The sequence below is a fragment of the Rhea pennata genome, chromosome 3 (genome assembly GCF_028389875.1).
Source record: "Rhea pennata isolate bPtePen1 chromosome 3, bPtePen1.pri, whole genome shotgun sequence".
NCBI lineage: Eukaryota > Metazoa > Chordata > Aves > Rheiformes > Rheidae > Rhea > Rhea pennata.
In genome coordinates this window covers 89,941,410-90,012,712 of record NC_084665.1, presented here as the reverse complement: position 1 = coordinate 90,012,712, position 71,303 = coordinate 89,941,410, and the positions used below count along the sequence as shown (strand labels likewise).

Genomic DNA, 71,303 nt, shown 5'->3' with positions numbered 1-71,303 from the left:
TTTTCTTCAGAACAAAAACTGGAGCAGACAAGCTCTAAGTTGACAAATACAATTATTGCACCTAAAACCTAAACAAGTAAACTTGACAGGATCCCCCAAAACACCAGGTGAGAACACAGAAGCAGAGGGTGACACCAGCCACCTCTTGGCTCTTCTGAGTTATGGGTTCAGTGGGTAAATATGACATGCGCACCATATATGTTTATGCTGGAGCGGTGCTTGCATCATGTCTCCCTATACTTTTAGGACTAAATAATTAGCTGTGCTCATACATAAGAATGAAACTGAAAAGGATTCAAGGAGAGTGCTGACATTTTGTGATGGGGTCCTACAAACCAGAGAGATGCACTCATATGTGTCATCTTCTACCTGGAGCTGGCTATAACTTTTTTTTTTTTTTTTTTTTTTTTAAAAAAAAAAAAAAACCCGAACTTTAATTCCTGTATATTCAGATGAACAGAAAGGAAAAGACTGTGTATTACATCACCCCTGGGATGGATCACCTCACTCCATGTAGGTTTTTTTTTTAATAGCAGCAGAGCATCTTCTACTCTATCTTAACCCACAACTCAGTCAACTCCATACATGCAGCAGCTCAACGAAAGCATCACTGTCAAAGGTGTTTCATTCGAAATACTCCCCTCATTCACACCTAAGCACACTTATCCAATTATTGGAAGTTCTCTCTTCTGTAAGTGCAAACCTGAACTAGTTGTCTAGACTTTTTATAGTCAGTGGGGAGAAACTGGCACCCATAAGGGAGGTTCGTTGCTGTACTGAATGTATCTACCTGGGACAAGCCAACCACTGTTCTTCATTGCTGACATTCAAGGGAGTGAATGCAATTGCATGCATGCACATTTGGTCAAACAAGCCCCAGTATTTGCAGCTGCTTAGGTCTCTTTCCCAAGGCTCAGCCTACAGTCTCAGGCTTTTTCCATATTTATGTACATGGTAGTGGTAAACTAGAAGATTTTTTTGTAAGTCACTAGGCAATTTTTATAGTTTTCCATCTGAAATTCTCCTTATTATCAGGATCTGTCCTTTGGCTAGAAAGATTGTTCATCAAATTCTTTTGTAGCCATTCCACTTATATAATCCAATGCATGATCTGCATTGGACATCTTTGTTAATAATATAGACTTTCTGCATCATTACGAGTGGCATCTACTAGGACTCACGCCAAATTCTTATTTTCATAAAACAGCTCTCCTGGATGGAAGCCCATTCTGCCTATCTGCATACATCTTGTATTCATTTTTAATGACTCCACATATTCTTTCATTAAATAATACAGGGCACAAGTGTTAGTCCTGGTCACTAGCTTTCATAATTTCTTGTAAATATATTTCAATACATATGCATTAATTATTAAAATCCTGGGGTATGTGTATCATAATGTTTTGTAAAGCTCTGTCCTACAAAGCACAACCTTGATGACAAACACATACTAGTTTGGCAAGAGATCTGACTACGCTTTGTTTTATTGACCTACTCTCACAGGCAGTTAATTTTCAGGACCAGAAAGTCTAATATGAAGCTGCGTCCCTGCTGCCTGGCCATGTTAAGTTTATTGAAGAAAGAATAACTGTTTTTCCTCTGCAATGACCTTTGTCGAGTGAGTTCTTCTAATTTCTTTATTTCTCCTTTCAGATCTGTGTTGTTGAGGAGGCTTATTTCTTATTTTTATAAACTACTAGTGTGATTGTTTTGCTCTAAAAATTGGGCTCTCAACATTATCTGAGTGAAATACTATCAAGACTGTCACTGCTGCTGTGATGAGGCTATCTGCTTGTGAAGGGTTTGAAGGGCACTCTGGTTACAAGCTTCCCCAGCAGACACTCCTGTGACACTTGCGGTGGTACCCTGTGATGCTGGATATAACTTACATCGTATCCCTCTCTGTAAGGAATATTCCTTATGGATCTGAAGGGAGATCTTAAGGACTTGATAACTTCTTCTCATCCTTGCCAGCTTCTCACATTCTCACATGCATGTGCATACTAGCTTTATATTCACCCCCATCAGTTGCCTGAGGACAAATTTATGTGAATTTTTCCTAACTTCACTTAATTGTTGTGGGGAAGAGGTGAAGACATGAATGAGGGCACTGTTGCCAATGTAATAGCAAGAAGCAGTCATTCTCCAGTCACAAAATCCCCAAGAACAAGTCTCCATCCTTGGAGATATTCAAAATTTGACTGGACATGGTCCTGGGCAATGTGCTGTAGGTGACCCTGCTTGAGCAGGGGGGTTGGACTAGACGACCTCCAGAAGTTCTTCCAACCTCAATTATTCTGTAATTCTGTGATATTTCAAGATAACGTGCTAGAAAAGGACTATGCTGCATTATCCTAAACTGGAAGAAAATTTCATCAGTAAAAGAGTAAAGCAGGTGGGGGGGCAGCTAAAATAATTCAATTTTTGGGTTATACCCTCATCAAACTTCTCCCAGTGCACCAGTAACGTTTTGTTATAAATATAGTCTATGAGGAGGGTGTCCTGCATTACTGCATTAGGTCTCTAATGAGAATGTCTTTCATACTTCTCAGCATAATTCATTTTTCTCCAGTCCTCCCAGCACTTCAGTCCCCCCATACTTGGCAGGTGTGGGTTGGTAGCACGCTCCCCCTCCTCACCAGTGCCATTATTGCTCTCACTAACTCTCTCACATCGATCTGCCTAACCTCAGCTTGGAAACCTTGAGGCTGAGGAGGGGATGGGGTGGCCTGCTGTGCTGAGATCCAGGCCACGAGTACGGGGGCTGAAGCCTCGGGGGTGTTAAAAATTGCCCTAAACCAAACTCCAGGCAAAAAGCCACTGGAAGATCCTAGCTAGATTGTCCCTTGTCGTTTTCTGCTCTTTTAAGGGATATTTTTTGACTAAACAATCCTTTTTTGTCCCTCTGCCCCCAAATGACCTTAGCAAAGCTGATACCCCTCTGCTCTAGTAATGACTTGGACTCTTGGCTATGAAAGTACAAAGATAAATCTTTTGGCAGATTTCTTGGTAAGATCTATTGCCTACTAGTCATGTAGACAGTAATTTGTTGCCTCAGCTGCCTGCTTCCTAAATGGAGGTTTAATTGTAATTGTCTCTAATTATCTGTTAGCGCTCCCTCCCTTTCACAGGTGGTGCTGATGTCACAGCATTACAGACATCATCTTCTTTAATTTTCATACTCTATTTTCACTGCTTTTTTTTTTTTTTTTTTTTTTTTTTTCCCTTTCCCAGATTACGAGTTGGAATAACTTCTTCTGCCCTTACATTCATTTTCTCCTCACGCGCTGTTTAAATCAGGAATAACTCCATGGAAGCCACTGGAGTTGCTGCTGGATAAATCTGTCAGAGCTGGGAAAAAAAAAAAAAAAAAAAAAAGCACTTTGAAATTAGTCTAGAAGAGCACACTGCAGCAGAGGTGACATCCCAGGGCAGAAAGGCTGCTGTTGGCAGCGATCCATGCAAGGCAGTTTAAGTGAATTTTGTTTAAGTTTTTTGTTTTAAAATCTTAAACTTTGTTTAAAAACTTAAAAACTTAAAAACTTTTGTTTAAGTTAAAAGAAACCAAAAAGAGACCTAAAGTCCTCTTTCATAGTTTTCTCAGAGCTTACACAAATGCATTTTCAGAAAATGGCAGATATCTCAGTCCTACTCAAGGTAATAGTTCCCACCACTGTCTCGTAAAGCTATTTGCATCACATCAGCTCTTTGGATATTTTCTGAGAAATATGAAAAAATTACCAGTTCATACTGGTTCATCAGGTGATGTCTTTGATTTCTTATGTTTTTGCTCCAGTGTTTCACCTTAGTTTCAGAACCTGAAAACAGCCTAGTCAGAAATCTATCCAGACTACAATAGGTGCTGGAAAAAGAGGGAAAAGTTACTACAAAAAATCATTTTAACAGACAGCTTATTATAGGGCTGCATTTCATCCTTTTCTCTTGCAGACAGTTAAAAAAAAACACAATACAGAAAAATTGTAGTACTAAATTGACACTTTATAGTAAAAACGTTGCTGTCCTTTTTTTAGAAAAATTAAAGCCAGATTTTTGAAGTGACAGCTCCAGATGCTTCTGTGATCTTCAAATAGCAACACATTACTTATCTCCTCTCCTTCTCCTATACTTAGCATAGCAATTCTTCAATGACAATTATGTCAGTTCATTTTTAGTGCGAGATGCCAGTAGACTCCATAGAGGATATTCCAGACATATCCTCCAAAAATGCAGTTTGCTTTGTCCTGCCTAGCACACACCAGGCTCCAGACTCCCAGCTACAGAAATAAAGCCCTGGAGAGGTGCCACCATAACCCCTTGGGTCCTGCTTTGCAGTCGCCCAGCTACACTGGGTTGAGAGCCTCCTTTTGCATAGATATTTCAGCAATTTGGACACCTCGCTACACACACAGTGCAGCCAGCCTTGTCCTCATGGCTGAGGGGACATCCTTGGGCAGAAAGGCTGGAATCGGCAGTGGCCAACCCTGACAGACGGCAGGGAGGTGAAAGCAGGTGTTGGTGGCATGGATGACAGCAAAGTGAGGAGCATGTTGAATGCAAGACAAAAGTAAAGGCAGAATGACAGTAAAATTAAATGCAGGAAAGGGACAGAGAAGTCCAGCTAAGCTCTCTTATGCTCTGCTTGTCAAGCACTCCAAAATTAAATATCAGCTGTGGAAAACACTGTAGATAAAATGCAAAATAAAACTGACTTGTCTCATTACTACAGGCTACTGCTAAAAGAACAACAGAATATTTAAATATGGATCAGTTACATTATGTTCATACAGCAACAAGAGCATCTACAGACTCATACGCAGGGGTAAAAAATGTGGGGTTGTCGTTCTGGAGGCTTGGGGGCACAACTAGTTTCACAGCTGTGGTCAGAAGAAGTTGTCCTTGCTCAGCACCCTGCGTGGCTTTCAAAGCCATGCAGCCATGGCTCCCGTCTGCTGCCCCTTCGGGGCCCTGCTTTTGGGGCAGTGCAAACCACGGGTGTCCCATGGCTCAGATGTCCTCTGCAGGGGGCCCATTAAGGCCCGGAGCTGCTCCGGATGAATTCGGCAAGTACTGTGCTAAACGGCACCCATGCAGCTTGGTCAGGCAGCCCATCACTCTCAGCAAGCGCAGGAGCGGCTGGGCTGAGACAGTGGAGGTGAAGTGCAATATTTCATTCCAGTATTGCATCGAGCTGAGCGCCAGCGAACAGGCTTGAGGCTATCCAACGCTGTATTTAGAAAAAAGCTGTAGCAAAGGTGATGGGGAGGAGGTGAGTTGCCGGGGAGCTATTTGCTCTGCATGGGCTCTCGCAAATGAGCCTGGCTAAGGGCTGCTTTCTGCTCGCTGCACCTGCTGAGCCCTGCGTAGCTCACGTGCCATTTCGTCTGTACCAGATACCTTCACTGCCTTTAGCTGTGGCCAGCAGAGGCTTCAGTTCACTGTTATAATTGCAGAGGTGGCAAATGCTCTTTTGCACAGTTTATGCTGGTGAGGGAGTTATTTTCCCAGTATAGTTTAAAACAGTTAGATGAATGACATAAGCCACTCTGGCAAAAAGCCTTGAAAAAGATTGCAGTGTCTCTTCTAGGCCATTTCCTGGCATTGCTCTGCCAGCTGAAAATGCAGTGTCTTAGTCCCTCAGACTGACGTATTTCTGCAGGCAAAACTCCTTAAGCACGAGCCAAGGCACAGTGTCTTTGAGGCGTCACTGTGCCATCCCACTTGGAAAGTGTGCGTCACAAACTCTTACGTGTTACTCACTTGGCAGAGAAAGCAGCAAAGGCAGATTTGTCCATGAAATAATTCTGCATAGGAAACCATGAACAGCTGCAGAAAGTGAGGATCATGACACAGAAGTTATTCTGTGGCTGCTAAACCATACAGGTCAGAGGAGGCAGAGACATGACTGCAGCAGTGAGAGAAGCAAGGGAAAAGGTTTTGGGGTTCTCCATTTGCTTAAGATTATTCTATAGATTATTGGGTTTTGTGTCTAAAATGAGCAAGGATTCAGTTTAGACACTGGCTCACCACAAAGCCTTGATCTTACAATTATAGAAAATTGGGGTTTTAAAGATAGAGCATAGCTTAATCTGTAGATTTGCTAAGTTTTGCATCAAATCAGAACAAGTGTCAAATAACTCTTTGCAATCACATTGCTCATCCAAAGAACAGCTTATCTATATCTATACCAAGAGATTTCACAGGGTAAATTGCTGTCACAGGCCTGCTAAATGTTCTGTGTGCCAAAGGATTTGTTCCGTCTTCTAGTCAGTGTCACCCAAATTTCTGGTCTTCTATTATCCCTATAATTTTATGTGGTCTGGTTTTCCTCTCCTTTGTAACAGTGCAAAACAGTGAGTTCTGCAATTCAATTGTGTACTGCAGGAAAAAAAAAAATACTTCAATTTATTTGCTTAAAATCTACTGCTCAGTAACTTTATTATATGGCTATAGTTCTTACGTTGCGAGAAAAATCATTTATCATTCCCTATTCATTTTCACTAGAGTACTAATTCTTGGATATGCTTCTAGCTGAGTGCCATATGTTATCTTTTTCCATGCTGAAGAAGCTGTTCCGTATCTCTCATGTCTGTATTCTTCTAGTTAATTATACTTTTAAAGCTGGGATGACCGTCATTGCATGCAATACTGAAGATATATTTATAAGCTTCTATACAGTGGCGTAATGATGTTGCTGTCTTCCTGAAATGCAGAGAAGGGCTGGAAGGCCTGAACACTTGTCTACAGTCTCCAGCTACACTACCTAGACTAAAAAAAAGGTATAAGCTCTACACGTAAACACTGTTGTAGACCACTGCAGCAGTCATACTACTGACCATGTGCCTAATAGTCTAGTTGCCTTTCTAAGCCCCTTTGAGCACTGAATGTTATTTTCAGGGAAATAGCCATATTGACATCAAAAGCTCTTCCCTGGCCATAAAGGATAAATCAGAGGCAGTGGATGGATATGCATGGCTAAGGTCATTTTCTCCTTGTGCTTTACTACATTTTTATTTAAATTCAATTTCACTTGCAAGTTTATTGCACAGTTACTTAGCATTCTAGTGCAAATCTATGCAGTCAGCTTTAGATTTGACAATCCTGATTTATTTTGTATTATCCCAAGGCTTTGTCACATTGCTGCTGACCCCTTTTCCATGGCGGACTGCGCGTGTCGCATTTGTCATGCATGCACAGGATGCCCTGAACTGCCCCAGCACAGGAACTTGTGGACCTTGTTGGTGCCTGATTTCCGATACCTGTTTTTGGCTTCTGGTCTTTAATCATGTATTCACTGGAGAAGGAACTTCCCCTCAAGCCATGACACCCACGTTCTTTAAGAACAATTGATGGGAGCTTTTGTGCTATATATATATCAAATGGATCACTTTTCCCCCACGTTCTTGATTCCTTTAGTGCAGGCCTGTGTTGAACTGGATGTATGAGGGAGACTCAACCTGGCAGCTAGTAAAGCAAGGAAATGGTGGTTTATAAAATGGCAAAAATACTAGAATTACTCCAGCAGAGACCATCAAAATAACGTAAGAATAATTTAAATAGGCTTTATGAGAGAAAACACTGAGGTTGGTTGCCATCTTCAGTCAGTATCTCTGCTTTGTGGGTAGCAGAATGGAGAAGAAATGAAAAAGCTTAGCAAGAAGAAGGAGGCATAAATATCTGGAGGCTGATATCTGAGGGCTAAGTTCTTCTGTTGTTCACACAGGGTCTTCAGGAAAGTGACGTCTGCTTCCTCCCCAGCCTAGATGTATAACCCCGACACACTGAATGTGGGACTGACATGAGCTGATGAGCTGCCAGGCCCACGTGTAAGGGCACATACCAGCACGGGCATCGCAAACCATTTAGTCTTTCCTGCACGTCTGGAGTTGTTTGCAGGTGAAAACTGCCTTTGCACAAAAACGTGCTGCTGGTACCTATACATGTGAAATCTGGGCTTTGAAAATATTTCCTATAATCTCCTCCTATGAAATAAAACCATGCCACGAGAGCAACCGCCTTTCCAGACACACGGAGCGGTAACCTACATAATGATGACTCCTGGAAATGATGCAGATTTATGCAGCTGCCACCAGATAAGAATCTTATACATAGTAAGGTATTTGCACTGGGAACAGTGGCAGGCTGACTAAAGTGACGGGAAACCTCAACACAGCCACACTAATGATTGGTAGTAAAAATTCAGATTGTTGAAGAATATTATTAAATCTTAGATGGGTTTTGAGAAATTAAATGAGTCCAACAGCTGCTCTGCATTTAGGAGGCTGTAACCCATTACTGAATGCACGGGAAGTAAAGTTTCAGAGTCTAAAAATATATTGTATATACCACTCTTTCTACTTTCCCAGGTGTGCTGAGAACATTCAGGACTTATTAAAAAGGCATTAAAAATTAGTTGAGGTTTGCAGATTCCTTTGTATTATTTCCCTTTGAAAAAATGCCAGAATTAAAGCTACTTTTCTTGTGAAAAGTCAGATGACAATAGCAAAATGAAAAGGAGGGGATATGCCTCTTGCTTAAGTCATGGGACTTACTGTCATGGTGGGGACTAGCAGTTCCTTTTCTCTGTCTGGCCATGAAACCCAATTCTCAGCTTGATCCTTTCTCAGCAGCTTTCCTGCTACAGACCTAGGCACTGGTAAATCCTTGAGGCCATGACTTGAGGAAGAAAAACATCAGAAAAAAAGACAAAAAGGACAAGTACTTGGGTCATACGCCATTTCTGTAGGTCACTAGAAAGTAACCACTAAAGCCTTTCTTCTGGATTGTGGCACAGAGGATCTAAATTCTGGGCCTACACCAGCCAGCCCACAGATATTGGTCACCACTGCAAATGATCAGTTATTTTGTGTCAAAATGTCCTTAGTGACGTTAGGCCCTGGAAAGTTTCCAGGGAAGTCACCTGGAATTTTGCCTGTAAGATCTGACTCATGAAAGCACATAGTCAGTCTCATTTGTATCTGAATGTTATCGAAAGCCCTGTGGGTTAGATTTGCCTTGCGTGTGCCTGTCTCTGATGTGATTCTGTAGAGTAGACTCAAGAACATGGATGTGACGTCCATAAAGGATCTAATAACTATGAGGAGAGCTGTTCTTTCATGAATTTGTGCTTGCAAATCCTGGAAAATATGTTTGCATTTTGCAGGGATGATTTGCATTCTGTGTTTCAATAAATTTCTATTTGTGGAAGCAAGTGCTATTATTACTGCGCTGCAATTATTCTGCTGGCGTATAAAGGCTCCTATGGAGGATGAGTTCCCCACTGGGCTAGAGGCTGAATGAGTGCAGAACAGGGCTTTGACTTGCTTGCTTGATTGCCTCTAAGGAGAATTTTGGGTTCCATGGGATGAAACTGTTTCTCATCAAACTACTGATGGTGGGATTATTAAAGGAATTGGCCTACTTGTGCCATCTGTACCATTGTGGACCAGGTGAAGTGACCATAAAAAATAAAAGAAAGTAGAGATTTTAACAACGAAATTGTTACTGACTCCTTCCCACTTTAATGTCTTTTTTGATTCAGAAATGAATTCTCCTCATGAAAAGGGTCTGCTACCTCCACTACCACACAGAACAAGTTTCTAGGAAAACTACCCTTCATGCCCAAAATTTCCACAGGTATTTCTTTACAGCTCTCACTATTAAGGTGTGCCTCTGGCTGGAAGGAAATGGAATTCACTAAATGGGAGAAAGATAAGTAAAGAGTAAACCAGTAAGAAGTTGTATTTAGTTTTGGGGGCACCAAAGTGGAGTGGAGTTTTGTGCCCAGCAATATTCCTATTTTTATATTCAATGACAGGCTAAAATGAAGATCTTAAAGAGCCCAGGGCCCTCCCCTGAGAGTCTTTGCCTATTTACCCACGACTTCCATGTCCTTTCCAGCACAGTTCCTAGGTTCACCCACTTGCTTGTGTTTAGAGCTTTTTCTTAGTAAGTAGAAATGAGCATTTGAATCACCTCCGGCTAACGCAAACCGCACCTCCCAGGTAAGAGTGTAGGACATTAAACTTCTCCTCCTTTAATCATCTCTTAAAAGTAGAGTGAGCATCTTGCATCCCTTTGAAGGATGGGGCAGCATCTCAGCGCTTGAACAGATTGCCCAGAGAGGTTGTGGAGTCTCCTTCTCTAGAGATATTTAAAACCCACCTGAATGGGATCCTATCTAACGTCCTCTAGGTGACCTACTTGGGTTGGACTAGATGATCTCCAGAGGTCCCTTCCAACCTCAACCACTGTGTGATTCAGTGATTCTGTGATCTCCCTGCAGCTCTGGTGCCTGAGCGCTGGGGAAGGGCATGGCTTCAGGTATGCTCTACTCCTTAGGCTTAGTGTTGCACTACGGTGTTTGTGCTCACTCCCTTTTCAGCACAGGGTGATTTTTTTCTCACTATTAGAGGCCTCTTTAAACACTGATGGACACTTTAAAATAAATAATTCTGTTGAATGACAGTCCTTCCCCTCTCTTCTGCCCTTGACTTTTCACACCAGCTCCTACACCTTTGTTTTTCTTGTGTCAACACAAGCACAACGCTGGTGTACGCACAAGCATTTGTCCCTACCACGAGCAGAAGGAGCTGAGAACTGTTCTGGTTAAAGCAAAGTATGTAATTTTTCTTCAGTTACTTTTGCCCTAGAGAATTTTCCTCTTGGTCACTGTGGGGACATACAGACGCTTGCGCTAACATCTGGAGGAGTTAGGGTGGGAATGATCAAGTGGATATGGAAAAGGTGGCAGATAGATCTGTTTCTTCCTACTGGTTTATACGAGGTTAAAGCATTTGGGAAGATGGATTCTTGTGCTCTGCTTACCTTGTCCAGCAAGAACCAGAGAGATGGATTTAAGGCCTCCTTTGGGAACCAGGTGATTAAATTTAAGCTCATGGCTCTGAAATCTTTAGTGGAGCTAGTCATTAGTTGTTATTTTTTTTTTTTTTTTAAGAGAAAGCAGCTTTCAAAGCTCCTATTGTTTCTGTATTCACAGCTTTTAAAAATTAAATCAACAACTAAACCAAAAAAGAGGCAGAAAATAGCAGATGTCCTTCATTTGTGCTAGTTTCAAGTAAATTAAAGATTACTAGCACTTCCCTTCAGAGCTTTTTTTTAAAATATATATTTTATGCTATATAAAACTCTGTATGACATAAAAAATGATCCTGATATTATGAGATCTTTTGGCATTTGCTTAGCATCTCCAGGCCAACTGTTTAGTAGCGATATTTTCCTTTTTAATTGGCATTACTTGTGCATCAGAGGTAGGCATAAAAGAAAACTTCCAGATCCAAAATTGTAAGAAACCCAGTAATACAAACTGAAACCCCAATATTCACAAAGATATGTCGTATTTGGGATATTCATGGTAGACTAACTAAAACAGCCCTTCAAACGTATTGAATTTTCTGAAAGTGAGGGAAAGGGATTACTAAAACTGGAGTAAAACTTGTACCCCTCTGTGATGTGCATATGCTATACTGCATATAATAGCTATGCTTAAACTCTCTCTGTAAATATTAGTAAAAAATCAATAAATGTGTGATAGAAGCTACTACACTTACTCCCCATTGTTAGCTTAAAACCTTTGCTTGCTGTATCAAAAATTGCTTGATGTTTGAGTGATGACTCCCATACAGCTATTACTGTCTATCTTGTATAACTCATACACATGTTTCACTGAAAGATTTGTAAGGTGTGTCCGCAAAACAAAATGTTATTTATTTTCTAGAGTGTTTCAAGGACGTATAAAAACATTACGTATGCCATGAACTATATCAACGGTTTTTAAACTTGTTGGGCCTATGGACCACTGCCAACTGCTAATGTGTCTCCCGGATGACCGCACGTGGTCTTCATCACATGGTGTAATTGAAAACACTGTTAAATGTGGTTTCTCGTTCCCCTGTGGACTGCTCGCCTCATCTTTGAGGGTCACTGAAAACCACTGCCATAACGTCTGCGGCTACGTAGCTGTTTTGTTGCTCTTTCAGCTTTTGTCTTGAAAATCATGGTTCCTATTCATCATTTGGACCCCAGACTTATAAAGACTTGTGAGTGCACTTCAGGTCCCACATTGTAAGTAAACCCTGTAGTAAGGAAACTACTCGCAGGGCAGAAAGCCAGGAACGTGTCATTGCGGTGTGGGGGGCCATAAATTCATAGAATCATAGAATGAGTAAGGCTGGAAGGGACCTCTGGAGATCATCTAGTCCAACTCCCCTGCTCAAGCAGGGACACCTAGAGCATGTTAGGTTAGACAGGGTTGCATCCAGGCGGGCCTTGAAGATCTCCAGAGAAGGAGACTCCACAACCTCTCTGGGCAACCTGTGCCAGTGCTCCGTCACTCTCACAGGGAAGAAATTCCCCCTCACGGTCAGGCAGAACTTCCTGTGCTTCAATTTCTGCCCATTGCCTCTTGTCCTGTCACACGAGACAACTGAAAAGAGTTTGTCCTCGTCCCCTTGACACCTTCCCTTCAGGTACTTGTACACACTGATAAGATCCCCCCTCAGTCTTCTCTTCCCCAGGCTGAAGAGGCCCAGCTCTCGCAGCCGTTCCTCTTAGGGCAGATGCTCCAGCCCTCTGATCATCTTTGTAGCCCTACGCTGGCCTCTCTCCAGGAGCTCCATGTCTCTCTTGTACTGTGGAGCCCAGAACTGGACACAGTACTCGAGATGAAACCTCTCCAGGGCTGAGTAGAGGGGCAGGATCACCTCCCTCGACCTGCTGGCAACACTCTTCCTAATGCACCCCGGGAGGCCATTGGACTTCTTGGCCACAAGGGCACATTGCTGGCTCATGGTCAACTTGTCATCTACCAGCACTCCCAGGTCCTTCTCTGCAGAGCTGCTCTCCACAAGGTCAGCCCCCAGCTTGTACTGGTGCCTCGGGTTACTTTTCCCTAGGTGCAGGACTCTGCATTTGCCCTTGTTGAACCTCAGGAGGTTCCTCTCTGCCCAGCTCTCCAGCCTGTCCAGGTCTCTCTGAATGGCAGCACAGCCCTCAGGTGTGTCAGCCACTCCTCCCAGCTTGGGATCATCAGCAAACTTGCTGAGGAGGCACTCTGTCCCCTCATCCAGGTCATTGATGAAGAAGTTGAACAGGATGGGACCCAGTCCTGAGCCCTGGGGGATGCCAGTAGCCACAGGCCTCCAACTGGACTCCACACCACTGATGATGACCCTCTGAGCTCTGTCTTTCAGCCAGTTCAAATTGTTAGAGTGACAGTAGCAGAATAATTTGTCCTTTCTGAGTTGGAGAAATACAAAGCGTACTCTGAATTACATGTACCTACTGTAATATTCACATTGAATTCAATCACTCAGCTTGGTGCAAGAACTCCACCTGAATTAATTTTTTAATTCAATGCTTTTTTCCCATTGTGTCTCTCTATTTGGTCAGGAGTAGTTTTAAAACTGGGCCGAACACACAAAACAGGGAAAATCATTTTACTAGTATGCTGTTTACATAATGCCATGCTATTAACTTAATTCAGCCTACAGAGAGCTATCTGAATATTTTCTAATAAGCAATTTAAAATTCCAAAGTTACTTCAGTTTTTGTAAACCCACACAACAAACCCCATGTTCAGTGAGTTCCTGTAACACTCTTGTAGTCATGAAAATCTTGGAGAAAAAAAATCAGCTTTTAATATGCATATATAATATAATTTCCTTTCTACTGTTTCTTCTGCAGTTTCTCCCCTCCAGCAGGCGAAGGGGTTGCTGTCCATGGCTACCCTTACGTGGTGACCAGTGGGGTCACCACTGCGTGGGTACTGCTCTTGGTCGAACGGGCACTGGGAGCGATAAAACACTCCAGCTGTGAATATTGTCTTGTAAACACTGGAAAAAGGCAAGCATGGGTTTCATTTGAGTATTTGCTTTTTCTGCATGTGATTTTCATTACTGCAGCATTTATAGTTCTCTGCAGCCAGCAGACAGTGATTATTGTGCGAATGTTAATTAAAGTGTTATCAAGTTTTGTGTGTCGAGCTGATAAGACAGACCAGTGCTCTAAATTTAGACTTGTCAGGAGTTGTTCGAGAATACAAACACAGGCTGCACCATGCTGACAGATCTCACAGCAGCCACTAAATTCTCAAAATGGTGTCAGCCCATGGTTAATAGACTGAACAAATAATACGGGAAAATTTTGCTAACTGCATCGATGTTGTTATATGTCAGCAGTATCAGGTAGCCAAGCCTTGTATAGGTAATGCTCCAATCACCCATGTTTGGATTGTTTTCTGAAAAGGCAGTTATAGAAGGCTATACTGCTTTAACTCAACTGTAAAATAGTTTTTGCACTTACAAAAGACACATTTAGATAAACAGCATGAAGTTATATAGTTCCCTTCAAACAAACAACTCCTTCCCACCACCAATTTAAAATATTTTGACTGAGAAACTCTTCTTTCTCTTGGGTAGTCCTATTATTTCTTTAAAATATTACCAGACTCTTGGCTTGCTTTTTTCAGAAGTGGCCTCTGACACTGTACCTCAGCTTTTGTGCTGGGACCGGTTTTGCAGAGCACGTAGGGCTGGATGGCTTGGGCGGCTTTTGGAGATACCATGCACCTGGCAAGGTGTCACAGCCAGAGCACATAGTAAGTTAGTGCTCCTTGGAGAGTCTGCCCAGAGAGCGTGGTAGGCAAGTACAAGTGACAGCGAACTTAGAGAGAGCAGTAGAAAGACAGAAGAGTGTGGATATTGCAACAGGATCTTCAGTTTGCAGAGGTGCTCCCTCATACTCCTTCGTGTGATTTGCTGGAAAATCAAATAGGTTGGATTTTGCAGAGAGAGTCAGCAGGTAAGATTAACAAAAGTAGCTAGCTGTCCTTTAAAATCTGGTCTTTGGTGCTCACTGATATTAAGTTTCTGTAGCATTTGGGCATCTAGTTCTTTTTGCTTTTTTGACAACATATTCTTTTTATCCTCAAAACTACTGTACAAAATTGTAGCAACAATTGTTTAAGTCAATATCAAAATCTTGACCTTCATTTCATGTTAAGTACAGTTCCCATTATACTCAAAAACAACCCACTGTTTGGATGGGAAAGGACACTTTTTAGTCTGATCTGGTCTACAGCACTATGCTAATCTGTTACACAAAGTGAATTTTTCATACGTTTTCACATTTCAGAATTTTTATTAAAGCCTATAATTATTATAGCTCTAATTATTCTGTCATTTAAACACTTTTATTTCCATTTTGGCATAATTGGCTACTTGATTGTAAAATACTTTCTTTATGACAGTGTTTTTCTTGATCGGGTCCTCTGACCCTCTACCAAGAAAAAAAAATTGTTTCTCCTTTCCTCATTACTGCAATTACATCAGAAAACAGTATCTGGCTGAATGATATAAATGTCAGTGAATATTGTTCTCTAGAAAACCATTTGCTATCAAAGACTTTTTTTTGTGCACAGGCAAAAGTTACCATTTTGCTTGAAGAGATTTAACTTTGACATTACTGAAAAGCCCCAGTGACAAATAAACTCTGATGTACAGAGTACTTCTAACCTGCCTTGTCCTGGAAATGCTCTCGCTTGTATTTTGCAGTCTTGTGACAGAGGAATGAGCTATCACCAGATCCCAAAGTGGGGTCATCGATGCCACCAAGTCCACTTCCAGCAGCCGAGAATCTGACCCAAAATCAAGTACATCAGCAGTGATGGGTCAGTGAAGGAACTGGGTTTTGTGAACTGCATATTTACTGACTGGAAAACCATTTAGCTCCTCAGGCAATTATTTTCTGTTTGTTTTAAAACAACCTTTGGGAAATAATAAAGGTTTGAAGTGTAGGACAAAGGTCTTCATAAACAGACTGTGCAGCTGACAGCTTCACCTACACGAGACCTGCAGTATTTCTCATGCTCTTGTTTTTCAGGGTAGTGGATGAAATTCGACTCACTGGCTCCAGGATATTTCCCCAAAGTCTGCAAGTGAAGAAAGAACAGTGAGCAATTTAGGGGGAAAAAAATGATCTGGAAAAGCACTGTAAGCATTTCCCTCAGAGCTTTCTCCTGCCATGGCTGACAGAAGCACACTTTCAGGGCAAGTAGGTGGCTTCATTTCACCATCTCATAAAGCAAACATCTAAAAACAGCTGAAGAAACTGCATCCTAAAATTGCCTACTTTTCTTCAGTGGTTGCAAAGGCAGCCTAGAGTCACGAGCACTGACTCAGACCTCTTTGCTGCAGACATCTGATGTTAGGTGGTAATCCCACCCTTGCTGTGGGTGTGCTGCCCTTTGATGGACATTCAAGTGGGGATTGTCACTATTTTTGCCCATTCTCCAAAGGATCCCATTATCTTCAGGTCATCTTTGAACAGATTGTCATGTAGCAGTATTTTGACTTACTTAAAGGTAGTAATTGCTCATCTGTAAATTCTAGGGAATAACTTTAGCATTGAAAATACTCTGAAGCTCCTGAGTAAGATCTGGGTTTTTTGTATCGACTGGAAACAGGTTTGGCTGATAAACATGTGATTGCTGTGTGATTCAGAAAGATGCTTTAGCTGACAAGAATATAGTGATAGCAGAGGTAGGAATTCAACAGTATGTGTCAAACATAAGTCACAAATTCCCATCTAATCTGAGACCCAGATCTAAAAAGGGTAAAATTTGAAACAGCTTGTATTTTTGCTCATATAAAACCGAACCCTACTGGCATTCCTCATAGTACCAGAGGTGCTAAAATCAATGACAGCACTCACCTGAGTAAAGCCAGCAGGAATTTATGGTACCAGCTGAGCTCTGAATGTGAGGAATTTTGGCTGTGATATGATTTTGGTCTTTCAAATGGAAGTGTTCTTACTATTTCTGGCAGGAGTAGGGAAAGTTTTTTAGTAATCTGGGTGAGCAGGAGCAGAGCAGCTGGAGACTATGATTTGAGACGTGTTTTAGTCTTTGGGGGAAACCTGTCCCACCTAGGCCTGACTGTACATGCAGATTGAGGGTGGAAACAAGGACAGGGTGCTAGTGATAGTATTTCTTTGTACCCTGCTGGCTATGCGAAGTAGCATGTGTCACATGTACTAACCAGACGGGCCAGTGAGGCTTGGATGGAGACTTGACCTCCTGCAATGATATAGAGCTGCCCTTTGAAACAATCACAGCACAAAGTGAGGTCCTGTAGAAGTTACAGAGAAAAAAAGTGCTTATCAAGGCATGTAAGCATATTTAAACCATTTTTATTTGTTTAAAATTGAATATAGTACTGCTTGCATTAACCTGCTGTATCTGAACTGCTCCCAGGTCACAAATAAATCCTCTTTTTATCTCCATTCCTTCAAGCAGTGTTTTTCCCACCTCAGGTCAGTTGTGTCCATGCCTGCTCACAGCTCCCAAATGTCCAGGCAGTGCTGCATGGCAACAGCAACCAGGAGGAGAAACAAGCGCGAGGTATAGGATGTTTTTTCCCAGCAGAGAAGGATAAGAGTCCATCCGTGCCAGTAAACCCCTCGGTAAGGGCAGTAACTGAATCCAAAAGGAAAATGGAAAAAGGACATCAATTGTTTGGACTGCAAAATGACACAACAAAACCTATTCAATACAGAAAATATTTTGGTTAAGAAATTGTTGGCTACAGTGTAGTGGAAAATTGCCTAAATTAAATCATATGGAGCAAGTGATCCTGCAGTCTACTGATATATTAGAATCTTCCAGTGTCTGACCTAGGAAATAAACTAATTTCAATTCTTAGAGGAGCTAGAGACAGCCGTATAACAGAAATATCTATAACAACCGCAGAGGAAGCTATGTATGTGTTAGCAGAATTGCCTGCATGTTGCATGAAATTCTGCTGTCCTTCAGAGCAGAAGAGCAAGGATGCCACCAGCCTGGCGTGGTGATGATATTTCCACCTGTGGCAGTAGAAGAGCCACACCACAGCCCTGCCGCCATGGCAGAGATTCAGGTGTCTTGCTGCTGTTGCACACCGTTGGGCATCTGTAATTTAAATCACTAAACAGCAGAACCGAGATGTCCTGGCGTGTCTGCGTATAAGTGATTTCTGAATCTCATCTGCAGGTTTTAAGAGCCCCCAGGAGCTGCCTGCAGTGACACACACAGGGCTGGGATACCGCTGTTTGCCTCCTGTGAGACAGGGAGAAGTTGTGACCGTGTTCAGGCTGGTGCACACGGCTCTTCCACGTGGGAACTGCAGCCAAGTCCCTGTGGGTATTGCAGAACTGAAGATGCCCTCTCCACCTCGAGCACATGATGGGGACGTGTCCAGACACTTTCAGCACATCTGGCCACAGGAAAGATGGGCAGGAATCTGGAAAGCTTAGATGCCACCACAACATCCTGGAGGTTATCACATTTTCCGTTCACAGTTTACTGTCGGGCTGTGCAGCACGTTGCAGACTGATTTGTGAAGTGTCCAGGAGCAATGCCATGGGCTGTACTACCTTGTGCTGGCTGACATGATTCCAATATTGCTGGAATTGTCTGTACAAGGAAGTTATTTTCTTTCCTGCTCCAGTTAGCAAGGCATTCATACTGGAGTTTACACGTAGGTCGCTGGCTGGGAATCTGGGGTTCTGCACTTACCTCCCAGCTCTGCTGCTGGCTTTCTCTTGTGACTCTTTCAAATTCAAGGTCTCTGAGTCTTACTAGAAGATAACAAGAATATCCTTTCTCCATCCATTTTTTAAGTCACAGTTATTTATACAGTAAGTCTCCACGGCAGGCCAGGCAGCTTGCTGGGGAGAAGGGGAAGAGGAGAGTTGATGTAGCCCTCAGGGGGGCTTTGAGATTACGACTGCTTTGTTAAATCTGGTTAAAATGGATTGAGGGGGGGCTCAAGGATTTTGAGGATAGGACTGACAGACATAGCTTATTTATATAAACCTCCTCCCTTAGGAAAGTAGGCTGAAAATAATAATTTCTGTTCTTTTTTGTTTTTTTCTGATTCTTAGAAGATGCTTTCAGTCTTTGATCCAGATTCTGATTCCAATTGTAGCATTTGAAGATGAAATTTTTCCTTTCATTTCATTGGAGCAATTCCAAATTTTCACACTGATAACTGAGATCATGATCTACCTCTTTTATTTATTGGTAACTACTGGAAAATACTGGTTTCTCTATTTTACTGTGGCTTAAAATGTAGACCAAATCAAAATTTTAAGATATCTTGACTTATTCTTCTCTGATGATGGAGTAAAATTATTATGAGATTTTTGCTGCTTTCTTCATGCAGACGTGAATGGACAGAGATGTCCCTAGTATCTGAAAAATCTTTTACAATATGATGCCACCTTCAAGGTCAAGAGCACATCCAGCAAATTATTTCCATGAGCATTTGCAATACAGCCAACAGCAATGCAACTCTTATAACACAACTACATTTATGTTTTGGGAATGAAAATAGCAATCTCCTGTTTGCTGGGGTCAAACATCTCACTTCAGGAGGGGAATTCAGCAGACACCAGGCCTGGTAGTAGCTACTTAAGAAAGAAATGTATGCTATAGACATCATGATTTCTTTTAAAGATCATTGTATCCTTGTCAAGATGATTTTTGGCATATTAGAGACAACATACTTTCATTTTAAAAATCCCAGATAACATTTTTTATTAAAGAAACGAAAGGACTCAGAAGTGAGAAGTTTATTTTTTTTTTTAATAAGGCTACCTTCACGTGAGCAAGGTAAGGCTCACCTTTAGATGAGTCTTAAGGGTTTTTTAGGTAAGTCTAAGGTATGAATCTCAATTAAGTCTTTGAAAGCATTATCTTCCTATTACGATTTAGTCATGAAATGGTCATAAAAATAATTATTTAAGGAATGTTTTAGCTAAAGGCCTTGATATAAATCCATAGATGGGTTAAAAGAGACAGTGTTCTAAAGGAAAATGAAAGGTGAATTTTTCATCTATATTCGCTAGTCACTATAAAATGTTAATACCAATTATTTAAAAATGATTCTAATCTTTACTAATTTTTTAAGATACGTGACAGCACACTCAAAAGTTTTGCAGTTTTTAAAGCTGCAGCATTCAAAATTCCCAGTGGATTTTTCACATTTCTCTTTCAATACTCAATGTGTGTTGCACAACTGATTGAAGTATGCTGCATCTGAAGTAAAAGGATGCCAGCCACTACATGCATCAAGGAGGCACTTTAAGACTTTGCAGATAAACCAGAAACCATTACCCGAATTCACAGTGGATGACATTTGTCCTAGCTGAGCCATATACTTAATATACTTAAGTGATTCTGATACTTTCGCTAAGTTTCATGATGAGCTAATGGAAAAGTTGATATGTCATATTAGGTGATAGGTCTATGTCTTGATGACCCACTCCTCTGAGAAATGAGGATAAATTCTCATTTGCAGCCCTTTAAAGTTAATGTTATCCTTTTCAGTCTTGCTACTTCTCAGAACCTCATTGAAATTGTACATCTTTAAAAACACTAACAAAATAGAAGAATACAAACACCTTCTTGTCTCCAGTTCAATCCATGTGCAAGATCAGTGGGTGTCATGCCAGAGAGGGACCTGGACAGACTGCTGTGGTACTGTAATGAGCTCAAGTTCAGGAATATGCATGTAAAACTACTCCTGACAACCTTAATGCCCTGCTTGAAATCTTCAGAGCCAGTTCTACCACGTGCCTACAAGGCCTCAAAAAATTGATGGCAGTGTGGTTGCTGGGAAATGCATGATTTTCACAGAACTCTGAATGCCTGGATTTCAAATTTTAGTTATTAAGAAATCTCCATGGACTATGTCTATATTAGCAAATAATTCAACACTACGGGATGTGTCAGGAGAATGAAGGAGTCGATGATGAATCTGCACATCTACACTAGCAGTGGGTCTGGACTTTTCTCTTGGCCTACATTTTGTCTAGATTCTTGGAGGAAAAGTCGCCCTCAGGTACATGGCTTGAAGCTGTCCAAAATTCAGGCACTGTGTCCTGCTCGCAAGTGGGTGCGCCAATGGAAATGCAATGGTTTCTTCTTTTGGAGGAAACCAGCACAGATCCCTGTCTGGTTTCGTCCAGAAGAAATCCTTGGTGCTTGCACTGAAATAGGTCTGTGAGCTGAACCAATGTGTGCCAAGTGCAATAATGGGGAGAATCCCTTCAAAAACCCACTACTGCTGTGAGCCTTAATGTAAACACGCAGACCACCTTGAGAGTGTTTATAAAGTCCTCTAGAAAAGATTTACTGGTATGATTCTAAGATGTTCTAAATAACTGAAAAAATAATTGCATATGAGAGGCCTAGATTATCCTTGTGTACATCCTCTAGGAGCAAACATTGTTTTGACTTTGTGTAGTTAGTCAAGGTAATTGCTATGCATGGACTATATTGTTGAAGTTTTCTAGCTACCTCAAAATAAAAATTCCTTGTGTTTTGTCTTCATAAAGTTTCTAGATTATGATGATGATGAACTTCAGTTTGAGGTATTATTAGGAAAAATAGACTTTTCTTGATACTGAAGATATGTTTTCCATATTTTACAATGCTTTAATATAGGCAACTGTCTAATAAAAACAACCTCTTGTACAGGTTTTATTTCATTATCTTCATGACTCAGAAACTCAGATCGTTGTTTAAAAAGAAAGTAAGGTCCTTTCCACTGCTAGTAGGGCAAATTCTGACTCAGCATTAAAAGCTAAATTAAATGCAGCTATTTGCATTAATTTCACTTAATCTAGATTCATTTTCTTCCATATTTCCTAGCTGAGCCAAAGCATTTCCATGAGATATAAATTGGATTGATGTAAAACAAGCACACGCTAGTGAATTTTAACGGTAACCCTGTCACAGTTAAACTGGTGCAAATTTCCTCAATGTAACCCAGGATGTAAAGTTCTTGGATAGGAGAAATAACAGAATTCATTATTTTTTTAAAAAAGGAGAAAGACTGATGTTTAATGTTGACAATCATTTCTAAGAAGTGCAACGAAGGGAGGGCCAACCTAAACCCTATCAGATGAAGGTCTTATATATTATTATAAGATTATACAAATATTTATTAACTTAAGCTTATCCAATTGATTCAGGAGTCTTTTATTTGCAGCCAAGTGGTATTCAGTCAAATCCAACATGTGGTTAATCATCTGTTGGAAATTTGATTGTAAGTGTATTTCTGAGGTTTGGTACCACGACATTGATCCTACCTTCTGGTTTATACTTGTTTTCCAAAAGTCAGTACACTGTCTTTTTTTTTTCTTTTTATAAGAAACAGACATAGTCTTGGACAGATAAATAGGATAGCACAGTAATGAATTGTAAGTGCTCTGAAATAATTTTTGTAAAAAATTGAAAATAGATGAATTGACATCTGCCAAAAACTAAACAACTTATCTTAAAGATAATTGACAAAATATTTCTAGATATTTAGGACTATTTCCCTATCGTTCATTTGCTTAAATTGTTAAGCTTTTTAAATTTCAGCTTCTTTTTGATGGGGAGAACTTGAAGTCTGCAGCTTCTGGTGGTCAGGGAGGAACCTCATAACACTTCCTTCAGAGAAGCTGTGGAAGCATCATCCTCAGAGATTTTCTAAAGCCAGATGGAGACAGCCCTGAGCAGCTGGCTCCAGATCACCATGCTCAGGCAAGAGATCGGACCAGCAGACCTTCAAGGTCCTTCCAACCTCTTTTTCTCTCTGATTCTCTAATTCAGTTCTTACACAGCTGTTCAAAGGATGAGGCTGCTCATCTTTAACCTGTAGCCAAAATAGTAATCAGTCTAGCTCCTTTAAATAAACCCTTACAAAAACAACCATTTTAATCAGTTGTTTCTCTCTTCTGATGCTGCCAATCAGCATCTTCTACTTTAAATTGAGAATATTTTTCAAAATAAATCTCATTTGAGATATTTCTTTATAGTAAAGTCATTTCAGAAGTAGAGATCATTCCACAGTAGGTTAGTTTTCTTCTTGTGCCAATAGCTAGTAAGAGCAGGTGGTAGGAGAAGGTGGCAGAAAATGCAATTAAGTGAAGAAAGTACCGTGAAGCAAAGACAAGAGATCTTGTTCTTCAGAGGAGTTGAGATTTTGAGATTTTGATTTTTCTTTTCCTGCTGCCTTGGAATGAAACTTCAAATGTTGGAATTGAGAAGAAAATGTAAGAGGAAATGTTTTCATATTGACCAAAGCATTTCATTTTTGTTTTGTCTTTTTAATGATAATATTATACGTAGCATGTACTTAACCAGACTTTAAAAAAGAAACTCAAAACAAAAAGTCATTTTAAAGGGAGACTCAAAATGCTGAATTCTGCAGCTGTTGGAATGTCTTGATTCAATGTTGTTGAATGTTTTCATTTTTTTTTCCTTTTGAAACAAAATTTTGGTGAAATTGTCATGTTGTTGTGAAGCATTTTCAAGTTAACTGGATTTGAGTTTTCCGACAAATCTTTCTTCTGACCGTATCTGAGACAGTGTAGATGGAGGCACAGTCTGGCTGCGATTTCACTGTGTGACTTGGTAGGTTGCCTCACCCCTGAGATCTGCCTCACTATTGCTAAAATGTGGGCAGCAGTAGCTGCCTCCTGAGGCGCTGGGCTGCCTCGAACATAGCAGTGGCCTGAAGGTAGCAAACTTAGGTTATCAAAATCTTTCTTTGCTTTAGAACAGAAACAACATTTTGGAATCAAAAACTTTTCTTAAGAGAACTCCCCATGCTAGAGCTGATTGGCATATGCCAGTGTTTAAAAAGAAGATATCTGAAGTTACATAGTTAAATATATTTTGAGCACCTGCATGTAGACTACTTCCGGAAGAGATTTTCCCAGTGAAATCAATGAGTGCAGCTGAAAATGAAACTAATTATATACGCTATCTAAATAGGCTCTCCTTTAAACACAAACAAACAGTTATAATTAGTTAATATTAAAGTGAAAATTACGTCTTGTGTTTCTAGACTAAGCTATCTCTTAACATTCCTGTCACTTGAAATAAACGGAGCCTCCAGCAAGAGCGTTCCCACATACTGTGTCAGCATACTTGTGTGCAGAAAAGTGAAATGAGACAGGCCACAGCTTGTGGATTTGCTTCACCACGCACAAACCTCGTCCAGGTTTTGCATCTTTGAAATCCCTACATGAAGTGAGGTATAAGCAGGTAAGTGGGCCAGCTGCTTCTCTGAAAGTATGTAATCAGTTCCTTATAGTAACACTTATAAACAGTCCTGTAGTTAGAGTTATATCAACATTTCTAGCAGAGGCTCATTTTTTTCATGTTATAATTTCAGCAAGGAAAACTGCTTTGAGTTAAGCTTCATAAAAATATTGTGAATATATTTGTCTTGATAATTAAAGATGGATTTGTCTTTTTATAAGTCATGTGGACTAAAGAAGCAAACCCCTGACTGATCAAAAATCGGCTGTATATCTAAAAGTCTTAAAATTGAAGGAGGAAAGTTGCAGGTAGTCAAATGCAGCATTGTGAAGAAAGCCTGGCTGATGTGGTTCCTGCACTACAGTCCCTGTTTAGAAAATGTTTGCATGGGTATTTTGTTCCAGTAACAAGTAGAAAATCCAATTCATATGTATAGAGGTAAAAGAAGGGAAAATGAGGATTTTTCTGCAGAAAATTCTTAGACTCACTACAGTGTGGTTAGAAGAAAAGAACTACAAGTTTACAGAATTGGTCCTGTCATGCTTGGGGAGTTTCTCTGCAGAAAAAACCTTGTTCACTGGATGACTTGGTCCAGCTGCACTCACCTTACAGAGAAAGCTCTGTAGTGTTTGCTTCAAAAACTGTGCATCACAGAGCTTTTCCATTTAGTGTGTGTGTCTGAGGATCATATTAAGGGAAGAACAGTCTTAGGGAACAGTGCACCTGGTAACATAACTGAGTCGCTCAGTGTGATTACTTACCGGCTCCTCTGACAGCTTATAAAATGCAGAGACTGACGATTTTTAGCAACTTCAGCCCTCACATGGATGACTCTTCCGAGGCAACTCAGCATTTTTTGACTGCCTCAGCAACCATGCACTTCACCAAAGTAGTTCCTGATTCATCTTAGACAACCAGTTACCCTCACAATTTGTCTTTTGATCTGGGATTTGAAGACAAATAACTTGACTTCAAACTTGTATCATCAACAGGCTGCTTCTTTCTTGTGTCTGGGATGAGAGCTCATCACATCTGTTGAGGTAAAGGAATTCTTCATGGGGCTGAATTAGTGAAATTAAACTTAGGTCCAGAAATCAATAAAATATCTCATCTCTAGCAAATGGAAAGGACTATTTAATATCCTTTTGTCTGATCAAGGATGAGTGGGCCTCCTACTATCCTCTTCACTAGCCTCATCTGAACATGCTTTTCTTGTTTATGGATGATTTGAACCAAATGAGGGGGAAGAGAACACATTTGGCCTTCCAGATTCTGCATGAGACTGACTCAATGTAGCACAAATGCTTTTTAACTTTTTTCCTTTAGTTATGGATAGGCCAAAGAGCTTCCAAGAGTAACTTGGCATGAGTGCCATGGGAGGTCTGGGACTGGGGCTGGCTACCATGTGTTTCCAGTGGCTATTTCTGATGTTGACAGAAAGCCCTGGCTGACTGTTCGCAGTCGCCATGGCTCCTTGGGCTGGATCCTCCAGCTGCAGGGGGGATGGCTGTCTACTTGGGGTAAGCATGGTCCCACATTCTCTCTATAGGCCTAAAATAATCTAAATGTGGCAGGTTTCTGGTCCTTATATTTAGATTATTTTAGGCAAGTTTCCTGGCTTATAGAGTAATGTGGAGAGGTGACTGCTTGGACAAGCTTCCGTAGAACTGGTTCCAGTGCTTCTGCATCAAATACGGCTCTATTTCCAGTGTCATTGAAGAGTACTGGAGAAGACCAGGTAGACCATCTTTCAATTATAGATTATTGATGTGCTCATTTCCCCCTGCCTCGCCCCCAGGTATGAGCACCCAAAGGAGTTAGATAATCCCCCACAATGGATGTTTCTCTTTCATTTGTATCCTTCTCCCTTCTCTTGTCAGTCCCAGCTGTCTCTGCTTTATCCAGCCAGAGTGCTTAGATGGTATGCTCCTCTCTACAGGAGATCAATAGGATCTAGCGATTCTCCTCACCCTGTCAGTCTTTGTCCTGTCTGTTTTCTCCACCCACAGTGTGAAAACCTTTTTCAGGACTCTTTACACTCATAGACCTTCTAATACAAGGGAACAGGGAATTTGGAATTGCGGTTCTTTCCATTAGCTCTTTATGAGTTTGGCCTCAGCCCTCCATTAAAAAGCAATTGATGTTTATCCAGCATTTCAGGTATTCACACGACTGCAAGCACTCGACGCTCACCCAGCAGGCTGCGGTTCCTGTGGGTACACTGGGGCTCATGCAGCCTCATGCAATCACGGACATAGTGGTTCCAGTATTTGTTAATTGTAATTTCACCACTTCACTCAGAGTAGCAGAGCATTTCCCGGTAATTTAAATGTTAGAAGAGCTGCACTGTTTCTCTAATCTATAAACTTTACTGTTCTTCAGAGAAGGAAATCTGTGAATCTAATTCTTTACAATGGTAGAACCCAATGAAAGCTTTATACTGCTGTAAAACAAGGGAGAGTGCTGAGCCTAATTGCACAGCTGGCACTGATTGGAAATGGAGTTGAGCAGTCTTGAGAATAGAGTTGCCCAACAGAAAAAAGAAAAAGGTGATTCTTAATAATCATGAGGGAGTTGCTTATTCTCTTACTCAATGACATGAGCGTCAGCTTCAGAACATAACAAGTGCTAAATTGGGTCATTGTGCCTTGTACTGTCTCTCCAGTAGTGGCCAGCAGTGAATCCTCAAGGAAAGGTATCAGATTGAGGCAAATACGTACTTACAATTTCCCTGGGATTTTCTTTCAGTGTTGTGAAGACTGGGGACCTCATGAGCTAATGAATCACACATCTTTGTGTGTAATAACATTTCAAAACTTTTTCTTCATGAACCAATTTATATTTCTCACCTTTGCAACTATGACAATGCTCTAATCACGCATTGTATAAAAGAAGTACTTCTTTTGTTGAAGCCAGCTGCTAGATCAATTCACTGGATGCCTTTGTTCTGTATTAGGAAAAATAATGACTAAGTTATTACTGTTCCTTTTCTCCATGCTGTTGTTGATTTGCCTGAATTTTGCCTGAACTGAATTTTGCCACCATAGGGTTGGAAAGGTCTGGGCTGAGTTGGGTTGCTTTGGCTGTAGGAAGGAGAAAGGACAAAACTGAGCTCTGAAGTGTTGTACCTGTCCTTTACATTTCCCTGCATTTGTCCCTCTTCCAGAATAGAGAGTCCTCATTCATCAAACACTGACTGGCCGGATCATTAATATTATCTAACATAGTTGTAAAGCTTGATCAATTGTAATTTGTACATTAATCTTACAAGTGACTGACAGGCAGTTTGGTCATGGTGAAAATGTTAGAAAACATCATTATTTTGGTAAGCTGTGAACTGAGATATTGCTTATTTGAGAATGAATTAGTGTTTTTTGTTGCTCATCGAACTTCTGTATCTCATCTGTTTGTCTTCTGTTTAAGACTGCCATTGCCCAATGAGAGAACAGAAACAGCTACGCAACTGAAGCAGCCATTACTCTTGCTGATAATGAACTCTAACAGTCAAAGGAAAAACTTACTTGGCCGTTGGTATAAATTTGTTTCTGTAAGATATTTGATTAACTAGAGATTGTGACCTAGTAAAAAAAAGTATACAAAAAGAAGAAATTGCTTTCCCAATTGTAATTATTCATTCTAGGCTGGTCAAAGACTCTAGTTTCTTTTTGTCAGGAAAGCTTGACCTTTTAAATATGGACTTCATTCTGAAATTTTGAAATTTTCAGGTTGAATTTATGGATTTTTTCAGGATATATCCATTTCAGAATTTGAAAATTTAATTCCGTAGTTTACAGGTTTCTGCTATTTTAATATTAGTTTTTATCACATAGTAATGCAGGATTGCCGCTGCTAAAGCAAAGTCCTACACACTACTTGAAAGACACTAGTATTTGTATTTAAATTTGCAAAGTGTTAAAGACAACTATTGCATAGTCCTGGTGAAAAAAATTGTATCCACTTTTTCTAATTTTATTACACTGAAAATATTCTACACTTGGTAATTTTAAAAAGTGTTGTGCAATTTCAGAAATGTTTTTGAATTAGAACTTCAATAAGTAGTGAGCTTTGGTACAGTAATGGGTCTTGCTTTTCTCAAACAGTTGCTTTGACGTTTTGATATCCTTCCATTTTTACTACTACTTCAAAGTTACAGACGTACACCATGGTTTGATTTTGCATCAAGAGTAATCTTTGCATTCTCCATTAATTTGCCAACTGCTTTTAAAACCATCTGGAGCCAAACATCTTTCTGCTAATATTGTTATTATTTAGTACTACTCTGACTTTCAGCAACCTTAATTAGAACTGCAAATTTGTCTTTCAGACATCCTCAAATGTAGAACTTCGGTGCTCCAAAGGCAGTTATTCTCAAGTGTAAAGTTCAAGCTTTCTTTGGCAGACTTAAGCTTATGTGTTTAATACAAAATTCTGTCAGTTCACCTCACTGTCCTGCAATTTTATAAATATAAAAGTGAGATTCTTTCACTGAGCATTAATGGGCAAATTCTTGCTGACTTTATATGAGATGTGAGAAGAGTATTTATAATTTGTTTTGCTGTGCACTACTGATACCAGAACTGGGCAGCATTACATGCTAGTAATATAGGAAATCACTGTCCATCTTGAATCAAGCACGTCTTCTAAGTCTAAACATCTGCAGTGATAGTGCAGTCAGACATCTGCACTGCTTAAGTCCCCATGCTGGCTCTTTTGAACTACCACAATGAAAGATAGCTACTATGGCGTTCTCCTCACCTAGAAGTGAAACATCTAGTCCTGTCTAGTATCTAGACTATGTCTATAGGCAAAGGTGGGGGAGAGAGAGAGAGAGACAGAGAGGGAGGGAGAGAGCTCTAGTGGGAAAAATTTGTCCATTTATCTTAGACTCTGATCTTCAATGTGGATGAACTCCAGGGGGAACTGAAGACTGATGCAAACAAGATGCTTCATACTTAAAGGTAGAAGTTGGAAGACATGACTGTGATGAGGTATCTGTCTGAATTGCTTGCTACAGACTATATCAGTGTCATGTCCAAGTAGTCCTATATATAGGAATATACACCTGTGTCTGTGGTCCTACCCCCTGCCCTTCATATGCTGGAAATGGCTAGAATAGGGACTTGGAATAACTATAATCTACTTCTGTAGTACTCCAGATGCAGAGAAACGCATATAAATGCACTTGATATGTTTTAAGAAATGCCATTAGGATAGAATATGTACTATAAGCTAAGGAAAAGATGGAAGGAACATTTTTAACACTACATTATTACCTAATGAGGTCACAAAACAAACAAAACTGCTTTGTGGGGACTGAATTCATCTTATCTGTCTTTGGGGGTGGAATTTAGTTCAAGGTGCAGACACTGAACTTTAGCCTCTACTTGCTGGTGTGTACAGGCTTGCTGGTGGTTATGCTCTTGCTATAGTCCGTAGGGTCACTGGAGCCTAGAGCCTTCATCTCACCCCAAAGCAGACATTTTAAGACTGCAGTTAAGCAGCCTTATTTGAGTTGCCTTTGGGTAAATGATGAGTAAGGCTGGGAGATATGGCACTGGGCCAGTGCAAATGCCGTGCCTTCTGCAGTGCTAGCGAGGGGCAGGCAGGACACGTGAGGGTTTCGGATATGGCTCTAGAGAGGTATGCGTGAGCGAATGAATCAAGCCTTTCACGGCTGGTAGGCTGAATTACTCTCTAGGATCCATTAACCACACTGACTACATTTCCATCAGCATGTGCTGGAAACTGCCTCATGGCACATGCCAGCACCTAAATTCAGGTAGCACAGTCTTGAACCAAATCTTGCTTCAGATATCTGCAGTACAGATGGTCTGCATTTGAGCTGGTCTCTTCAGCTTCCTTTAGAGCCATTGGAGCAGTGCAGGCATTTTTAGTGCCTGATCTGACCTGTTGTTGACATCTACTTTTAGATGGAACTGTACCTGTTTCTTTCTGTTGACTACAAAAGGAATGTAGATGAGTATGTTTTTTATAAAACATACAAAAACACACATCTCCTTTTCTAATAAATGTGTATTTTCTGAGTTTAGTATGTTCAGAAGGGATCTCTTAAGAGAATGCAATTGAAAGACTGCCATATTTGCATACTAAAAAAATATTTACAGTTGGAGCACTTGGAATCTGTAACTTTTTCCATTATGTATATCCCCATTTCCAGTATTTCTTTTCAATGTATTTGCAGTTAAATAGGGCAGTCTGGTTATCATTTGATGTTGTTTGGCAGAAAGAACTGGATTAAGGGTTTAAAATACCTTGTAAGATATTTTGTCTTGTAAGATATTTTAAACATCTTGGTGGTAAGTTCATTGATGGTCTGTGATTCTACAGTACCACAACAGAGTTAGGAGAATTGTTACAAAATGTGAAAGAGGAAGAGCCAGCTGAAAAAAGAAAACAAGCTTCTAAGTCAGTCTGCTTTTAAAGCACTGATTCATTGTCCGTGGCTTCTTTATCCTTATTACCATAAGAAGGTGTCTATAGTGTATTATATTTTGTTATTAGTTATGCAAAAAAACAATCCTTACCAGTGGAGGACTTTTAGTTTCGGACATTAAGCAGTTTCTTAGAAGAAGGGCACAGGAGATTCGTGAGCATCATGATGCAGTACTGGCAAGATAAACTTTCCTACTTGATTTTTTACTATTATAACCCAACAAAGACTGTGGTCATAAATGCAGATTTAGTAAAAATTAGCCATAACTTTAGTAACTTGAGGCCTGAAATGACAGTCTATATAGATACACCTTTACTCATTTCCGTGAGTCATAACATTCATGTGAGGTTTAATCTGTTTAATCTGTTCTTTTCTTTTTCAACCATAAAAGTTTCTGGAAAGTAATCTTTTGTTAACATAGGGTATAAGATGAAAGAAAAGGAGATTCTACTGACTTTGTATCAGGAAAAATAAAAAAAGTTGTTTGTATTAGAGTGACTGCAGATGAGATTCATTTAATTGTGAGATGAAAAATCTTTCAGACTAAATATACCCCAAGATGCTCAGTTTCAGAATGTGTGCACTGTTGGGAAAACATGGAAAGCCTTAACGAATAAATGTAACTCTGCTATTTAAAACAGACACCCGGTTAGCAAGAGACCACGGGTAATTTTGTGCAGATACACTACAGTATTTTTTGCTGAAAGATTCCATTTTTTTCACCCCAAGGTCGGGTTTTAATGTTACATGTTCTTACACAGCTTAAAGCAGATAGAAGAGTAGCAGTGATGTATATAGCTTGGGAATTTAGCCCTAATGGATGTTAAATATGAAACACCACCACCACCTTCTAGATGATGGTGGAAGTATTGTTACACACCTATGGCCCAAACTTTAAAAGTCACTTAGCAGCCAGCCCCTCTCATTAATAAAAAATTGGATCAGGGTTAAAATAGCCCTGGCTAGCTCCAACCCCCCCCCCCCCCCCCCCCCATGATTCCTAACCTGCCTTAACACTGCTGGGTTTATTGAGTCTGCCAGAATTTCCTCTGGCCAGATATTCCTGCTGCTCCTTTCCTGGACCTATGCATGGGACAAGGGAGGTGGAAGGTGCCATTCGGGACTGCAGAAAGCTTTAAGGTGAGACAAAAACTGTGGTTGGTAATTCCTAAAAACCCACAAAAAGTGAAAACAAACTTCAAAAAACTTTGACCTATCATTCAAAAAATGACTGAAATGTTACAGCCCACCTGGCCTTGATGCTGTGTCTGGTAAAACCAATGGCAAACCTCATACTGGAGCAAAATTAGAACATTAGCTGGTTACTCGGAGGGGAAAAAGAAGTTGAACCGCAATTATGCCATGTGATTTCATTTGAGGAACGTATTCTCACAACATTTCTTCCTTTATGTTCTGCCTGAATACCAAGAACCTACTTCCACTGACCAAATAATTAATCTTAGTGGGAAAACCTCTGCAATTTTAAAATCATTCAAACAAGTAAATAAACATATATTTATAAAAGACTACCAGATCTCTGTCTTTAAAAGGCAAGTGCACACAGAGCTAATACTTTCTGAGAAGGAAAACAAGAAGACTTGACTAAATTAAGAGAGAACAGGATATATACTAAAGCAAAGAGGTACCAATTGAACAACGTTGCATGACACATCTAACGTAGCATTCCTGGTGGGCAGGCAGACAGACTTCTCAACACAGGACCAAATTAAATGCAGAATCTGAGGAGGAAGTTTGCCTTAAATGCATGCTCAAAGGCATGCATACACCCTTCTTTTTCCTACTCTTGGTCCTGACAGTTTGGTCTTGTTCCTAGGAAATAGCTCTGCTTACTTAAAGAGATCTCCCAAAGCAGCAAATTCCAGGCAGACAGTACTGCTGCTGGGAGCCAGGAAAGCATCTATCCATCTGTTAAATATAAGCACTCCAGGGAACATAATCCCTTATTTCAGGAGACCTGTACCTTATTTGAATAGACTGCATCCCTCCCCCACTCCTACATGCAGATACCCCCAGCAAAAATGCTATAATGATGTTGCTCTGGGCAGCTGAAGTTTACTGGTGCAAGCACAGCACCACACCATGCAATTGCATGGCTTCCTGCCCTGAGTGGGGTTGGAGCTTGCAAGGAAGGACATGAGCAGGGCACCACAGATCTACTTGCATGAGCGCTGTGGTCGCCTTCCAGGAGAAAACAACTGCTAATCACTATTAGCTGCAGATTGCATTTGTGTGGCTTTTATTCATTTTAATATAGAAATTAAATAAAACCAGAGCTGATAAAGGTCTCTGTGGTCTCCTACTGCATGAATCACATGACCAGATACTGCTTTCTACTGCAAAAATGTAATTGTGGCAGTCACAAGCCAATATGAGATACAAGTAGCATCGTTTCTCCCAAAATCAATCGGAGTTCAATTCTGGGGCAAGATTCTTTGCATAGGCATAACAATATGTAGCATCCTTCTGCTCAAATGTTAATAAGCCAGCCTCCATACTAGGCCTGCAGATAAGGGATTTTAAGAGAGATATGGAGGGCAAGACGTGTATCAGCAACAGTGCCAGACTTTGCTGGCTTAAAGCATTTATCAGAGCATAACTTGGCTTATTCAGTGCAAATTTCTCTTTGAAGCTGGAAGAGGAGCAATTCAGAGCTCAGCTTCAGAGGTACATTAACCACAAAAAATACAGAGAGCCCTTACACATTACAGCAAGACCTTGTCGAGCCAAGTGGCTGAGCAATAAAACACACAGGAGATTCAATATAAAGCTGCACAGAGAAGAAAAACAATCCTGTGTTTATATGCACAGTGCTGCACACCAGGCTGCATGGATGTCCAGTTCGACTCAGTACGGCTGCTGTTTTATATGCCTGGTGCTTTTATTTTCATCACTCATGTTTGCTGCAACTCCACTTCTTTTATGATATAGGTGAAGATATGTTAACACCCTTGTCTGATTCCCTGAGTCATAAGACTGAAAGGGCCTCCCTGGGCCTGCTCTGCAGTAATTCTTACCCTCCAACCTGAGTGAGACTGGAATATGGATTTGGGTTTTTTAGCAAAAAGAACTAGCTTTCCTCCCAAATATCCCTTTCTTAGATATTCTCCACCTTTTCTGCTTTGTATGCTGGACATCGGGGATGTTCATAGCAGCCTGTGAAAGATATCAGGGTTGACCGCAGCTCTGGTGTAGCAAGAGCTACCTTTCGAGAGGCCTCATTTTTTGGTAACAAATAAAATGCTATGATTTCAATTAAATTTAGCAAAGTGGTTGCTAATATGTCTGGCTCAGTTTGTCTGGATTCAACACATCTCCTTTGGATGTGTTTATGCATACCTAAACACAGAGGGCTGGAACATGATTTCTTCATATCTTGACTGATTTGATGACAATCTTGCTACTGCTGTCAGTGTTTAAAAAAACAGACAGTTTTCTTTGTGGGAAAGAAAAAAGGTAGAAAATACTACAATTAGTGTGAAATTCCTTCCTGACTTCTTGGACTGCATAAATAATAAAAATACAATTATTTTAGCTGAATCTTATAATAAAAATCAGTTTTAGTTGCTTAATTTCATGTAGCCCTCTTATTACTGCTTTTCAGCCGCATGTGATTTGGTTAATTCTGTTTCAAATGCATTTCATATTTGATTGCAAATAGACATAAAAATCTCCTGATACTGCTGTTATAAAAGCAGTAATTTTCCAAAGTGGTTTATTTACAAAAGTTAAAATACTTTGTTACTTTCTTCATGTTCATTTTTTTCTTATATCTTTCTTGCTAAAATTTCAGCCAAACTATTTAGTGCAACCATGCTGCTGAACTACATTTCTAGAGAAGAATTTCAGTAAACAAAACATTAAAATGAGTTTGCAACAAGCTAGAAAGAATTACAGATTAAAAAAAAATCATGGGAAATGTGCAAATAAGTGTTCCCTTGTGAAATTCTGCAAAATGGAAACATTCAGAAGGTTTTATGAAGATTTTGTTTTTCTTTCAAATGTTACTCATTGCAAATACTCTGTTTTTGGTTAAGTTCCTATGAAATTTGAGATATTTTTTACAGAAATCTTCATCTAAGTCAACCATTTGCTCTTTAAAAAAAGAATAAGGGATTCCTCTAAAGGGAAAAATAACTTTCTCTGACTTCTCCGATTTGCTATCCAAGACAATGAATCGACATTAACCTTGCAGAGTGGTCACCAAGTCTTATCCTCTTCCCACTCCTGCCCAAAGATTTAAATCCACTTAAAGAAAAGGTTACAGGTTACCTTGTCTCCATTAGGATCTCGTCTTTAGCTGTTCAAGCTGAGTTAGGAAAACCCTCTTTGCACAATGAAGACAGAGCTGGGAGAAGGTTGCTCTCCAGGGTCATGGCTTTCCTAACTCACCAGCATGCGAAGGGGCGAGGGAATACTGCTCTCCCAGACATCTGTAATCTGTTAATGGACTTGCAAGGAGAAAACTGAGCCATTTCTTTATGCTTCACCTCTCGTTGGAGGGCTCACTGGGAAACTGTCACAAAAAGCCAGCATTTCCCCTTGTTTTGGGGCCCATGGAGGAGGAAGATCTCTACTTCATTCATCCCATTAACCTTATAATATTGTTTTTCCTTTGACTTAGAAATTTCCTTGCCTGTACAAAAAAGCTTTAATTATTAACTGCGGGAGAAATGTGGGCTGAAACATGTGGTTTTTCCTCCTACAGTAGTTAAAGGAAGTGATTCTCCAATCTGATAGAGTTCTAAATATACTGAATTGGGGCTAATTGTTGAGTTATTAAAATGAAAAAATTGTGAATATTTTCATTACAGGATCAGACAAAGCAAACAAACTAAAACAGAAAACCAAAAAAGCTTTGCATCTAGCCTGTTTTCATTGATAAAGTGGTATAAACAGCTAGTTATTATGTCGGGGTAGGACTTTTTATTCTAATGTGCATATTTTTAACCCAAGGCCTAGGAATAATTTCAGTGAGTCAGGCAGGGCTACTTCTACATAAAATTGAACATGTGCACGAATTACAGAATAATTTGGATGAAGTCCATTTCCTACATGTTTTTGGATTATTATTCCATTAATATTCATTATTAATTAGTGTATATGAAGAATTCTCCCTCCAGAGGTTTGTCAAGTTAGTTTTCCACTGATTTTATGTTACCAAATGAGCTATCTTTGTGTGCTTGTGTATCAGCGTGCTGCACATTGGGATGAAAGAAGACAGAATCAGGATTCAGTATCTTTTTTATTTAATTTAAATTTCATTTTTAATTCAAAGATTGGCTTATAATTTGCAAATGTCTTAAACAGCCACAAGGCAGATGAGCCTCAACAGCAAGAATGGGACCACCACTAGTGACTCTTACAGATGAGAAGTAAGCATAGACCTCACTGGGGGACCTTTGGACTACAGCCTGCCCCCCAAAATTGGCCCTAAGCTAACCTCAGGGTGAGCACGTGCTGTTGATGGAGAAGTTTGGAGATGGGATGTAGTGCTGTGAGCTATCTTGTGTTGGCCACCTCAGCTAATTTGCTCACAAGACATCAACAGAGGAAGGTGGCCTATGAGCAGTGACCTGCATTCACCCAGCAGGCAGCAGATGTCCAGGAGACAGGGACTTAAATCCTGAGGGTCCCAGAGAAAATGCACTTGTCTAGCTACTAATGTTATGTTTCTTATCATGGCACTTAGAGTAGAATGTGAAATAAAACAGCCTCTGCCACCTTTTCTATAGCTTATCTTTGCCCAGCTGCCCAAGCTCAGCCCTGCCATCAGTGGGTCTGGCTCCATCTGACTTACTCCACAGTGTGAGTCCGAGCAGATTTTGTCCCCATGTCTCTGAACAACAAGTTCATCAGCTGTTGAGTGACGCAGATTTCTTTTACCTTAGGCAATTTTCCAGACTCTGCATTCTCGAATATGGTTTTAAGGAAGAGACCAAAGTCAATGAACAGTGCGTTCTTTTTCTCATATGTTTCTTAGAAGACATGAGTTTTTATCCTATGGGCTGTTTTTGTCATTTTGGTCTGACTGGTCATAGAGCACCAGAGCATTGCTAGGATCATGCCAGGGAAGGGATGTGCAAACCCAGAGCAAAGGTCTCTGCTTTCTCCTATTAAACATGTATTATCCTGTAAATAATTAAGTATCCAGAGATACTCCATCAGATCCATTGAGGTTACCTCAGGTTTTATATCTTCATAATTAAAAATGACCTCACCTTGTATGAGTATCACATACACTCTTCTGCTGAGAATACTAGTCTAAAATACCAATTAGTGGTAGCTCCTGATGAAGCTCTCTGCTCCTGAGACTATATTTTTTTCTTTACTCTTCATGGCAAGGAAAAACGCCATTTATTTAGGACATCAGCTAGATGGGCAGGCTGTTGGGGCTAGATGGCTGGCTGGAGCAGAGTTCTTTCATGTCAGTCCATCCCTTGTCCCCCAGTAGTGCCTGTGAGCAGGGACACTCTGTTGATCAGGTAGTATAAATGGTCATTTTAGTACATGAACAACCAGTTGTAAGGAAAAGGCACAAGTCAAATCAAAGAAAGTTAAATGCCTGATTCTGAATTTAAACAAGACTGAGATTTTATGTCTTTTTGAAGGAATAGCTTAGTTTCTATGATCTTTCTGCTACAGTGCTGGACAGAGGGTTGCAGCAGTCACAGAAGAGGGAACCAGGGAAGGCTTCTGCAGAACATTTTAGATGCCATTAATACAATTTTGTGTTGTTATTCTGAAGGGCATTTTCTGCTGCTCTCAGCACAATATTGTGACTGGCCTTCACAATACAGAAAAATGATTTATTCTTACTTCATCCTGAGTAACAGGGCAGTTGGCATGAGAATAGATCCTGGGGAGGGCGATGCAATTTGCAGTTTCGGTATGTGTGAGGAAATTCAAACGCTAGACCTACAAAAGGGTCCAAATGCTGCCTAGAAAAATGCCACCTGGCTTCAAAATGTCACCTAACTTCAAAATAGCAGCAACCGATTTGTCAGAGAGATGAGCTGTGCAAGCTGGAGGCCCCTGAAGCAGCGGGATGACCCGAGCCTGGGTTTGCTGGGTGATTGCTCTAATCCCTGCACTATGGATAAGGCAGGGAGAATGACACCTCGCCCAGCCACGACTTAAAACAGTCGCTGTTGCCTTTGTTAAAACCATCCTAGCACCAAGCACTTGACCCCAGGCTGCAGAGAGGGAGCAGTAGCACGGCGTTGCAGGTGGCCTGTGGTGAGCCTTGCATGGGCAGAGAGGTCTCTTTTTCAAGGGATGGAGTGGAGACAAAAGATGTTATTTACACTTTTCCTTATAGCAGAGAAAAAATAAATTTCCTATTCCCAAGGGAGTTCCTGTATCACAGCATTTACTTTAAACTCCACATGGGACAAAGGATAATACCTTGTAACTACAGTTTGTGGCTCCTAGGAGATATTGTGCTGCTCAGTCAGAGAAAGGCTATATTTGCCATGAAAGTTACAGCTATTTGAGAAGCAGAGCTCCAAAAGTGCAGCTCCCATGAGACTACCACAGAGCAGAAATGTAATTTAACGTTACACTGACCTGCAATGGAATATTTCAGGTCCGTCGGACAAACTGATTCAGGTCCATCTGGTTGCAAGTAAACTCTTTTCTTTTGGAAAGAAAATAATCATTTAGTAAAAAGTTCCTAACAACTCATTTTTCCTATTGCCTCATATGTCTGAGTATATTTAATTCACATTACAGCAAGAATCTAACTGGTGCACATCAATGATTTCTCTTAAAATTTTGATTAAAAGAAGCAACCTTGGTAGTTCTTGAACTTTGGCTGTGTACTTGAGCCTAAGAGGTAGTGGTATTAAATTAACCATAGTCTGACATTTCTTTGATAACTGACATTTGCACAGACAAGTCTTCCATGTGCATGTGCACATTAGGAAATTAAAGTGTAAAGTAAGTAAGATTATTGTTGTGTGTTTCTTCTCAAAAGCATATTGCAAATCATTATCTCTCCCTCTAATGACTGAAATTCTGTGTGCAAAACCAAGTAATTTAATTTACATATCTCAAAGGCATGACATTTTGTTGTTGTTGTGCGGCCTGTAAAGAATGCCGTGTGAATGAAGTCATTTCAGCATGAAGAGTAGGCACAGCTGCAGGCAGGTAACTCTTCTCCTCACATTGTGTAGAGAGAACAGATAGGCACCGTGAAGTGCTGTTCGGCTTGCATTTTGGATTGTTTTCTGGGAGGCCTTATGCCATGGTCTCTGCTTCTCCAGAAGGCACATCTGTTTCCAGATTGGACTTGTTTACTGCTCTCATCACATTCCCACTCAAGCCAATGGGAGTTTTTCTGTCTTTGATAGTGAGAACAGGATTAGGTTCACAGTAATTGAATGAATTAAAAATGCTTAATTAGAAATCAGCAAGACACTGAAAAGTCTTTGTCCCTGTATCCACTGGCAAGTGGTATAAGGCTGCTGGGTTGTTACCCCTGAAAAAAGGTTATGTTCAGATAGAGAAAATGAGTAGGATAAAGTAAATAAACTGGAGGACCAAGGACAGACATTCTACAATTCGTGTACCTATGCCTAAGGATATCAGTGTGGGATGCTACAGATGAAGAGCCCAGTTTGGTATATTAATTCATTTGAACAAAGGCATCTATACAATGCCAAGGTATGAAGTGTGAGTTTATCATAAAGATTTAGTTCTTCTTCTACACATAATGATGCTGTGATATAAAGCTTTAAGTATGGAGAGCAAAAATTATTCAGTAAGGATATACTAAATTTTATTCTATCATACGGTCACAACAGTAGAAAAGGCAAAAGACATTTTTTTTTCGGTAGCTAACACATGTCTTGAGAAATGAAAAGATTACATTATCAAGCATTCATGCCATTAAGGTATACCAGTGTGGGAATTTAGCACTTCAGAAACTACTTTTTCAGTATGGGCTTACTGTCTTCAAAAATTTCTCAGTGGATAATTTTTCTATAGTTGTCTTTTTATTTGTAGAAGATAAAAGAATTTGTCCCTGTTTGCTATGACTTGCAATCCCTTTGTTATCAACTGATAAATGGTCTTAGATCTTAGTATGTTTTCATACAGCTTTGTTATCAACTGATAAATGGTCTCAGATCTTACTATGTTTTCTTCCTTTTTTGTTCCCAAAGTGATACTTCCTATCATTGATGTTGCCTGTGATTTCTCACCTTGTCAGAAAACCTTATTTCTTTAAGATTTAATTCCAACTGAGGAAACTACAAAAATTATCTTTTCACCAGGTGAACCCACTAACCTATCCTGGAGCAATAGTTCTTGCTGAAACTTACTGTTGCGAGTAAGGGATAGTGATCCAAGGGGCTGGTCAGAATTTGGTCCTAGCGCTCTTCTACCTGTTGTCAGAGGGAGCTGCCAGTGCTCAGGTCTTTATTCTGAACTGATACTTGATATATATGCTATTATGCAGGGAAAAGATCTCATTTTGCTAAAGATTAATGACTGTTTTATCATGTGTTTTAATGTTTTATCATGCATTTATTTTGGTACAATTTGCTAAAATTGGCCCAAAGAGGAACTCCCAGACAAGGGGAAATATGACCACTGCTTACACAAAACAGTCTGCTCAAGACCAAGTTCTGATTTTTGTGAGAACAGAGAAAGCAAGGCCCAAAATGGGGGAACTGGCTCTAAAGTCGCTCAGTATGTTTGGTTAAGTGATCATCTTCCTCTCAAATCCAGTGCTAGTTCCTTCTTTAGACATCTATAAAACCCAAAGATTTTTCTCTGGACCAACCTGAAGAGGGAGTGTAAAAATGCAGCATGGGTGTGCAAGCAGTGTGTGGGGAGAACAGATGTGGGAGGCAGTAGCACCACAGCAGCCTCGGCAAGCTCAGCTCTCTCCAGAAGGAGCTTGCACAGAGGTGTCCTGCTGTAGGTGACGGGGATCTGCTGGTCTCAGCATCTGGTTAAAGGAGAAAATAGTGTAAGTTGGAGAAGAAATAACAGGGTCAGGTGAAGGATTGCACAAATTCAGTTGAAAGATCCCAACTTCTACGTGGCTATCAGAGCCTGACCACTTTTGAGGCCTCGAGCAACTCAAGTATTTGTGTTTCAGTATCTGCTCCGTATCACCTAGGGGATGTAGTGTGACTGTGTACAAGACACCTCTCATTTCTAAGGAAAGGTAAGTTTAAAAGATTCCTTGATTATTAGCAGTTTATTACTGATCCCACCACAACCTCTCTGCTCCCAGGAGTGAGGTAGAGTGGTTATGGGGCAGGGGCAAGCAGCACTAGGAGTGGCAATGCCCCTTGATTTTAGCTTTCCTTTTTCAGTGGAAAAAATATCAGACCCTATCAGAAATTAGGAGAACTCACCAGAAAGTGCGTACTGTCTTTGGATCTTTGGACCACACAGCTTCTGAAGTCTCCTTTTCTTGGACCAAATAAACCATGTTACAGCTTTACAACTTTGATACTGGGCTAACATTAACTTTTTCCATTATAAAAGGTCTTCATTAATCAACAGAATGAAAGAAAAAGAAAAATAGTGATTTGAAGACTGAGCAATTAGCCTGAGCCTGAGCAATCAGCACTTCTGGTTCTGTAAGGTGATGCGTAACACTTAAGTTCTGATTGTTCCTGAGAGATAGGAAAAATAAGAACTTTCTAATAGTTTCAGTAAAAATGAGGATAAAAAATCATCAAAAATATCAGGTAAAACAGTAATGGACAATGTGATGGAAGATGGAGAAGGGCAGAAGTCTGAGCACGGTGTCACATAACGTAATGTCTTGCTTGGAGTGCCGGGCTCTGCAGGAGTCATGAATGACCTTGCTCACTGTTCCTTGCTCACCTCCGATGCAGCTGTGCTAGAGAGCTGGTGTGTAAAGCCCAGACACAGGTGGCCAGCTGCGTGTGAGCTGTGAAGCCACAGGTTTCTACAGTAGAGTGAGAGGCAGAGAAAGGAGCCGCGGAGGGCTGAGGGGAAAGCTGAGCAAAGAGAGGCGTCTCCCTCGGGGCGTGGAGGAAGTGCCCAGGGCTGTGCCCTGCGTCCCGAGGGCTGCAATTGCAGAGCCGCAGGCTGTGCAGGGAGCGCTGAGGTGGGAGGCTGTGCAAGGTAGAGCGCCAGGAACAAGTGCTCCCTCCCTTCGGTCCGGCGGCACTGATCTGGCCATTGATGGGCACTGCTGCAGTACCCCTTTGCTGGGGGATTTCCCCCTGGCGCCTGCCCCTTCTCCAGCCCACTTGCCACTTCCCACACTAAGTGGGGATCCCCCCTCAGGGGAATTAAGGGAGTCACCCTTGTGGAGCTGCAGTTTTAGCAGTCCCTCCCCTCTCCTGGCTCTGCCGTTCCTTGGAGAGCGAGGAGGTAAGTGCAAAGCCCATCATACTCCTTTGGAAGCACGCCCGGTCTGCACATCCTTCCTCTCCAAAGAGGGTCCATGCTCACATTGTCTTTCTCTGTGCAGGCAAAGCAGAGGTCTGCAAGGAGCAGACCACCGGTGGAGAGCGGCTGCACTCGCTAGACTTGTTACAGGGCATGTTCCCCACCTTGCTAACTATTTCTCCTCCCGCCAGGAGGTGTTTCCAGCTTCCAGGCATTCACTTGAAGGCACCAGTATCATCTCGCTGCCAGGTGTCCTGCACTAGCCTACCTGTGCTGAGATGGGCAGACTCTTGTCCTTTGGACAGCTCCTGTCCCAGTGCTTGGCAAGAATGGCATGGGCCTACAGCCTGTCTGGGCAGCGCTTTTGCCTCAGGCCATCGCCTGCTTGCAGCCTCTGGAAATAGCTCCTGACTCCTGTGGTGCCCCAGCAATATGTGCCACCGCTTACCTAGCCCTTCTGCCTCCCAGGTGGGCCACACATCAACTGCAGCCAAATGATGAACCATCAGACTCCCCTTTGCCCTTTCCTGCTGGTTGGAGGCACGCACATCGCAGCTGTTGTTTGGTTCAGCCAGGTGCTAACTCTTCCCAGGGTTGCTTCCCCCTGGCGTCTCTACCTTTTCCTTGCCCGTTCTTTTGCACCCACTTGTCTAGCCCCCGGCTGGCAGCGGCCCAGGCAGCGCCTGAGTGTGCGCACACACCAGAGGCCGCTTGCTCCAGCACCATCTGCACAGCTCTGAGCTCTGCCAGCCAGGACGAGCCCTCCATTTACTCCACCCAAGCTTCTCTGGTCGCTACTGCTGCAGCACCAGCTTTGCCTCTCCCTCCTTTCCCTGCTCGCTTGGCGCTCCTGCAAGGTGGCACCTGCAACCCTGCTCTAGTCTGGCCATCCCAGGGCAGCTCCTCACGGACCGCGTGGGAGGCCGGATGGCAGCCCTCCACAGGTCCCCTCCCAGTTTGCCCTGCCCTCTCTGAGGAGTTGTTTCCGTTCTTTGACCCATCACTCGTTAACCGCTACTGGAGGGAGAAACACCCGTTTGCCAGAGGTGTCTTTTGCGCTACCCGCAGCGGCCGAGGCCGGCCACATCTCAGTAGCTTTCCAGTAGGAACCCGCACACACAACTGCACTTGCTCTCCTGACTTACGGGCTCAGTCCTTAGCAGCCCTTGCGAGGGATGCAGCTAAGAGCACGTTCTGCAAGGGAGGGTCGCTCGTTTGGGAGCCTTGCCGGGGTGTAGAGGCAAAGCAGAGAGGCTCACCCTTCCCACAGGGCACATCTTGTTGCCATAATCCCCACTTACATCCCTGGTCACCTCAGCCTATCTGGAGTAAACGTGCGCGTGGAGGGAGGGAGGGAGGGAGGGAGAGTGCCAGAGATGAGGCAGGCAACTTTTCCTCTTGGAAAGCATTTAATACTGCCAGGGGGTTTGGTTCACAGTTGCATGCAAAGCTGGTCTTCAGAAATCATGCAGAGCTCTGGCTAGAATACTGACTCCAGAGAAGGGTGGTCTCCACAACGCCGAGGTTCCTCACCAAGCTCACAATTGCTTTGGAACCGAAGGGGCAGGAATGTTTGGGACCTCTGCTCATAGACATTCTGGCACCCGTTTCCGGTCTCCTTTCCAACGGGTGCCGCAGATTGTCGCCTCTTGGCAGGACTCTGACAAGTCTCTCCGTCAATAAGCTCCCACAGGGGGTCACTGGGAAACTCACGGGGAAGTTTCTTCCAAGGGGAACCTTGCGGGTTGCACATTCCACCCCCAAAGCCTTCAGGGCAGAAACTCTGTCCCTGAGCAGATGCCTTGGAGATGCCTCTGCTGAGACTCTTCCAGGTCTCCAGAATGTGGGACTTTTTTGAGCGCTTTGCTGTGTTTTGCACAAGAGAACGCCCTGCAGCGCTTCCTGATGTGTGTGCCGGGTGGGCAGCTGTCCTCCTTGGGCTTGATGGGAAAAGCCTGGGCGTTCATCGGAAAGATTTTTTTTTTTGGGGGGGGGGGGCTCGGGAGTGAAACTAGTGAAGAGGTGGTGAAGACTGAGCCATCAGAGGAGAAAAGGAGCTTTGCAGGGAGCAGCCGGAGGATATTGTGGGAAGGGAGTGCCATTTGACAAGCGTGCCTGCAGGATGGCAAGGCGTTGTTTCCAGAGCCCCCTTCTCCACGCTGCACTTTGTCTCCTGACTGGGAAAAGGCTCCTCTCTTTTGGCTGCCTCCGGATCCCATCTCCTGCCTTCCAGGCTGCTGCTCTGGCAGGACAGGTCTGCCTCTGAGAAGCTCCTGGGCATGTTGCTGACCTCCTTCTTCTGATTAGTCAGCGGAGGGGCAGAGAGGCAGGTGGGATAGGTGCTGCTCCCCAAAGCACTTGCTGCTTTGGGCTGCTGCTCCTGGTGGCAGTTCACAGGGCTGCCTTCAGCTGCAGGCTCGGGGCTGTTGCAGGCAGCACTGTTCTGCTGAGCAGCACCTGGGTGTTTTGTGGGGAGAGTGAGCTGTTAGGCACCTTTTAGAGGCCATGGGAAGATGTCAGGGCACTTTCCCTGCAGCATCGTGTCCCCTCCCCCCTGGCAGGGGATGCAAAGGCAAAACCTTTGTTCCTGTGCATGGAAGTACTGGAAAGCCTTCCACTAGGGAAACCCCGCCAGACCCTCCTGAACCCTCTGCACCTCTCGGCATTTCCACAGATGTCTTCTGCTATCCAGTTACACAAAGTGATGCAGCAGCCCTGGCACGGCAAAAGCAGCCCTCCGTGCTCGTACCTGTGGAGCTGCCTGTGTGCTCCCGTGACTCCTCGGTCGAGGCAACGTCATCCCCAAATACTGCTGCGCAGTTGTGGATGAGGAGCTCCACCAAGAGCGTCACCTGCACACAGAAAGCCCCGGAGTTCAGTGCGAGGCGCTGCAAACGACGTGAGCAGCCTTTTGTGCTCCTGAGGGACGTTTCTGCAGCGGCGGCAGCAACCTTGTGTAGCCGCAGCCAGAGCTCAGAGCCTCGTGGCCCGCTATGAGCAAGGCAGCCTCAGCCCCAGCTCAGGGGAGGGGAGCAGGGTGCGGGATTCAACAGACCTTGTCGTTGCTCTCCTTCTGCACGGCCAGTGGGAGCGTGGTGTCCATGTCGCGGCTGAGCATGTTTGGCCCCACGCAGATCGCCAGGTTGCTGGCATCCATCCGGTTGCTCTCTGCACTTTCACTGATGTGGTGGAGCACAGAGAGCAAGCGCCGGAGCAAGAGGCGGTTTGCTGGAGGCAGCAGGCCAGCCACCCTGCGGGAACGCAAACAAACAGGAGGAGGAGTGCAGGCGGCAGGGGCTGCTGCTTCTTGCTTTGAGCCCCAGCGGTGGGACGGGTGGCAAAACTTACTCTCTCAGGCCTGCAATTTTCTCCTGCAGGCTGGATTTCTCCAGCGCTAGCAGCCAGTTGTCATAGAGGTCGGCCACGAGGAGTTTGCAGGGGATGTTCCTCAGGAAGTCCTGCAAGGCCAAGGCACCTATGTGAGGCTCTGGGCACTAGCAGGGAGCAGAGAGGCAGCACGCCCGTGACTTCGGTGACTCCCTGGGAGGCAGCTAGCTTTGAGCTAGCTGCTCTCAAAGGTGCAGCTGCTGGAGCTGACCATCCCGTGGTACAGGAAAATGCCCAAGGGTGCTTAGCCTGAGCCTCGGAGTGTGGTGCCTCTGGGCAAGTTTTAGCACGGAGTCCCTCCTAGGTCGATCGAGGCCCTGGCATGGGCCCACGCAGAGTCGCCCTGGGCTCTCCCAGCTACAAGTCAGCAGAACTCACCTTCAGCACCACTGCCAGCAGGTGCACGGGTTTGCTTGACAGATCAACCTGCGTGCCTCTGTCCAGCTCTTCCCTCAACTCCCTGCGTGCCTTCTCGTTGGCCGCCTTCCGGAAAATGCCCTCGGTGGCCGGGCCTCTCTCGTAGAGTAGGTCCAGGAGCTCCTGTCAAACAGACAGCCTTGGATTCGTCGCTGCACTCTGCTTGGCTCGGCTTACCATGCCGTTCTTGCTCCACGCAGAGTCCCCTGGCAGTACCCTCGCTGTCTCCTGTGCAGCCTCATGCGGGAATGCTGAACTGCAGGCACTGCAGTGGAGGCATCCCTGCAGGACACCCCTCTCCCCAGGCTTGCTTACCTGGACTGGCTGGGGCAGGGCATCACCTGGCCCGCAGATGAGGGCCAGAGGCTGCCCAAAGAGAGACAGCTGGGGGCCGGAGCCTAGCTGCCCTGGGCAGTCCCCGGTGGCAGAGGTTCCTCTCCAAGCCAGGGGCCATGAGATCGCCACCTTCCGCCCTCCCTTGGCTCCGTCTGCTGCAAGCAAGAGGAAAGCAAACACGGCTTCAGCAAATGGGCCTGAGGCGCCTTTCGCCTGTGCGCAGCGCCACGTGCTGCAGCACGTTTACAGGCACCGAGGTTTTGCATGGCGAGAGAGAGCAAGAGCAGCTGCGGCTGCCCGCGGGGCTCGTGAGCTCCGGCGTGTCACCGCTGGTGGCAGGTCAGGCAGCCCGGCAGAAGCGCCGCTTTGCAAGCAGGATGGAAGAAGGCAGCGCCCCGCTTTGTTTTTCCCACTCACCAGCCGAGCAGCAAAGTGCCTCTTCGACGGCTGAAGGGTCCGCCCGGGGGCACTGCTTGGCTGCAGCCTGCAAGAAAGGGCTTCAGCCGACCGAGCCGCCCCGCAGCAGCAAGGCCGCGAGCGCGCTGCTCCAGCTGGGCGGCATTGCCGCGCTCTGCCCCAGCCCGGGGGCCTGGCTCCCTTTGCACACCCGGGAGAGGCGCCTGCACCGTGCTGAGATACCGCCCGGCTGCAGCCATCGAGGGCCGGGCAAAGGCAGCCGCTGCTCACCTCTGCCAAAATGAGCGCCTCCACGGTCCTGGCCGTCAGCGACGCCTCCTGGGCGAGAGAGCAAGGTGCCTCCGTGAGCAACCCGTTGTGTGGTCGGGTGGGAAAGCCAAGCGGCTCTCGGGGCGGAGCGGAGGCCGTGCGGACACTTACGGGGCCGTAGAAGCCGACCACCTTGGTGAGGAGCCGCAGGGAGGGCAGGCGGGTGACCCTGGCTCCCGGGGCTCCTTGGCTCTGCCTGTGCACAGGGAAGGGCGCGCAAAGAGCTCCGTCAGCCCCGGCCCTGGCTGCTCTCCCTCCCGACAGCCCCAGCAGCGCGGACAAGGGCCCCGCAGCCTGCGCAGCCTCCAGCAGCGCTGCCTGGCAGCACGAGCCCTGCAACGGCCTCGCTCCTGCTGCCCATGGGCCTCCCCGCCATGGGGACACGCGGCAGCGGCGCGGGGTCCCCATGCCCGCACGGCAGGAGCTGTGCTGGCGGCTCCCGGCGCCTCATGCTCATCTGCAAGCACGAGGCAGAGCAGCTCCCGCTGCTGCGCCAGGAGCTGCGCGTGGCCGTGGGTGCACCTTTCCCCCACCGCTCCTTGGGCACGTCCGCGGGCAGCTCCTTCGGGAGCGCTCCGCGCCCTCCCCCTTGGCCCCAGCGGCAGCTTGAACCCCCAGCAGGGCCGACCTGAGGATGGCGTCGAGCCAGAGCTGCTTCCCCTCCTGCGACCTGCAGCACAGAGCAGAAACAGCCTCAGCCCAGGCTGCTGCTGCCGCTGCTGCTCTGGACCCACACGGGCCCCACGGAGCTCTCGCCCGTGCGGGGAGAGTGCCGGGGAGAGGGCCGGGCCCCGTGGGGCAGGACAGGCAGCCGTGAGGCCCTGGGAGCTGTCCCGCGACTCACCCAAAGGTGACCACGCAGAGGCCGGTGGTCCAGACGAGGATGAGGGTCTGGCTGGTCTTAAGGCCAAAGACCTCCTCGTCGTGCTCTGGGCTGGCCGCCGCCACCGCCTCGTCGCGGCACAGCACCCACAGCTGGCTGAGCAGCACCCGGTGCCTCAGCCGGAGGATGGAGCCGCATCTGCGGGCAGGAAGGGCAGGGAGGGGGCGGTGGGTGCGCGCGGTGGGGGCGGGCGCAGCCGTCCTCGCGCTCCGGGAGCTGCGCTTGCCGGGGCAGAGCCGTGGGGCGGGAGGCGGGAGCGCTGGGCCGCGTCTCCTTACTTGAAGGTGGCGATGGCGATGGCGTGCGGGAACAGCAGGAGGTGCCGGTGGCGCGTGCGCTGGTGCCGGGTCACCTGCACGCGCTGGCGGAGCAGCAGCTCGGGGCTGCTGGAGGACACGAAGGCGCCGAGCGGCGCCGGGGACCGGGAGGCCGCCGTGCCCCAGAGCCCGAGGCGGGCGCCAGGAGCCCCACGGGCGGGGGTCCCGGGCCCTGCCTGCGTGCCGGGAGCGGGAGCGCCCCAGGCACCGCAGCACATCCCCTGCCCCATGGCGCTGGGGCCGGACAGAGCTGCGCGAGGCTGCACGCGTGTGCCTTAGCTGAGCAGTATCGCCGGGCTGAGAGCTGCCTCTGCCCACACTGCCCTGCGGTGGCACGGTGCCGCAATGGGGACACGCCGGTGGTCGTGGCCAAGGTCACTGCGATGCCACCACGGCACATTGTGATGCATCAGTGGGTCAGCCCCAGGGGTGTGGGCCAGCAGATAAGGGGGGGGGGTCTCCTGGCCTCTAGCATCTGCACTGCTGCACCATTTCCATGCCCTTGCTTCTGCTTGTGCCCCTTGTCTCATAGGGTGGCAATGTGGATGTGGATGACAACTCTCTTCATGTTGTGCAATCACATCCTTTACAAATAGGTTTTCCAAACTTTTGAGAATTTCAATTTTGTGACATGAGATCTCCTTCACTAATGACAATAACTGAGCTGGTTGCCTCTGCTTTACATTATAAGGAAGAAAATTCATCTGATATACCTTAGCAGTTTTTGTTACACTCTTAGATACTTTGATTATAATTTTGTAGCAGTTCCTCCCATTGTGAATAAGAGGATCCACTTCTGTACTGCTGCCCAGTAACATCACATTTGCATTTAGGCAGATCATGCAAGTATCTGATGAGTCCCTTATCCAGTTACTGTAAACTACTAACTACTATTAATTCTGTGCCTTCCATTTCATTTGCTCCAGCACACGTTTACTATTTTCTTATTTTTCATCTCCTCACCTTACCGTAATTCAAGCCCAGATATTCTGCTTTATCTTTTATACAAACAAAAAAGTATAAAGAAAATTCTCTATTTCTAGATCTATTTTTGCATTCACAACTGTTTCCTTGAGGCTCTTAATCTTAGCTAATCTTTCATTCAGTTCCAAAATATTGTCCTTCCTAGGTATATGTGGTTAACAATTTACTCTTGCTTGGAAAGAAATGTTGGCCCTCCACAACAGAATTGTATCATCACTTGCATAAAGTTTTGACTGATAGCACTTCTGAGGTCCAGAAACAGAGAAACTTCCAGCAAATATTGTGGCCATTTTGAACAGAGAATAGGGAGACACATGGACAGATTTTATAGCGATTTCTTAAAACTGACAAATGAAACCATGACTTCAAATTGTACTGGGAAAGGATGTTGCTGGTCAGAACAACACTGATGTTCTGAATCCTTTGGGATTTGTATTATATGGAGCAAAATGGGTAAGGACATTGCAGGGTGTAAATAAGCACTGTAGAGACATATTTTTGCTCTAATAGTGTAAGCTTGCATCTGCCTAAACCATGGCTGCCTTTGCCACGAAGGCACACTGCTGCCTCATGGTCAGCTGGTTGTTCCCCCACAGGCTCCTCTCTGCCAAGCTGCTTCCCAGCCCGCCGACCCCCAGCCTGTCCTGGTGCCTGGGGGTATGGTTCCCCAGGGGCAAGACATGGCACTTCCCGTTGTTGAACTTGATTGAGGAGGTTCCTCTCTGACCAGCTCTCCAGCATCTTGAGGCCCCTCTGAATGACAGCACAACCCTCTGGGGTATCAGTCACTCCAGCCACTTCCGTCTCATCCCTGAACCTGCATGTTTAAAATCCGCAGAACAAGGACCCGTCTCCTTCCAGGGCTGTCGTGGCTCTTCTAAGGTACCATTAAGGTGAAAAGCCTGCTTTTTCACTGTTGTGAGAGTCTCCTGGCTTTCTGGGACGCAGCCTGGCCATGGGCTTCCAGGTGGTGAGACTGTTGTCCCAAAATGTGGGTTCTGTTACCCGGCGTGCAAGCACCCAATAGACACACAGGGTCGAGATATTGGTTTATTTCATTTCTGCACAGAGATGGGTGCTAGGTGGTAAACCCACAAAGCTAGCACACCTCCTCCCCCTCTCATTCTTAATTATACACACTTTTCAGGGAGTACTTTATACAAATCTTACTATTGGTTACAATTTCATCACCTCAGGTAATCGCTCTGCGCTTGCGCTTTCACATTCCTGTTAATGAGCATAGGAGGCGAAAAAGAGGCGGTAACATCATTATCATGTCATTTCCATCTCATTATTCATTTAGGGGTGTGAAGTTTAATATGTTAATAAGCCTTACTGAACCTAAGGTCACTTCTGGGTTACTCTGCTCTTTCTGCCTTACCTACCCCTCGCATTCTTCAAAGCGCTGTGGTTTCATCCAGGTTATTTAGCCGGAGCTGGTTATCCTTTGCAGTACTGTTTTTCTCTCTCTCTTGTCCTTGAGTCTTGTGAACTATTTGCAAGGTTTTCCTCACAGTATTTCTCTAACAATTCCCCCCTTTGAGACTTGTTAATATCACTTATCTAGCAAGTCTCATTTAAACAACTTCAATTATTCTTACATGGATGCTAAGTTAATTCTAAGTATTTCCCATGGCATGGGTAATCCGGGAGATTTGGGGAATAGAGAAGCAAGCAGTAATCTGAGTCACTTTTTCCGAAGGCCCGTATAAGCTACAGAATCAGGTTAGTTGTACCAATGAGCATGCATAACAAAATTAACAATGTCCTCATTTTCCATCTTAACTCTATAGCAAACAAATTAGATTAAACAAATCAATATTCTTATAAATCAGCTCTATCTATTATTAACATTACTATCAGAATGCAAAATAACACCTAATAACACTAAGAGCACTCTAACTCCATGTAAAAGAGTTCAGTTTTCCACGTGCAATTCATCACTTTCCTAACTTCTGTATTCTGTGGGGGTGGCAGTCCACGAGTCATTCAACGGTGTCGTCTTAATTCGGGAATCGTGGGTCCAGGAACTTATTCCCTCCACCTTTACTGCAGTATGAGTTGTCAGAAGCACCAGGTAAGGTCCTTTCCACTTTTCTCTTAGTGGTTCTTCTTTCCATGTCCGAATATAAACCAGATCCCCAGGCTTGAAGTCATGCACAGGGGAATGCAATGGAAGGGGGGTACGTTGACTAAGGTAGCTACGTAAAGATGTTAGTACCCGGGACAAAGACAATAAATACTCTCTCAACATTTCTTCCCCTCTTACATGCATTTCATCACTTTGTCCCCCTATTTCATTAATTGGGTAAGGTTTCCCGTAAAGTATTTCAAAAGGGCTTACTCCCTCTTTGATTCTTGGGGTTATTCTTAATCTCATCAAGGCCATTGGTAATACATCTATCCATTTAGGATGGGTTTCCTGACACAGTTTTGAAATATGCCTTTTAAGTGTTTGGTTCGTTCTTTCCACCTTACCGCTAGACTGGGGTCTCCACGGAGTGTGTAATTCCCATTTCATCTGTAAAAATTTGGATGTTCCTTGAACCACCTCTGAAATAAAATGAGGTCCATTACCTGAGGATATACCTTCAGGAATCCCAAATCGAGGAATTATCTCTTTTAGTAAACTTTTAATTACTTCTTTTGCACGATTGGTGGAGCATGGGAAGGCTTCTGGCCAACCAGAAAAAGTATCTGCCAAAACAAGTAAATATTTAAACCGACCACATTTAGACAATTCAGAGAACTCTATCTGCCAGTGTTCCCCCGGGGTTAATCCTCTTCTTAGTTCTCCCATGGGTGGTTTCTTCTGAATTTTGGGGTTATTTGCACAACAGGTGGGGCATCTTTTTACAATAAGGTCAGCATTTGATAGCATTTTTGATCCCACAGCATATCTTTTCACACTGCTTATCATAGCATCTGCTCCCACGTGAGTTTCTTCACGCAGTCTTTTGAGGAACACTTCCATCATTTTGGCTGTAGTTAAAACTTGTCCATTGGGGGTGACCCACCACCCTTCAGCATTTTTTGTACGTTTTAGCCTTTCTGCCAATTGATTTTCTTTGTCTGAATATTCAGGAGGTCTCATTTGTATTTTCCTACTGGGTAATAAAGCCCCAATCACCTGTCCTGCTAGTGCTGCCTTTTTGGCTGCCATATCTGCTCTCCTGTTTCCTTGTGCCACTTCACTATTTCCCTTCTGGTGGGCTGTGCAATGCATTATAGCTACTTCTTTGGGTTCCATTATTGCTTGTAACAATCTTAATATCTCTTGTCCATACTTTATATTACTTCCTTGAGAATTTAAGAGCCCTCGTTCTTTCCAAATCGCTCCATGAGCGTGCACTGCCCCAAAGGCATCCTTTGAGTCAGTATATATATTTACTCTTTGGCCCGTTCCGATTTCAAGGGCTCGTATAAGGGCAATGATTTCAGCCTTTTGTGCTGAGGTGTTTCGTGGCAATGGTTTAGCTTCTACTTCTTTCCACTGAGTCACTACTGCCTATCCAGCCTTTCTCTCTCCATTCTGTACAAAGCTGCTCCCATCTGTATATAGCTCCACATCTGGATTCTGCAAAGGTTCATCCTTTAAATCAGGCCGGCTAGAGTATACTTGCTCTAGAGTGGCCAGACAGTCACGTTGTAACTCGTTTTGCTCTTCACCAGGTAGCAGAGTAGCAGGGTTTAAGGTCGAAACCACCTTTAAGGTAATATCTCCTTGTTCCAATAACACCGCATGATATTTTACCAGTCTGCTCGGGGAAATCCAATGATGCCCCTTTTGATTTAAACTTGCTGATACTGCATGTGGTACGAAAACAGTTAAGGGCTGTCCCAGAGTCAATTTGCGGGCCTCTTGTGTTAATAAGAAGGTGGCTGCTATAGCCCGGAGGCAGGCCGGCCATCCTTTACTTACTTCGTCTAATTGTTTAGAAAAATATGCCGCTGGTCTTTGCCAGCTCCCAAGCATTTGGGTCATTACTGCCGAGGCCACCTGCTGCCGCTCGTGCACATACAATTGAAAGGGTTTAGCCATATCTGGGAGTCCCAGTGCTGGAGCCTCCATCAATTTCTTTTTCCTTTCATCGAAATTAGCACGGCATGCCGGGGTCCACTCTAACCGTTCTCCCGGACCCTTTAGGGCTGCATATAAAGGTTTAGTTATCAGCCCAAAATTAGGGATCCATATGCGGCAAAATCCTGCCATTCCCAAGAATCCCCTCAGCTGTCTTTTCGTGCGGGGTACTGCAATTCGGCATATAGGCTCTTTTCTTTCCGCTCCTAGTGCACGTTGTCCTTTCAATATTTTAAAACCAAGATATTGGGCTTCCTTCTTCGCAGTCTGAGCCTTTTTCTTTGAAACACGATACCCGGCAAGTCCCCCAAAATTTAACAGACTCACTGTCGCCTCTAAACATATTTGCTCTGAATCCGCTCCAACCAAAATGTCATGCACCTACTGTAAAAGAGTGACATTTTTGTTACCTTCCTGCCATTGGGCTAGTTGTTTGGCCAAGATCTCACCAAGCGGGGTAGGACTGTTCTTGAATGCTTGAGGAAGAACGTCCAGCATAACTGCTCCTTCCTCCTCGTAGTGGGACTTTCCCATTCCAAGGCAAAAATTGTCTGGCTTTGTTCTTCTATAGGAATTCATATAAAAGCATCTTTTATATCTAGCACTGTATACAATTGCTAGTCTCAGGCACCGAGGCTAAAAGAGTATATGGGTTTGGCACGGTTGGATGGATATCTTTTGTTATTTGGTTCAGTGCCCTTAGGTCCTGGTCCAGTCGATATTCTTGGGAGCGCGGTTTCCTTACCGGCAGGATGGGTGTGTTGAATTCAGACTGACACTCTCTAAGCAAGCCATATTGCAAGAAGGCATTAATTAGGGGTTCCAATCCTCTACGTGCTTCTAGCTTGGTAGGGTACTGATGCACTTGAACTGGCTTCGCTCCTCGTTGGAGCTCTATTTTGAGCGGAGTCGCGTTTTTTGCTTTCCCTGGCTTTGCTGAGGCCCAAACCAAGGGAATCACCGCATCCAATACACTTGAAGGGATACTTGCACTGTTATCGTCTGGAGCTGAGCCCACCAAAAGGCAGATTTGTGCTCTCCGTGCCGATTCTGGAGGGCTGTGGAGCTGCACGGAACTCTCAGAAAAGGTCACCTGCGCATTCAGTTTGCATAGTGAATCCCGTCCTAATAAAGGGAGGGGACACTCTGGCATATAGAGAAATTCCTGAGTCAATTTAGTACCTCCAATCGTACACTCCATTGGTTGCAAAAATGGCCTCAAAGCTTTCCTTCCCGTAGCCCCAACAATAGTGGTAGTAGTCTTACTTAAGGGTCTTTTACAGCTAGTTATCACTGAATGAGTAGCTCCACTATCAAATAAAAAATCTATAGTTTCATTCCCCAGCTTTAGTGGAACCAGGGCATCAGCTGAGGAAATTCTCATTTTCTACCCCGGTCCCCTTCATTCCCTATTTGACTCCTCTAGCATAATTAGGTCGGTGTTTGCTGGGCTCTGTAGCTTTGTTATCCTTCTTCGATTTGGACATTCCTTTTTCCAGTGCCCTTCCTGTCTACAAATTGCACATTGATTTGGACCCAAAGGGGGTCTAGGGAGGCCTCCTCCTGGCCTCCCTCCCCTTCCACTTCTTCCTCCTCTGTTACCTCTTCTGCTGCCCCTGCCCCTGCCTTGGAATTCATTCCTCTGCACAGCTGCCAGGATAGAAGCCTGTAGTTTCATTCGATTTTGTGTTTCTCTTGTTCTCTTTTCATCTCGATTCTTATATACCTTACACGCTATTTCTATCAGCTGAGAATGTCTATACATTCCCCCAGCTCCATCTACCTTCTGTAGCTTCTTCCTAATATCCTGAGCTGACTGGCCACTGAAGAGCATATTAATCAGCCTTTGATTCGTTTCCTCATTTGGATCCAGGTCTGTCCATTTTCTGGCTGTTTCGCATAATCTTTCACAAAAGGCCGAGGGATTTTCTTCAGGCCCTTGCTTTACTTCATACAACTTTGATACACTCTTTGGTTTCGGAACCCCGTACCGAACCCCGTATAAAATTAGCTATTGATACTGCCTCAATAGCCGTTATCCCCGCTCCTATTTGGATCCCACTCTGGATCCTTTCTGGTGGGTAAATAGACCTCAGGATCCCCCTTTCTGTCCCTTCTCTCTCCCTCTTCTTTTGCCTTATCAGTTACCAGCCTCTTTTCTTCTCCCGTCAGGGAAGTACTCAACAGCGCCTGCACATCTCCCCAGTTAGGATTATGAGTTATCATAATAGTCTCCAAAAGCTGCTGCAGCTTCTCAGGATTTTCCCTATATGATCCAATAGACTGCTTCCAGTTTAGTAAATCCGAGGCTGTAAAAGGAACATGTACAAATACTGGTAGCCCTTCTGGTCCCACTGCTTGCCTCAAAGGAGCCTGTATAACAGGTTGTTTCCATCTCCTAGTTCGGCCAGAAACAGGGCTGGACTCTTTGCTTTCTAGCGGGGGGGCCGATGCTTCAACTGAGGCGGAATCGTTTCCACAAGAGGGGGGCACTGTCAGTAGTTGTACATCCTCCTGCTCCTCTCCGTTCAGAATCTTTCTGTTAGCACAATACCCGCTCTCCTCCTCCTTTCCTACTGCAACCGTTACAGATTCCTCTTCACTTATAAGTCCACATTCCCTTTGAATTCCTGGTTCCCTGTGTAGTGGCATAAAAGCCTCCACATAGGGTATTTCATCCCACTTCCCCTTCCGGCAACAAAACAGCAGTAACTGGAACATAGTGTTATAGTTCAAGGTCCCATTTTTTGGCCATTGCTCATCACATTCCAGCTTATACATTGGCCACCACTGATTACAATATCCTCTCATTCTTTTTTTTTTTGTCATCCGATCTCCACCAAAGATATCCCAGTGTTCCAAAATACAACCCAAAGGGCTACAGGGAGGAATCCTGGACTGGCTTGATCCCATGTCAGTTACCTAGAAATACCAACCTTATTACCTAGAAATACCTTTTTTCCCGTACCTTTGTGTGCACTCAGCTCTGACCCCTCTGGTCAATTTAAGGCAACCCTTGCCGAGCGTCTACGTGTGACATAATCCAACATAATCTTCCGCGGAAGTAAGTAAATTCTAAACTCACCAATCCAAAGATTCACCCCCTTTCGCCCTGGCACAAATATCTCTGGTCGGCGTTGCACCTTTGAGTCCCGGGTCGTCCCGACTTGGGAGGGAGGTCGGAGGACTCCCCGATCAAGAGGTCGGTGCGCGCTGGAGCTCGATCCGATCCAGTCCGCTGTCGGGAACGGCAAGATGATCCAGGCAAGGCCTTCTGGCAAGTCCCATCTGGGTCGCCAAACTGTTGTCCCAAAATGTGGGTTCTGTTACCCGGCGTGCAAGCACCCAATAGACACACAGGGCCGAGATATTGGTTTATTTCATTTCTGCGCAGAGATGGGTGCGAGGTGGTAAACCCACAAAGCTCGCACACCTCCTCCCCCTCTCATTCTGGATTTGTACACACTTTTCAGGGAGTACTTTATACAAATCTTCCTATTGGTTACAGCTTCATCACCTCAGGTAATCGCTCTGCGCTTGCGCTTTCACATTCCTGTTAATGAGCATAGGAGGCGAAGAAGAGGCGGTAACATCATTATCATGTCATTTCCATCTCATTATTCATTTAGGGGTGTGAAGTTTAATACGTTAATAAGCCTTAATGAACCTAAGGTCACTTCTGGGTTACTCTGCTGTTTCTGTCTTACCTACCCCTCCCCTTCTTCAAAGCGCTGTGGCTTCATCCAGGTTATTTAGCCGGAGCTGGTTATCCTTTGCAGTACTGTTTTTCTCTCTCTCTTGTCCTTGAGTCTTGTGAACTATTTGCAAGGTTTTCCTCACAGTATTTCTCTAACAATTCCCCTCTTTGAGACTTGTTAATATCCCTTATCTAGCAAGTCTCATTTAAACAACTTCAATTATTCTTACATGGATGCTAAGTTAATTCTAAGTATTTCCCATGGCATGGGTAATCCGGGAGATTTGGGGAATAGAGAAGCAAGCAGTAATCTGAGTCACTTTTTCCGAAGGCCCGTATAAGCTACAGAATCAGGTTAGTTGTACCAATGAGCATGCATAACAAAATTAACAATGTCCTCATTTTCCATCTTAACTCTATAGCAAACAAATTAGATTAAACAAATCAATATTCTTATAAATCAGCTCTATCTATTATTAACATTACTATCAGAATGCAAAATAACACCTAATAACACTAAGAGCACTCTAACTCCATGTAAAAGAGTTCAGTTTTCCACGTGCAATTCATCACTTTCCTAACTTCTGTATTCTGTGGGGGTGGCAGTCCACGAGTCATTCAACGGTGTCGTCTTAATTCGGGAATCGTGGGTCCAGGAACTTATTCCCTCCACCTTTACTGCAGTATGAGTTGTCAGAAGCACCAGGTAAGGTCCTTTCCACTTTTCTCTTAGTGGCTCTTCTTTCCATGTCCGAATATAAACCAGATCCCCAGGCTTGAAGTCATGCACAGGAAAATACAATGGAAGGGGGGTACGTTGATTAAGGTAGCTACGTAAAGATGTTAGTACCCGGGACAAAGACAATAAATACTCTCTCAACATTTCTTCCCCTCTTACATGCATTTCATCACTTTGTCTCCCTATTTCATTAATTGGGTAAGGTTTCCCGTAAAGTATTTCAAAAGGGCTTACTCCCTCTTTGATTCTTGGGGTTATTCTTAGTCTCATCAAGGCCATTGGTAATACATCTATCCATTTAGGATGGGTTTCCTGACACAGTTTTGAAATATGCCTTTTAAGTGTTTGGTTCGTTCTTTCCACCTTACCGCTAGACTGGGGTCTCCATGGAGTGTGTAATTCCCATTTCATCTGTAAAAATTTGGATGTGCCTTGAACCACCTCTGAAATAAAATGAGGTCCATTACCTGAGGATATACCTTCAGGAATCCCAAATCGAGGAATTATCTCTTTTAGTAAACTTTTAATTACTTCTTTTGCACGATTGGTGGAGCATGGGAAGGCTTCTGGCCAACCAGAAAAAGTATCTGCCAAAACAAGTAAATATTTAAACCGACCACATTTAGACAATTCAGAGAACTCTATCTGCCAGTGTTCCCCCGGGGTTAATCCTCTTCTTAGTTCTCCCATGGGTGGTTTCTTCTGAATTTTGGGGTTATTTGCACAACAGGTGGGGCATCTTTTTACAATAAGGTCAGCATTTGATAGCATCTTTGATCCCACAGCATATCTTTTCACACTGCTTATCATAGCATCTGCTCCCACGTGAGTTTCTTCACGCAGTCTTTTGAGGAACACTTCCATCATTTTGGCTGTAGTTAAAACTTGTCCATTGGGGGTGACCCACCACCCTTCAGCATTTTTTGTACGTTTTAGCCTTTCTGCCAATTGATTTTCTTTGTCTGAATATTCAGGAGGTCTCATTTGTATTTTCCTACTGGGTAATAAAGCCCCAATCACCTGTCCTGCTAGTGCTGCCTTTTTGGCTGCCATATCTGCTCTCCTGTTTCCTTGTGCCACTTCACTATTTCCCTTCTGGTGGGCTGTGCAATGCATTATAGCTACTTCTTTGGGTTCCATTATTGCTTGTAACAATCTTAATATCTCTTGTCCATACTTTATATTACTTCCTTGAGAATTTAAGAGCCCTCGTTCTTTCCAAATCGCTCCATGAGCGTGCACTGCCCCAAAGGCATCCTTTGAGTCAGTATATATATTTACTCTTTGGCCCGTTCCGATTTCAAGGGCTCGTATAAGGGCAATGATTTCAGCCTTTTGTGCTGAGGTGTTTCGTGGCAATGGTTTAGCTTCTACTTCTTTCCACTGAGTCACTACTGCCTATCCAGCCTTTCTCTCTCCATTCTGTACAAAGCTGCTCCCATCTGTATATAGCTCCACATCTGGATTCTGCAAAGGTTCATCCTTTAAATCAGGCCGGCTAGAGTATACTTGCTCTAGAGTGGCCAGACAGTCACGTTGTAACTCGTTTTGCTCTTCACCAGGTAGCAGAGTAGCAGGGTTTAAGGTCGAAACCACCTTTAAGGTAATATCTCCTTGTTCCAATAACACCGCATGATATTTTACCAGTCTGCTCGGGGAAATCCAATGATGCCCCCTTTGATTTAAACTTGCTGATACTGCATGTGGTACGAAAACAGTTAAGGGCTGTCCCAGAGTCAATTTGCGGGCCTCTTGTGTTAATAAGAAGGTGGCTGCTATAGCCCGGAGGCAGGCCGGCCATCCTTTACTTACTTCGTCTAATTGTTTAGAAAAATATGCCGCTGGTCTTTGCCAGCTCCCAAGCATTTGGGTCATTACTGCCGAGGCCACCTGCTGCCGCTCGTGCACATACAATTGAAAGGGTTTAGCCATATCTGGGAGTCCCAGTGCTGGAGCTTCCATCAATTTCTTTTTCCTTTCATCGAAACTAGCACGGCATGCCGGGGTCCACTCTAACCGTTCTCCCGGACCCTTTAGGGCTGCATATAAAGGTTTAGTTATCAGCCCAAAATTAGGGATCCATATGCGGCAAAATCCTGCCATTCCCAAGAATCCCCTCAGCTGTCTTTTCGTGCGGGGTACTGCAATTCGGCATATAGGCTCTTTTCTTTCCGCTCCTAGTGCACGTTGTCCTTTCAATATTTTAAAACCAAGATATTGGGCTTCCTTCTTCGCAGTCTGAGCCTTTTTCTTTGAAACACGATACCCGGCAAGTCCCCCAAAATTTAACAGACTCACTGTCGCCTCTAAACATATTTGCTCTGAATCCGCTCCAACCAAAATGTCATGCACCTACTGTAAAAGAGTGACATTTTTGTTACCTTCCTGCCATTGGGCTAGTTGTTTGGCCAAGATCTCACCAAGCGGGGTAGGACTGTTCTTGAATGCTTGAGGAAGAACGTCCAGCATAACTGCTCCTTCCTCCTCGTAGTGGGACTTTCCCATTCCAAGGCAAAAATTGTCTGGCTTTGTTCTTCTATAGGAATTCATATAAAAGCATCTTTTATATCTAGCACTGTATACAATTGCTAGTCTCAGGCACCGAGGCTAAAAGAGTATATGGGTTTGGCACGGTTGGATGGATATCTTTTGTTATTTGGTTCAGTGCCCTTAGGTCCTGGTCCAGTCGATATTCTTGGGAGCGCGGTTTCCTTACCGGCAGGATGGGTGTGTTGAATTCAGACTGACACTCTCTAAGCAAGCCATATTGCAAGAAGGCATTAATTAGGGGTTCCAATCCTCTACGTGCTTCTAGCTTGGTAGGGTACTGATGCACTTGAACTGGCTTCGCTCCTCGTTGGAGCTCTATTTTGAGCGGAGTCGCGTTTTTTGCTTTCCCTGGCTTTGCTGAGGCCCAAACCAAGGGAATCACCGCATCCAATACACTTGAAGGGATACTTGCACTGTTATCGTCTGGAGCTGAGCCCACCAAAAGGCAGATTTGTGCTCTCCGTGCCGATTCTGGAGGGCTGTGGAGCTGCACGGAACTCTCAGAAAAGGTCACCTGCGCATTCAGTTTGCATAGTGAATCCCGTCCTAATAAAGGGAGGGGACACTCTGGCATATAGAGAAATTCCTGAGTCAATTTAGTACCTCCAATCGTACACTCCATTGGTTGCAAAAATGGCCTCAAAGCTTTCCTTCCCGTAGCCCCAACAATAGTGGTAGTAGTCTTACTTAAGGGTCTTTTACAGCTAGTTATCACTGAATGAGTAGCTCCACTATCAAATAAAAAATCTATAGTTTCATTCCCCAGCTTTAGTGGAACCAGGGCATCAGCTGAGGAAATTCTCATTTTCTACCCCGGTCCCCTTCATTCCCTATTTGACTCCTCTAGCATAATTAGGTCGGTGTTTGCTGGGCTCTGTAGCTTTGTTATCCTTCTTCGATTTGGACATTCCTTTTTCCAGTGCCCTTCCTGTCTACAAATTGCACATTGATTTGGACCCAAAGGGGGTCTAGGGAGGCCTCCTCCTGGCCTCCCTCCCCTTCCACTTCTTCCTCCTCTGTTACCTCTTCTGCTGCCCCTGCCCCTGCCTTGGAATTCATTCCTCTGCACAGCTGCCAGGATAGAAGCCTGTAGTTTCATTCGATTTTGTGTTTCTCTTGTTCTCTTTTCATCTCGATTCTTATATACCTTACACGCTATTTCTATCAGCTGAGAATGTCTATACATTCCCCCAGCTCCATCTACCTTCTGTAGCTTCTTCCTAATATCCTGAGCTGACTGGCCACTGAAGAGCATATTAATCAGCCTTTGATTCGTTTCCTCATTTGGATCCAGGTCTGTCCATTTTCTGGCTGTTTCGCATAATCTTTCACAAAAGGCCAAGGGATTTTCTTCAGGCCCTTGCTTTACTTCATACAACTTTGATACACTCTTTGGTTTCGGAACCCCGTACCGAACCCCGTATAAAATTAGCTATTGATACTGCCTCAATAGCCGTTATCCCCGCTCCTATTTGGATCCCACTCTGGATCCTTTCTGGTGGGTAAATAGACCTCAGGATCCCCCTTTCTGTCCCTTCTCTCTCCCTCTTCTTTTGCCTTATCAGTTACCAGCCTCTTTTCTTCTCCCGTCAGGGAAGTACTCAACAGCGCCTGCACATCTCCCCAGTTAGGATTATGAGTTATCATAATAGTCTCCAAAAGCTGCTGCAGCTTCTCAGGATTTTCCCTATATGATCCAATAGACTGCTTCCAGTTTAGTAAATCCGAGGCTGTAAAAGGAACATGTACAAATACTGGCAGCCCTTCTGGTCCCACTGCTTGCCTCAAAGGAGCCTGTATAACAGGTTGTTTCCATCTCCTAGTTCGGCCAGAAACAGGGCTGGACTCTTTGCTTTCTAGCGGGGGGGCCGATGCGTCAACTGAGGCGGAATCGTTTCCACAAGAGGGGGGCACTGTCAGTAGTTGTACATCCTCCTGCTCCTCTCCGTTCAGAATCTTTCTGTTAGCACAATACCCGCTCTCCTCCTTCTTTCCTACTGCAACCGTTACAGATTCCTCTTCACTTATAAGTCCACATTCCCTTTGAATTCCTGGTTCCCTGTGTAGTGGCATAAAAGCCTCCACATAGGGTATTTCATCCCACTTCCCCTTCCGGCAACAAAACAGCAGTAACTGGAACATAGTGTTATAGTTCAAGGTCCCATTTTTTGGCCATTGCTCATCACATTCCAGCTTATACATTGGCCACCACTGATTACAATATCCTCTCATTCTTTTTTTTTGTCATCCGATCTCCACCAAAGATATCCCAGTGTTCCAAAATACAACCCAAAGGGCTACAGGGAGGAATCCTGGACTGGCTTGATCCCATGTCAGTTACCTAGAAATACCAACCTTATTACCTAGAAATACCTTTTTTCCCGTACCTTTGTGTGCACTCAGCTCTGACCCCTCTGGTCAATTTAAGGCAACCCTTGCCGAGCGTCTACGTGTGACATAATCCAACATAATCTTCCGCGGAAGTAAGTAAATTCTAAACTCACCAATCCAAAGATTCACCCCCTTTCGCCCTGGCACAAATATCTCTGGTCGGCGTTGCACCTTTGAGTCCCGGGTCGTCCCGACTTGGGAGGGAGGTCGGAGGACTCCCCGATCAAGAGGTCGGTGCGCGCTGGAGCTCGATCCGATCCAGTCCGCTGTCGGGAACGGCAAGATGATCCGGGCAAGGCCTTCTGGCAAGTCCCATCTGGGTCGCCAAACTGTTGTCCCAAAACGTGGGTTCTGTTACCCGGCGTGCAAGCACCCAATAGACACACAGGGCCGAGATATTGGTTTATTTCATTTCTGCGCAGAGATGGGTGCGAGGTGGTAAACCCACAAAGCTCGCACACCTCCTCCCCCTCTCATTCTGGATTTGTACACACTTTTCAGGGAGTACTTTATACAAATCTTCCTATTGGTTACAGCTTCATCACCTCAGGTAATCGCTCTGCGCTTGCGCTTTCACATTCCTGTTAATGAGCATAGGAGGCGAAGAAGAGGCGGTAACATCATTATCATGTCATTTCCATCTCATTATTCATTTAGGGGTGTGAAGTTTAATACGTTAATAAGCCTTAATGAACCTAAGGTCACTTCTGGGTTATTCTGCTGTTTCTGTCTTACCTACCCCTCCCCTTCTTCAAAGCGCTGTGGCTTCATCCAGGTTATTTAGCCGGAGCTGGTTATCCTTTGCAGTACTGTTTTTCTCTCTCTCTTGTCCTTGAGTCTTGTGAACTATTTGCAAGGTTTTCCTCACAGTATTTCTCTAACAAGATGAGCTTCTCCAGAGTGAATCAGGTGTGACAGCATCACCGTTTGGTCCCCAAAGATGTGCATGTGGCATTTCCTGCAGCCCCGGACATGGGTTGTCTTCCTCCTGAAGGACACTTTGACATACAAAAGAGGGCCTGGACAACGGAAGGGGTGGCACAAAGGGGAGGGTGACGTGTGCTCACTTACCAAACACGCTGTCCCCCTGGCCTGCGCCTTGTCTGTGCCCTCATGTCGGGGGCTGCAAGGAGCTCCCTGCCTCCTCGTTAACGCGGCCTTTGTCAGCGAGCCAAGCTGCTCTCCCGGCAGGGTTTGGGCAGCAGTTCGTACGGCGATGTGGAAATAGCGGCTCTGCCTTGCCTGTTCCGGGAGACTCGGGAGCGAGGCCCTGGGGCTGGTGCGGGACACGGTGCGGAGAGGCAGGTGGGCTGGCGGGGAGCCCGGCACCGCCCTCGCTCAGCTGGGCTGCCTTGGTGGGGCCAGCTTGGATGGTGCAGGCTTGGGAGTCCCTGCCCCACAGTGCACTGCACAGGGGCAGCCTGGGCAAACCAGCTGTGCTCAGCTCCCCCCAGGCAAACTTTCTGCAGCCTTTCACAAGTGAGAAAGGAAGGAGGCTTTCTGGGAGGGGTTGGCCATGAAGACCATGTTTATCTCTTGCGGAAGGACATCGGTGAGCACTTTACCGTTCGAGCGGATGTCCCGGAGTTTGGAGAGGAGCCTGCCTGCTTCTGAAATTAGAGGCATGCTCCTTGTACACAGGTGATAGTGGCCTTTGATGGGGGTCACCAGCTGGCCTGCTTTTGGCGCACAGAGCTCTGCCTTGCACCCCCGCTGCCTGCCCGCAGGGCAGTGCTTGTGCAGCTGTGCTTCCCTTGCAGCCTGGGAAGGAATTGCCCTTTCTGCGGCCGCGGGGAGGCAGAGCAGTAGCAGACCGTGGAGAGAAAGCCATGCCCTTTGTACAGGTGTCCAGGCTTTACCCTAAGGCCATCCAGCATGGGCACCTAGAGAGAAGCGGGGACTGCTCTTCTCTTTCACACCCCCAGAGACTTCCCAAATGCCATGACGTCTGGTGCCTGGAACTGCTGGGTTTCTGTGCGTTCGAGCACGGTGTCACGTAATGTCCTGTCTTGCTTGGAGTGCCGGGCTCTGCAGGGGTCATGAATGACCTTGCTCACTGTTCCTTGCTCACCTCCGATGCAGCTGTGCTAGAGAGCTGGTGTGTAAAGCCCAGACACAGGTGGCCAGCTGCGTGTGAGCTGTGAAGCCACAGGTTTCTGCAGTAGAGTGAGAGGCAGAGAAAGGAGCCGCGGAGGACTGAGGGGAAAGCTGAGCAAAGAGAGGCGTCTCCCTCGGGGCGTGGAGGAAGTGCCCAGGGCTGTGCCCTGCGTCCCGAGGGCTGCAATTGCAGAGCCGCAGGCTGTGCAGGGAGCGCTGAGGTGGGAGGCTGTGCAAGGTAGAGCGCCAGGAACAAGTGCTCCCTCCCTTCGGTCCACACCAGAGGCCGCTTGCTCCAGCACCATCTGCACAGCTCTGAGCTCTGCCAGCCAGGACGAGCCCTCCATTTACTCCACCCAAGCTTCTCTGGTCGCTACTGCTGCAGCACCAGCTTTGCCTCTCCCTCCTTTCCCTGCTCGCTTGGCGCTCCTGCAAGGTGGCACCTGCAACCCTGCTCTAGTCTGGCCATCCCAGGGCAGCTCCTCACGGACCGCGTGGGAGGCCGGATGGCAGCCCTCCACAGGTCCCCTCCCAGTTTGCCCTGCCCTCTCTGAGGAGTTGTTTCCTTTCTTTGACCCATCACTCGTTAACCGCTACTGGAGGGAGAAACACCCGTTTGCCAGAGGTGTCTTTTGCGCTACCCGCAGCGGCCGAGGCCGGCCACGTCTCAGTAGCTTTCCAGTAGGAACCCGCACACACAACTGCACTTGCTCTCCTGACTTACGGGCTCAGTCCTTAGCAGCCCTTGCGAGGGATGCAGCTAAGAGCACGTTCTGCAAGGGAGGGTCGCTCGTTTGGGAGCCTTGCCGGGGTGTAGAGGCAAAGCAGAGAGGCTCACCCTTCCCACAGGGCACATCTTGTTGCCATAATCCCCACTTACATCCCTGGTCACCTCAGCCTATCTGGAGTAAACGTGCGCGTGGAGGGAGGGAGGGAGGGAGGGAGAGTGCCAGAGATGAGGCAGGCAACTTTTCCTCTTGGAAAGCATTTAATACTGCCAGGGGGTTTGGTTCACAGTTGCATGCAAAGCTGGTCTTCAGAAATCATGCAGAGCTCTGGCTAGAATACTGACTCCAGAGAAGGGTGGTCTCCACAACGCCGAGGTTCCTCACCAAGCTCACAATTGCTTTGGAACCGAAGGGGCAGGAATGTTTGGGACCTCTGCTCATAGACATTCTGGCACCCGTTTCCGGTCTCCTTTCCAACGGGTGCCGCAGATTGTCGCCTCTTGGCAGGACTCTGACAAGTCTCTCCGTCAATAAGCTCCCACAGGGGGTCACTGGGAAACTCACGGGGAAGTTTCTTCCAAGGGGAACCTTGCGGGTTGCACATTCCACCCCCAAAGCCTTCAGGGCAGAAACTCTGTCCCTGAGCAGATGCCTTAGAGATGCCTCTGCTGAGACTCTTCCAGGTCTCCAGAATGTGGGACTTTTTTGAGCGCTTTGCTGTGTTTTGCACAAGAGAACGCCCTGCAGCGCTTCCTGATGTGTGTGCCGGGTGGGCAGCTGTCCTCCTTGGGCTTGATGGGAAAAGCCTGGGCGTTCTTCGGAAAGATTTTTTTTTTGGGGGGGGGCAGGGCTCGGGAGTGAAACTAGTGAAGAGGTGGTGAAGACTGAGCCATCAGAGGAGAAAAGGAGCTTTGCAGGGAGCAGCCGGAGGATATTGTGGGGAGGGAGTGCCATTTGACAAGCGTGCCTGCAGGATGGCAAGGCGTTGTTTCCAGAGCCCCCTTCTCCACGCTGCACTTTGTCTCCTGACTGGGAAAAGGCTCCTCTCTTTTGGCTGCCTCCGGATCCCATCTCCTGCCTTCCAGGCTGCTGCTCTGGCAGGACAGGTCTGCCTCTGAGAAGCTCCTGGGCATGTTGCTGACCTCCTTCTTCTGATTAGTCAGCGGAGGGGCAGAGAGGCAGGTGGGATAGGTGCTGCTCCCCAAAGCACTTGCTGCTTTGGGCTGCTGCTCCTGGTGGCAGTTCACAGGGCTGCCTTCAGCTGCAGGCTCGGGGCTGTTGCAGGCAGCACTGTTCTGCTGAGCAGCACCTGGGTGTTTTGTGGGGAGAGTGAGCTGTTAGGCACCTTTTAGAGGCCATGGGAAGATGTCAGGGCACTTTCCCTGCAGCATCGTGTCCCCTCCCCCCTGGCAGGGGATGCAAAGGCAAAACCTTTGTTCCTGTGCATGGAAGTACTGGAAAGCCTTCCACTAGGGAAACCCCGCCAGACCCTCCTGAACCCTCTGCACCTCTCGGCATTTCCACAGATGTCTTCTGCTATCCAGTTACACAAAGTGATGCAGCAGCCCTGGCACGGCAAAAGCAGCCCTCCGTGCTCGTACCTGTGGAGCTGCCTGTGTGCTCCCGTGACTCCTCGGTCGAGGCAACGTCATCCCCAAATACTGCTGCGCAGTTGTGGATGAGGAGCTCCACCAAGAGCGTCACCTGCACACAGAAAGCCCCGGAGTTCAGTGCGAGGCGCTGCAAACGACGTGAGCAGCCTTTTGTGCTCCTGAGGGACGTTTCTGCAGCGGCGGCAGCAACCTTGTGTAGCCGCAGCCAGAGCTCAGAGCCTCGTGGCCCGCTATGAGCAAGGCAGCCTCAGCCCCAGCTCAGGGGAGGGGAGCAGGGTGCGGGATTCAACAGACCTTGTCGTTGCTCTCCTTCTGCACGGCCAGCGGGAGTGTGGTGTCCATGTCGCGGCTGAGCATGTTTGGCCCCACGCAGATCGCCAGGTTGCTGGCATCCATCCGGTTGCTCTCTGCACTTTCACTGATGTGGTGGAGCACAGAGAGCAAGCGCCGGAGCAAGAGGCGGTTTGCTGGAGGCAGCAGGCCAGCCACCCTGCGGGAACGCAAACAAACAGGAGGAGGAGTGCAGGCGGCAGGGGCTGCTGCTTCTTGCTTTGAGCCCCAGCGGTGGGACGGGTGGCAAAACTTACTCTCTCAGGCCTGCAATTTTCTCCTGCAGGCTGGATTTCTCCAGCGCTAGCAGCCAGTTGTCATAGAGGTCGGCCACGAGGAGTTTGCAGGGGATGTTCCTCAGGAAGTCCTGCAAGGCCAAGGCACCTATGTGAGGCTCTGGGCACTAGCAGGGAGCAGAGAGGCAGCACGCCCGTGACTTCGGTGACTCCCTGGGAGGCAGCTAGCTTTGAGCTAGCTGCTCTCAAAGGTGCAGCTGCTGGAGCTGACCATCCCGTGGCACAGGAAAATGCCCAAGGGTGCTTAGCCTGAGCCTCGGAGTGTGGTGCCTCTGGGCAAGTTTTAGCACGGAGTCCCTCCTAGGTCGATCGAGGCCCTGGCATGGGCCCACGCAGAGTCGCCCTGGGCTCTCCCAGCTACAAGTCAGCAGAACTCACCTTCAGCACCACTGCCAGCAGGTGCACGGGTTTGCTTGACAGATCAACCTGCGTGCCTCTGTCCAGCTCTTCCCTCAACTCCCTGCGTGCCTTCTCGTTGGCCGCCTTCCGGAAAATGCCCTCGGTGGCCGGGCCTCTCTCGTAGAGTAGGTCCAGGAGCTCCTGTCAAACAGACAGCCTTGGATTCGTCGCTGCACTCTGCTTGGCTCGGCTTACCATGCCGTTCTTGCTCCACGCAGAGTCCCCTGGCAGTACCCTCGCTGTCTCCTGTGCAGCCTCATGCGGGAATGCTGAACTGCAGGCACTGCAGTGGAGGCATCCCTGCAGGACACCCCTCTCCCCAGGCTTGCTTACCTGGACTGGCTGGGGCAGGGCATCACCTGGCCCACAGATGAGGGCCAGAGGCTGCCCAAAGAGAGACAGCTGGGGGCCGGAGCCTAGCTGCCCTGGGCAGTCCCCGGTGGCAGAGGTTCCTCTCCAAGCCAGGGGCCATGAGATCGCCACCTTCCGCCCTCCCTTGGCTCCGTCTGCTGCAAGCAAGAGGAAAGCAAACACGGCTTCAGCAAATGGGCCTGAGGCGCCTTTCGCCTGTGCGCAGCGCCACGTGCTGCAGCACGTTTACAGGCACCGAGGTTTTGCATGGCGAGAGAGAGCAAGAGCAGCTGCGGCTGCCCGCGGGGCTCGTGAGCTCCGGCGTGTCACCGCTGGTGGCAGGTCAGGCAGCCTGGCAGAAGCGCCGCTTTGCAAGCAGGATGGAAGAAGGCAGCGCCCCGCTTTGTTTTTCCCACTCACCAGCCGAGCAGCAAAGTGCCTCTTCGACGGCTGAAGGGTCCGCCCGGGGGCACTGCTTGGCTGCAGCCTGCAAGAAAGGGCTTCAGCCGACCGAGCCGCCCCGCAGCAGCGAGGCCGCGAGCGCGCTGCTCCAGCTGGGCGGCATTGCCGCGCTCTGCCCCAGCCCGGGGGCCTGGCTCCCTTTGCACACCCGGGAGAGGCGCCTGCACCGTGCTGAGATACCGCCCGGCTGCAGCCATCGAGGGCCGGGCAAAGGCAGCCGCTGCTCACCTCTGCCAAAATGAGTGCCTCCACGGTCCTGGCCGTCAGCGACGCCTCCTGGGCGAGAGAGCAAGGTGCCTCCGTGAGCAACCCGTTGTGTGGTCGGGTGGGAAAGCCAAGCGGCTCTCGGGGCGGAGCGGAGGCCGTGCGGACACTTACGGGGCCGTAGAAGCCGACCACCTTGGTGAGGAGCCGCAGGGAGGGCAGGCGGGTGACCCTGGCTCCCGGGGCTCCTTGGCTCTGCCTGTGCACAGGGAAGGGCGCGCAAAGAGCTCCGTCAGCCCCGGCCCTGGCTGCTCTCCCTCCCGGCAGCCCCAGCAGCGCGGACAAGGGCCCCGCAGCCTGCGCAGCCTCCAGCAGCGCTGCCTGGCAGCACGAGCCCTGCAACGGCCTCGCTCCTGCTGCCCATGGGCCTCCCCGCCATGGGGACACGCGGCAGCGGCTCGGGGTCCCCATGCGCGCACGGCAGGAGCTGTGCTGGCGGCTCCCGGCGCCTCATGCTCATCTGCAAGCACGAGGCAGAGCAGCTCCCGCTGCTGCGCCAGGAGCTGCGCGTGGCCGTGGGTGCACCTTTCCCCCACCGCTCCTTGGGCACGTCCGCGGGCAGCTCCTTCGGGAGCGCTCCGCGCCCTCCCCCTTGGCCCCAGCGGCAGCTTGAACCCCCAGCAGGGCCGACCTGAGGATGGCGTCGAGCCAGAGCTGCTTCACCTCCTGCGACCTGCAGCACAGAGCAGAAACAGCCTCAGCCCAGGCTGCTGCTGCCGCTGCTGCTCTGGACCCACACGGGCCCCACGGAGCTCTCGCCCGTGCGGGGAGAGTGCCGGGGAGAGGGCCGGGCCCCGTGGGGCAGGACAGGCAGCCGTGAGGCCCTGGGAGCTGTCCCGCGACTCACCCAAAGGTGACCACGCAGAGGCCGGTGGTCCAGACGAGGATGAGGGTCTGGCTGGTCTTAAGGCCAAAGACCTCCTCGTCGTGCTCTGGGCTGGCTGCCGCCACCGCCTCGTCGCGGCACAGCACCCACAGCTGGCTGAGCAGCACCCGGTGCCTCAGCCGGAGGATGGAGCCGCATCTGCGGGCAGGAAGGGCAGGGAGGGGGCGGTGGGTGCGCGCGGTGGGGGCGGGCGCAGCCGTCCTCGCGCTCCGGGAGCTGCGCTTGCCGGGGCAGAGCCGTGGGGCGGGAGGCGGGAGCGCTGGGCCGCGTCTCCTTACTTGAAGGTGGCGATGGCGATGGCGTGCGGGAACAGCAGGAGGTGCCGGTGGCGCGTGCGCTGGTGCCGGGTCACCTGCACGCGCTGGCGGAGCAGCAGCTCGGGGCTGCTGGAGGACACGAAGGCGCCGAGCGGCGCCGGGGACCGGGAGGCCGCCGTGCCCCAGAGCCCGAGGCGGGCGCCAGGAGCCCCACGGGCGGGGGTCCCGGGCCCTGCCTGCGTGCCGGGAGCGGGAGCGCCCCAGGCACCGCAGCACATCCCCTGCCCCATGGCGCTGGGGCCGGACAGAGCTGCGCGAGGCTGCACGCGTGTGCCTTAGCTGAGCAGTATCGCCGGGCTGAGAGCTGCCTCTGCCCACACTGCCCTGCGGTGGCACGGTGCCGCAATGGGGACGCGCCGGTGGTCGTGGCCAAGGTCACTGCGATGCCACCACGGCACATTGTGATGCATCAGTGGGTCAGCCCCAGGGGTGTGGGCCAGCAGATAAGGGGGGGGGGGGGTCTCCTGGCCTCTAGCATCTGCACTGCTGCACCATTTCATAGAATCATGGAATGAGTAAGGTTGGAAGGGACCTCTGGAGGTCATCTAGTCCAACCTCCCTGCTCAGCAGGGTCACCTAGAGCACGTTAGACAGGGTTGCACCCAGTCGGGCCTTGATCTCCAGAGAAGGAGACTCCACAAGCTCTCTGGGCAACCTGTGCCAGTGCTCCGTCACTCTCACAGGGAAGAAATTCCCCCTCACGGTCAGGCAGAATTTCCTGTGCTTCAGTTTCTGCCCATTGCCTCTTGTCCTGTCACATGGGACAACTGAAAAGAGTTTGTCCTCGTCCCCTTGACACCCTCCCTTCAAGTACTTATACACACTGATAAGATCCCCCCTCACCCTTTTCTTCCCCAGAAGAGAAGAAGAGGCCCAGCTCTCGCAGCCGTTCCTCACAGGGCAGGTGCTCCAGCCCTCTGATCATCTTCATAGCCCTACGCTGGCCTTTCTCCAGTAGCTCCATGTCTCTCTTGTAGTGGGAGCCCAGAACTGTGTACAGTACTCGAGATGAGGCCTCCCCAGGGCTCAGTAGAGCAGGAGGACCCTTAACATGCTGGCAACACTCTTCCCAAGGCAGCCCAGGATACCATTGGCTTTCTT

At 46.0% G+C, this 71,303-nt stretch overlaps 2 protein-coding genes across 2 annotated transcripts; both read right to left on the bottom strand.

Annotated features, from left to right (window-relative positions):
• Positions 1–43,720: 43,720 nt before the first annotated feature.
• Positions 43,721–48,247, bottom strand: LOC134138889 (T-cell activation Rho GTPase-activating protein-like). Its single transcript, XM_062573084.1, is given in 13 exon segments — positions 43,721–44,008; positions 44,011–44,408; positions 44,624–44,632; positions 44,701–44,803; positions 45,007–45,202; positions 45,300–45,409; positions 45,717–45,878; positions 46,071–46,246; positions 46,509–46,575; positions 46,779–46,826; positions 46,929–47,013; positions 47,662–47,838; positions 47,979–48,247. Coding segments are annotated over 13 exon segments (2,088 nt in total).
• Positions 48,248–67,182: 18,935 nt separating this feature from the next.
• Positions 67,183–69,410, bottom strand: LOC134138888 (T-cell activation Rho GTPase-activating protein-like). The gene is made up of 8 exons (XM_062573083.1): positions 69,376–69,410; positions 69,114–69,198; positions 68,964–69,011; positions 68,694–68,760; positions 68,256–68,431; positions 67,902–68,063; positions 67,485–67,594; positions 67,183–67,387 (listed from the first exon to the last, which is right to left on the bottom strand). The coding sequence occupies exons 1-8, from the start codon at positions 69,408–69,410 to the stop codon at positions 67,183–67,185; spliced, it is 888 nt and encodes a 295-aa protein (XP_062429067.1).
• Between the last annotated feature and the right edge of the window lie 1,893 nt (positions 69,411–71,303).

Excerpts from the sequence above, each read along its gene's own strand:
- LOC134138888 (XM_062573083.1), bottom strand. The coding sequence starts at position 69,410 with ATGGGGACCCCGAGCCGCTGCCGCGTGTCCCCATG. Across the intron at positions 69,199-69,375 it reads CGCTGCCGCGTGTCCCCATG|GCAGAGCCAAGGAGCCCCGG; the intron begins GCGGGGAGGCCC and ends CCCTGTGCACAG. Across the intron at positions 69,012-69,113 it reads TGGTCGGCTTCTACGGCCCC|GAGGCGTCGCTGACGGCCAG; the intron begins GTAAGTGTCCGC and ends TCTCTCGCCCAG.